General features: G+C 35.6%; 6 protein-coding genes and 2 pseudogenes across 7 annotated transcripts; 7 read left to right on the top strand and 1 right to left on the bottom strand.

Moving 5' to 3' along the window:
• Nucleotides 1-1,971: 1,971 nt before the first annotated feature.
• Nucleotides 1,972-14,396, top strand: LOC141333469 (scavenger receptor cysteine-rich type 1 protein M130). The gene is made up of 10 exons (XM_073838483.1): nt 1,972-2,058; nt 2,149-2,246; nt 9,471-9,811; nt 10,069-10,377; nt 11,356-11,658; nt 11,746-12,051; nt 12,195-12,343; nt 13,709-13,991; nt 14,129-14,217; nt 14,298-14,396. Exons 1-10 carry the CDS (start codon nt 1,972-1,974, stop codon nt 14,394-14,396), a joined length of 2,064 nt encoding a protein of 687 aa, XP_073694584.1.
• Nucleotides 14,397-15,879: 1,483 nt separating this feature from the next.
• LOC141333470 (scavenger receptor cysteine-rich domain-containing protein DMBT1-like) lies at nt 15,880-18,357 on the bottom strand (annotated as a pseudogene).
• Nucleotides 18,358-20,651: 2,294 nt separating this feature from the next.
• LOC141333473 (scavenger receptor cysteine-rich domain-containing protein DMBT1-like) lies at nt 20,652-40,241 on the top strand (annotated as a pseudogene).
• A 3,935-nt stretch (nt 40,242-44,176) lies between these two features.
• LOC141333474 (scavenger receptor cysteine-rich domain-containing group B protein-like) lies at nt 44,177-45,622 on the top strand. Its single transcript, XM_073838485.1, has 5 exons — nt 44,177-44,219; nt 44,365-44,670; nt 44,757-45,065; nt 45,170-45,525; nt 45,617-45,622. Exons 1-5 carry the CDS (start codon nt 44,177-44,179, stop codon nt 45,620-45,622), a joined length of 1,020 nt encoding a protein of 339 aa, XP_073694586.1.
• A 1,076-nt stretch (nt 45,623-46,698) lies between these two features.
• On the top strand, nt 46,699-54,657 carry LOC141333532 (mitogen-activated protein kinase 11-like). Its single transcript, XM_073838562.1, has 12 exons — nt 46,699-46,873; nt 50,612-50,741; nt 50,923-50,981; nt 51,181-51,292; nt 51,443-51,472; nt 51,639-51,686; nt 51,799-51,913; nt 52,029-52,100; nt 52,380-52,459; nt 52,572-52,650; nt 53,110-53,283; nt 53,510-54,657. Exons 1-12 carry the CDS (start codon nt 46,761-46,763, stop codon nt 53,581-53,583), a joined length of 1,086 nt encoding a protein of 361 aa, XP_073694663.1. The 5' UTR covers nt 46,699-46,760; the 3' UTR covers nt 53,584-54,657.
• Nucleotides 54,658-56,010: 1,353 nt separating this feature from the next.
• On the top strand, nt 56,011-61,069 carry LOC141333537 (mitogen-activated protein kinase 12-like). 2 transcript variants are annotated; one of them, XM_073838570.1, is made up of 12 exons: nt 56,011-56,226; nt 57,280-57,409; nt 57,587-57,645; nt 57,763-57,874; nt 57,977-58,006; nt 58,232-58,279; nt 58,365-58,479; nt 59,721-59,792; nt 60,062-60,141; nt 60,252-60,330; nt 60,402-60,575; nt 60,720-61,069. In XM_073838570.1, the coding sequence occupies exons 1-12, from the start codon at nt 56,108-56,110 to the stop codon at nt 60,794-60,796; spliced, it is 1,095 nt and encodes a 364-aa protein (XP_073694671.1). In that variant the 5' UTR covers nt 56,011-56,107; the 3' UTR covers nt 60,797-61,069. The 2 variants fall into 2 exon arrangements, with proteins under 2 accessions (XP_073694671.1, XP_073694672.1); XM_073838571.1 differs by lacking the exon at nt 57,977-58,006.
• Nucleotides 61,070-62,124: 1,055 nt separating this feature from the next.
• Nucleotides 62,125-63,671, top strand: LOC141333546 (dermatopontin-like). The gene is made up of 5 exons (XM_073838581.1): nt 62,125-62,235; nt 62,317-62,395; nt 62,674-62,862; nt 62,933-63,085; nt 63,502-63,671. The coding sequence occupies exons 1-5, from the start codon at nt 62,181-62,183 to the stop codon at nt 63,545-63,547; spliced, it is 522 nt and encodes a 173-aa protein (XP_073694682.1). The 5' UTR covers nt 62,125-62,180; the 3' UTR covers nt 63,548-63,671.
• Nucleotides 63,672-65,173: 1,502 nt separating this feature from the next.
• On the top strand, nt 65,174-66,545 carry LOC141333475 (dermatopontin-like). Its single transcript, XM_073838487.1, has 5 exons — nt 65,174-65,228; nt 65,310-65,388; nt 65,667-65,855; nt 65,926-66,078; nt 66,492-66,545. Exons 1-5 carry the CDS (start codon nt 65,174-65,176, stop codon nt 66,535-66,537), a joined length of 522 nt encoding a protein of 173 aa, XP_073694588.1. The 3' UTR covers nt 66,538-66,545.
• The last annotated feature ends 4,995 nt before the right edge of the window (nt 66,546-71,540 follow it).

Below are 71,540 nucleotides of genomic sequence, written 5' to 3' on the forward strand. Positions count from 1 at the left end.
TTTTGCCCTCCGGTGGTGATTTTTGTGAATTACACCGCCCCATAAAAAGTTTAATCAGCTTGAGCGGGTTTTGCCCTCCGGTGGTGATTTTTGTGAATTACACCGCCCCATAAAAAGTTTAATCAGCTTGAGCGGGTTTTGCCCTCCGGTGGTGATTTTTGTGAATTACATCGCCGTATATAAATTCACAAAAATCTAATCAGCTTGAACACGTTTTGCCCTCCGGTGGTGATTTTTGTGAATTACACCGCCACATAAAAAGTTTAATCAGCTTGAGCGGGTTTTGCCCTCCGGTGGTGATTTTTGTGAATTACACCGCCACATAAAAAGTTTAATCAGCTTGAGCGGGTTTTGCCCTCCGGTGGTGATTTTTGTGAATTACACCGCCGCATAAAAAGTTTAATCAGCTTGAACTGGTTTTGCCCTCCGGTGGTGATTTTTGTGAATTACATCGCCGTATATAAATTCACAAAAATCTAATCAGCTTGAACACGTTTTGCCCTCCGGTGGTGATTTTTGTGAATTACACCGCCACATAAAAAGTTTAATCAGCTTGAACTGGTTTTGCCCTCCGGTGGTGATTTTTGTGAATTACATTGCCGTATATAAATTCACAAAAATCTAATCAGCTTGAACACGTTTTGCCCTCCGGTGGTGATTTTTGTGAATTACATCGCCGTATATAAATTCACAAAAATCTAATCAGCTTGAACACGTTTTGCCCTCCGGTGGTGATTTTTGTGAATTACACCGCCACATAAAAAGTTTAATCAGCTTGAGCGGGTTTTGCCCTCCGGTGGTGATTTTTGTGAATTACACCACTGCATATAAAGTCTAATTAGCTTGAACGGGTTTTTGCCCTCTGGTGGTGATTTTTGTGAATTACACCACTGCATATAAAGTCTAATTAGCTTGAACGGGTTTTGCCCTCCGGTGGTGATTTTTGTGAATTACACCACTGCATATAAAGTCTAATTAGCTTGAACGGGTTTTGCCCTCTGGTGGTGATTTTTGTGAATTACACCACTGCATATAAAGTCTAATTAGCTTGAGCGGGTTTTGCCCTCCGGTGGTGATTTTTGTGAATTACACCGCCGCATAAAAAGATTAATCAGCTTGAGAGGGTTTTGCCCTCCGGTGGTGATTTTTGTGAATTTACATCGCCGTATATAAATTCACAAAAATCTAATCAGCTTGAACACATTTTGCCCTCCGGTGGTGATTTTTGTGAATTACACCACAGAATATTGAGTCTAATAAACTTAAAGGTGTTGTTTCCTCATGTGGTGATTTTTATGAATTACACTGCCACATATTGAGTCTAAAGAACCTAAATGGGTTGCCCCCTCCTGTGGTGATTTTGATGAATTACGCCGTGAAAGTTTTATGAGCTTAAACTATTTCCACCTTCCTGTGCAAATTTAGTCTAAACAGGTTTTGTGTTAAAGTTGATAGAAAAGCCTTGATGCTAGCCATCATTTAATTATCACTCATTTTTCAAATCAAGTATAATTTGTCAAGTGCATTTTTGATTACTGTAAGAGACTTTACTAACAGAAGTTCTTAATGCCACAGAACACATTTTCAGCTAATCAACAATGACCAACAGAGTGACATGTGACACTGATAAAATAAACTGGAAATACAAAACATTTACTCACATTTGGCGCTGAACAGGTGTTTAATTTTGTGCTCCGATCTGAGGACACAAACATCCACAACTAGCATTTCTTCATGTTTTCCACCAAGCACTTTAGACAGCAAGATCTGTAGTAATTAACCTGATTCTTGCATATATGTCTGTTTTAGACCAATCAAGCCCAGTGATGGTGGCAAAATATTATGCTCAAGATTTCTTGATTTATTTGGCATTTTCTTGTTATTTAGCACAAGATTTTATTTATTTTGTCTGTAAACATTCTTAAGGAAGATTGCTTCATTTTATCATTTGTTTCTTTGCAAATCTCAGTGATGCTTATGAAGTACTATTTTATCTTTGTAGTGCACGTGACTTATGGACCATTAGATCCAGTTCATCTGATTCATCCATCTCTGCCTGTGAGTATATATGTCAAATAACATGAATTAACTATTATAACACTTTGGGTTATACAGTATGTAGCAGTTAATTATGTCTTTACCTTACAGGATAAGGGATGTGTCTGGGCACCCAGTCAACAGAAGCAGAGATCTGAGACGTTTGGACAGACGGTCACTGTAATGCTGGACATCTGGCTCATGGACAGGTAATGATTATACTGTGTGTTGGCCAGTTAATGCATAGGTTACCATCATTTTCTCTTTGAAGGGCCTTCCTTTGAAAAGCAAATGATGGTAACCTAAATAGGTGGGGAAGGGACGGCAGATGAAAATTTTTATACAGCTAAATTTTTTTTTTTTTCAGTTTTTTTAAAGCATAACCGCTGCTGGTCATGGTGCCGGAAACTCCGGGGGGAGACCGTGTTGGTATCCCCCTCCTTTGGGCGCGCCTTCACACACACTCCACCATTCACCCGTAACGCAGAGATCTGGCTGGGATCGAACCAGCAGCCCCTGAACCTGTGAGGCAGCGCTCTTAACCTGTGAGCTACAGATCTCTTGTTGAAACAATTGAAGGAACTTATATTTGACTGTTTACCTGTGATTTCCTAATAAAGAATTTAAAGTAAGTTGTGTAAATGACTTCTCTGAGGTGGGATTTGAACCCATGTCTTGATGACAGGTTCGTCTTCAGAAACAAGTGCTTATCCACTAGCCCATCGTGGATTTCACGTTGTGGTTTGGCATTTGAGTGGCTTTATTTGATGAGATCAGTTTAAAGTAAGCAATAGTGGGGTTTGAACCCAGACTTTCATGTTTGCAATTGAAAGTCTTTAACCACTGAGTCACAGAGACTGTGAGGATGAGTTCTTTTTAGTTTTTAGGCGTATTTACATTTTAAGTTGATCTTAAGGGTTTAGACTGAGTAAAATGTTCAGTTGCTTCTATGGGGTTTGAGCACATGTCTCTGTCAGAGTTTCATGATTCAAAGTCATGTGTTCAGCCAATGCACCACTAGGCTTCAGCTGTGTTTTTCATGTTTTTAGGCGTAATGTTGTTGTATCACTTTTTTTTTTAAAATATAAACCTCAAGACTTTGTGTTTTTATATTTAAATAATAAATGAATAAGGTTGTCACCACCATGGTGCAAAATATACTTAAATACAGTCTTTGTTAATTACTGGCTACGCAACTAGCATGAATGTAATATTATTATCATTTATATTATTATCTAATTAAATAAAAATAGCAAATGATTGGTTATTGAAACATTTCTTTTTAATTAAAATGATATAATATGCAAACAAATTATTGCATCTCTTTGTAATGATTTTTGTGGATAACGCCAATCTGCACTGAGCCTTTGATAACTTGTATACACTATTCTTCTCCAAGAGGGTAAGAGCAGAAGAACATACCATAATGCATTACAATATAATCAACCAATCGCAATTATTCTCACAATCCGTCTTTTTCCCTTATTTCTGTTAAAACAGTTTTTCTTCTTTTTTTTCACTTCTTCAAAAAGAAAAAAAAAAACTACAAAGTGCTTCCTCCCTGTGGTGATTTTTGTGAATTTCACCGCTACAAATAGTCTAATAACGCACTGTACCACTGCAAGACGGTAAGAACACACTACGCATTTCAGTATGAACAATTCAAAGCTATTTACACTATGTTCTGTTTACATGCACTATTGTCAAAGCAATATTCACAAAACAAGTAATGATGTATTATTTAAGGATAAAATCAATTCTAATGAACTTCAACAGGGTGCTCCCTCCTGTGGTAAATTTTTGAATTACAGCGCTGCACCTTCTGTGGGGATTTTTGTGAATTACACTTTTCCTAGTAAAGTAAAATCAATTTAAATGGGTTGCGCCCTCCTGTGGGGATTTATGTGAATTACACTTTTGCAAATCAAGTAAAATCAATTTAAATGGGTTGCGCCCTCCTGTGGGGATTTATGTGAATTACACTTTTGCAAATCAAGTAAAATCAATTTAAATGGGTTGCCCCCTCCTGTGGGGATTTATGTGAATTACACTTTTGCAAATCAAGTAAAATCAATTTAAATGGGTTGCGCCCTCCTGTGGGGATTTTTGTGAATTACACTTTTGCAAATCAAGTAAAATCAATTTAAATGGGTTGCCCCCTCCTGTGGGGATTTATGTGAATTACACTTTTGCAAATCAAGTAAAATCAATTTAAATGGGTTGCGCCCTCCTGTGGGGATTTATGTGAATTACACTTTTGCAAATCAATTCAAATCAACTTAAATGGGTTGCGCCCTCCTGTGGGGATTTATTTATTACACTTTTGCAAATCAAGTAAAATCAATTTAAATGGGTTGCGCCCTCCTGTGGGGATTTATGTGAATTACACTTTTGCAAATCAATTCAAATCAACTTAAATGGGTTGCGCCCTCCTGTGCTGATTTTTGTGAATTACACCGTTGCAAATCGATTTAAAATTAAAGTACTTTATTGACATGCATCTTAACATACAATATTGTCAAAGCATTACACACACAATGGCAAGAAGGAATATACAATAAAACAATAACAAACAACAATTAAAAAATGTATTAAATTAGAGTGCTAAGTACAATAATAAAAATAAAATAAAAAATACATCAATTCTAATGAACGTAAATGGGTTGCACCCTCCTGTGGTGATTTTGTGAATTACAGCGCTGCAAATTAAACTTAACTTAAGTGTCGCCCCCCTGTGGAGAATTCAGGGCTTTAAGATAATTAAGAGAAAATAGGAAAAAGGGTCCTGGTGCCCCAGCGTCTTCATGAGGACTTCATGTCTTCATGTGGAAGATCCCGGGAATGAATCGGTATGACTAGTTTCATTGGATTTGCCCGGAAAAAAGTAGACAAATAATTATATCCATACTGACTCTGAGATTCAACTTCAGTCCATTAGGCCACGACTGCCCCATGTGTGTGGAAAAATCTGTACGGCTGCTACTCTGTAAAGAATAAGTAAGAATTAAAAAGATATTATTATGTGCATCAGCAAAATCGTCTAAAAAAAAAAAAAAAATTAATAAAAATATATCTGCAAATTGTAGACAATTTTTAAAGACAAGCGTGATTTAGTATTTCCAGATGCCCTCCTGGTGAATTGAGTGTATTACACTTATTCAACTTATGTCTAAAATTTGAGCAAAGGGAAATTACATTATACATTTAAAATCAATATCGCTGCGGTGCCTGGAGAGCAGTTTGGGGGTTCGATGCCTTGCTCAAGGGTCTCACCTCAGTCGTGGTATCGAAGGTGGAAGAGAGCGTTGGTCATTCACTCTCTCCACCTACAATCCCTGCCGGACCTGAGACTCGAACTCACAACCTTCAGATTACGAGTCAGACTCTCTATCCATTAGGCCACGACTGCCCCACGTGTGCACAAAAATTTGTACGGCTGCTACCTGGTAAACAAATAATTAAGAATTAAAAAGATATTATTCTGTGCATCAGCAAAACCGTATTGAAAAAAATATTGAAAATATATCTGCAAATTGAATAAAATGAAGATTTAGTATTGATTTATTATTTCCAGGCACCCTCCTGGTGAATTGTGTGTATTACACTGATGCAACTTGTTTGTCAATTAGACAACTCAGATCAGAGGAAACCCTTGTGGTAAATTATTTAACACTAATTAAAATTGATTACACCTGATTAAAAATGCTTACTTACAAAAACGCATCGCATATGAATCAGTATGAGTAGTTTCACTGGATTTGCCTGGAAAAAAAGGAGAAAAATAATTATATTTCTTTTAAAACAAACATTGATGCAGCGCAACTTAGGGTTTGGTGCCCTGCTGAAGGGTTTCACCTCAGTCGTGGTATCGAAGGTGGAAGAGAGCGCTGGTTATTCACTCCCCCACCTACAATCCCTGCCGGACATGAGACTCAAACTCGCAACCTTCAGATTACAAGTCAGACTCTCTATCCATTAGGCCACGATTTAAAATTATGTTGCTATCATGAGGTATTGACAACAACACAGCATGCTGTTTAAAACAAACTGTATCCCTTTGTGTGTGTGCTTTTTTACTAGGAACAGTTGTTTCATTACTGAATTTTAACAGCCCTTGCTGTCCACAGATTTTGATTGTGGGTTATTTCAACCTGATATTTCCATTAGATGCTTGGAAGATAATGTATGACAATGCAGAAGAGAAGACTGCTTACCACTCTCTTCTCATGTAATTCAGGAATTTTCACTCACTGACGTATTTTATTGGCTTAGACCTGAATGGTAATGATAACACTGTACTTGTATCTTCCTGGAAGCCTCCATGTTTGTGTGATGTCATACACCAAACAGCAAAGTCATATTACGAAATGTAGAAAGTTAAAACTCCAACATCAAGTGAAATTAAATTTTTTGTTAACCTTTTCAAACAGATGGAAATCATTTTTTTTATATTATGGCCCTTTTAAACGCACACTCATACAGACGTTCCGTATGGCACCATATGCAAACTTTTGTCAGCTGAATTTTAATGTTTATGAGGTCAGTTGTTACAAGCAGTCTCAGTCTTCTTCTGTTTGTGCTTTATGTACATTGTAAGAAAAGCAAAAAACCAAGACAAACGTATGTGTCAAGAAGCAATTTGCATTGGTTTGCCTTAAAACCTATAGTAGCCTACTGAGTCTGCTAAGGAAAAATAGCTAGATGTCAAGTAAAATGGCATTAAAGTAAGTTGTTGAAAGGTCATTTGAAACAGCACCGTTTGTTGTAAAGAAATGTTACACACACACACACACACACACACACACACATATACATATATATATATATATATATATATATATATATATATATACAGTTTGCTGAAGACAACCTGTCCAACAGCAAGGATTACTGTAACCATGTCCTGTGGTCTGATGAGACTATAAGATAAACTTGTTTGGTTCAGATGGTGTCCAGCATGTGTGACAATGCCCTGGTGAGGAGTACAAAGGAAATGGTGTCTTGCCTACAGTCAAGCATGGTTCAGCCATACTTGGCCACCCCATCACCTTCACCTTCAGCTTTCTCAGCAAGACAGTTGTCATCTTGGTGGCGTGTTTGGGATCGTTATCATGTTGGAAAACTGCCATTCGGCCTAGTTTCTGGAGGGAAGGCATCATGTTCTGCTTCAGAATATAAAGTACATAATGGAATCCATGTTTCCCTCAATGAACTGCAGCTCCTCAGTACCAGCAGCACTCATGCAGCCCCAGACCATGATGCTACCACCACCATGCTTGACTGTAGACAAGACACAATTTTCTTAGTACTCCTCACCAGGGCCTCGCCACACATGCTGGACACCATCTGAGCCAAACAAGTTTATCTTACAGTCTCATCAGACCACAGGACATGGTTCCAGTAGTTCATGCTCTTGGACAGGTTGTCTTCAGCAAACTGTTTGTGGCTTTCTTGCTAGCCAGCTTCAGAAGAGGCTTCCTTCTGGGACGATGCCTATGCAAACTGACTAAAATATATCAAAGAGTTATTTCTATAGTATTGTCCCTTGAGAAGATATACTAAAATTGTTGCTGAAATGTGAGGGGTGTACTCACTTTTGTGAGATACTGTACATATGAATCTTAAATATGAGAACTTACTTTGTTGGTAGTTGGTTCTGTATTTACAATATAGAGTTAAATGACAGATTAGCAGATACAATATTACCAAATAAAGACGTATTTTAAAACATTGCCAAAACATTTGTACATTCACATGAATGTTTCCATCTTCCAAACGTTTCTTTAAGATGCTTGTTTGCATTTTCTTTGAACACAAGGAGCAAGTTTGCAAAACATTCATTCCTCTTCTTAGCTTATTTGAATAGTTAAATCAAGATTTGATTGCCAAATGTGTCTGGCCTGCTCAAAAGACTTGTGGAAAAAAAATCATAAGAAGCAGTGATATAAAACAATGAATTTAGGACTTTTTAAAACCCCCTTTTTACTCATTTATATCACACTGTGCTTTAATTTGTTCTTGTTGATTGCTTCCAGCAATTTTCAGTATGTGTAATCATTACTTTTGCATTGACAAAAAAAGTGACTAATAACTCAAATTAACATTCTTGCCTCAGACCCAATCCATTGGGTTATTTTAAGGATCTTTCTTTCATTTACTGTATGTGAATAACAGCTGGGGTCATTCAGAGATGGGAGGGAGTGGGTTAATGATGTTTTCTTTTAACAAAGGTCTCTTACATCTCTATGAACAGATGGTAACTCATTCTTGAGGACTGCACAACGAAGAGCCGGTCACAGCCAAAGGTTTCAACACCTTATTACTTATTTCCTTTTCTGTCTGTCTTGATTATTCTCAGGTAATGACTGATTATGAATTTATTAACCTCTGTTTTGTGATACTTTTTGAATTTAAAAATAATCATGATTTTGAGTCTGTCTTTTTTTAGGATGAAAGGGCATATGTTATGAAAAATCATTCAAAATGATTATATATATATATAATTATAATATAATATATATTAATATATAATTAAATTAAATAAAATATGCATAGGTCCATAGCTGTATGTGCTTTTAAAAAATAATTTTAATTCATTTAGTTTTGATTTAACTATTGCCAGAAGAAAGTGGTCTTGTTTCAGTGGAGAGAAAATACAATATAACCAACATTTTTAACCAAAATAAAAATAACAATTATCAATGCATTATCTACAAGTAAGAATGATACAATTCTGCTGTTTTTTTGCGAGTATTTTGTTGAAGGTAAAACCATTTCTAAATCACAATTTAATTTATCATTGAGCATTAGTAGTTGCTGAATTATCTTGCTAAAGTTGTTTTTAGTTATTTTTCAGTTTTTCCTGCTTATTGATAACTTTGTCTTTTTTCAGTCATTATGCTGTACTTTTTGAGCTTCATTCTGCTTCTAGGTGAGAAACATATATATTTTATACTGTACAACCTATATATTATTTATCCCCCAATCCCACATTATATCAAATTCTTTTTAAAAAAAAATTTAAATACTATCCAATTTTCCAGCTCCACAAATCCCACTATTAAATAATTAACACAAATGGACCACAAAACCAGTCTTAAGTAGCACAGGTATATTTGTATATATTTTTCTTTCATGCCAAAAATCAGGATATTAAGTAAAGATCATGTTCCATAAAGATATTTTGTTAATTTCCTATTGAAAATATATATATAAAAACTTAATTTTTGATTAGTACTTTGCATTGCTAAGAACCTTATTTGGACAACTTTAAAGGTGATTTTCTTAATATTTAGAATTTTTTGCATCCTTAGATTCCTGATTTTCAAATTGTATCTCAGCCAAATATTGTCCTAGCCTAACAAACTCGTTTTGTGGTCCAGGGTCACAAATCGTGTATGTGATCCCCTCAAATGTTTGTTTCAAACAGACAGTGTAGAAAACGCAGCCGTCAGTAGAACCAGTGATGTTCCGGTGAGGTTGGCGGATGGTAGTAATGCTTGTTCTGGACGGGTTGAGATTTACAAGGACAGCGAGTGGGGCACCATTTGTGATGAAGGGCTGGATGATGTTGAAGGCAACTTGGTGTGCTACGAGGTAGGCTGTGGTCCTCTTATATCCATACAGCCTAGTGCATTCTTTGGGGAGGGTTCGGGAACGTTACTGACGGATGACCTGAACTGTTTCGGGAACGAGAGCTCGGTGCTCGACTGCATTTGGGGAAACCACACTGATGTGTGTGACCACACGAGAGATGTTGGAGTCTTCTGTGACTGTAGGTTACATTCATATTAGTATCAAAATCATACATCATTCTAACACTTTTAAAAATAAAGGTTCCAAAAGGGGGGCTTTGTAGCAGAATCTTTTAGTGAACAGTTTACGTGAAGAATATTTTAATACTCCACTATAAAGAACCTGTTTTGGAAAGGTTCATGTAACAATAGATTCTAATAAAGAACCTTTATTTTTAAGAGTGTAAAATAATGTTTATTTTTAAGCGTGAAAGAACTTATTGAACTTTTCATTTAGCCACCCTTAGGTTTCAAGGCGGCAGTGGCATGTGTTCAGGGAGAGTGGAGATTTTCAACAACAGACAGTGGGGAACGGTCTGCGACACTACCTGGGATCTCTTGGACTCAATAGTAGTGTGTAAAGAACGGGGTTGCGGAAAGCCATTAGCTGTATACTACAATGCTTATTTTGGGAAGGGAACAGGTCCAGTGTGGATGGATGGCATCGGTTGCACTGGTCGTGAGAGCGTGCTAAAAAACTGTGCGTTTAGTGGTTGGGGAGTGACCACTTGCACACATGTGGATGATGCTGGGGTCACCTGCTCAGGTGAGTATGATCAATAGGATCCGAAATAAAAGGTAAAAAAATAAAAGCAAAGTATGTTTACATAAACTAATTAGTCAATCCAAATGAATACAATCCATTTCGGATTCTGACTTTTCTGTTTATACTTCGTATAACCCAATGGTATCTTAATTTTTTGACTGCTTAGGTCTTTGAAGCTCACATATTTGTTTCTCCAAAAAACAATGCTACAGTCAGTAATTCTACAATTGAAATGTGATTTCTGTGTCGGAATGTCTGTTTTTGTTTTGGTCTGTGTGATTCCGCCCACTGCCAATTTAACCAAACGTATTTCGGCACCCTGGGTTGCCAGTTCAAGGAATACACAGTGTATTGCAACTACAGCAAATGAACAGGGTCAGAGATCACAGATTCTACCCAAACTAAAAAGCCTTGGCATCCATTGGATGGGCTCCATGACCAAAGGCATTTTAAAATATGATTAATCCACTCAAAAACTTATGAGTAAGGCTCGTTGCCTTGCATTGTCAACTGCACTGGTTTCTCCTGCATGATCTAATCTGGCAACCCGTTTGAGGTAGTTGCATTTAAGCATTTACGGTAATATTCAGCCTTTGTTTTTCATTTTTCAATCCAGTTGGAATATCGGATAGATTGAGGTGTTTACGTGAAGGTTTTTCAATCTAAACGATAGCTTATTCGGACTATCCCCCAGTTTCACAGACAAGGCTTAAGCCTAGTCCTAGACTATAATGTAAGTCTGAGCTGTTTCAACTAAAAGAAACTTGCACTAACTGATCTTAAAATGTATCAGTGTCTTTGTTCTGTCGTAAGATGCACACCAGTAATGTTTATTAAAAAAACTGCTTAAATGTTCTCATTGAACTATGGCGTAATCCTGGCTTAGTCTAAACCCTGTCTGTGAAACCGGGCCTATAAAATGAGCTTGATCCGAATATTTGGAATAGTTTTACAAACATCCCCCTTTCTCTTCTTTAGAGTTTATGCTTGCAGATGGACTAAACACTTGCTCTGGGAGGGTGGAGGTCCTCTTTGAACATTTTGGGTGGGGAACCATTTCGGACAATGGCTGGAATTTGTTGGGTGGAGATGTGATCTGCAAACAGATGGGTTGTGGAAGTGCACTGAGCGTCAATGGCGAATCTGCTTTTGGGAAGGGCTCGGGTACGGCATGGCTGTATAATACCGCATGCACTGGAACTGAAACCTCACTGAAAAAATGCCTTTCAGACTATGAGAAAAAGAGTTCGCACAGCAATGACGCAGGAGTGATCTGCAGAGGTAAGTGTGAGTGACAAACAGCAAACTTCGATAATTACCGTGGACGTCAAATGCAATGTGAATTCATCTGAATTTTCCTCCTTCCAGAGGTGAAACTGGTAAATGGACCAAGTGTTTGTGCAGGCACAGTGCAGGTTCGTTACACCGGAGAGTGGGGATCAATATGTCACAACAATTGGGATCCACTGGACGGTATTGTGTTGTGTCGAGAACTCGGCTGTGGTCCTTTTAGATCGGCATACACCTCAGCTTATTTTGGGATTGGTGCAGGGAGCATACTGATGGATGATCTTCTGTGTAGTGGGAGTGAGTCCTCACTAAAGGAGTGCAGTCACACTACATCTATAAGCAGCCTCTGTACACATTCACAGGATTCTGGAGTCTCCTGTGGAGGTAAATTTAAACAAAAAGAGGTTTGAAATGAACAAATGAAAACTTATTTATATATTGTACACAGTATATATATACTGTAAATTATATATACATTTATTCTTACATGCATGTCATCTGAGATATGTTGTCACTTTGTCTCTCAGATGTGAGATTGGTAGATGGAGACAGCATTTGTTCTGGAAGGGTGGAGATACTTAGAGACAACCAGTGGGGAACCATTTGTGGCGACAGCTGGGATATGACTGATGCTATAGTTGTCTGTAGAGAGCTGGGCTGTGGAAGTCCAGTAGAGGTAAACGCAGGTGTTTACGGAAGCGGTATTGGTCGAATATGGATGGATGATGTGAAATGTACAGGCACTGAGGGCACGCTGATAAACTGCAGATCAAACGGATGGGGAGTGCACAATTGTGATCACACAACTGATGCAGGAGTCGTCTGCCGAGGTGAACTTCCTGTCAGCATTTTCTTCATTTAATATATATATATATATATATATATATGTGTGTGTGTTTTCAAAATATATATACTCATGCATATGACTTTATCATTTTAATTAGAGCTGTTTTAATTTTTGCTCTGACAGATATTCAATATTCCAAACTGCAACTGGACTTTGTGCAATTCATAACATACTTCTATAGACCCCACAGACCCCAAATATTTTTCACAAATAAATAAAATTAAATAAATCAATAATACACACTAGGAATTAAGGTTGCATGGTTTGGGAGGGAAATGAAATAGTGACTTTACTAATTGTGATTATTTATTGATATTGATATGAATAAAAAATATTACTATTGCAAACAGGGTTATTATAGTAAAATGAAACTAAAATCTAAAAAAAAACCTAAACTGACACTAAATAACTAAAATGATGCTAAACTAAAATTAAAATATAATTAAAACAAAAACAAAAACAAACCAAAACATGACAAAAACACAAAACCACAAATATTCAAACTTAAACTAAAATATAAACAAAAACAAAAAAAGTTAAACAATATGCAACCCTGGACCATGTATAGTTTGTTTGGATAGGACCATATTTGGCCAAGATACAACTATTTGAAAATCCGAAATCTGAAAAAATCCTCAATTATTCAGAAAATCGCCTTTAAAATTGTCCATAAAATACCTGTGCTACTTAAGACTGGTTTTGTGGTCCAGGGTCACATATCTATAATAATATAGCTTTAGTGATACTCAAATAACACTCATTGTAATATTTCACTGTAAATAAAATAATATAAATCAATTTGAAAACACTGAATTATGTGTAAATGGCACATATTTTTCTATTCAAAACACAGCCTTTCTGATTTGATAATTGCAACAAGTCATAATGCAATTTTGATGAATAATAAAGCCCTTCTGAGTATTATTACAATTACACTTAAGCATGGGCACTGAACTAGAGTAGGACTTTGACTAGGGTATGTCATTTCCTATATTCTGATGGTGATTTATATGGATTCTGAATAAGCCGAAAGGGAATGGATTTGAGGAAGCAGCAGTGTGGAAGTCAAGACTATAGCTAAAACATTTAATGGAGTATAATTCATTAGGGCATTCCTTAGGTGGAATGGAATGCAATCAAGCTTTAAATGCTGAATTACTGAATTATCATTGTCTGTTGTTAATGTATGCATAGAGATGGATGAGGAACTCTTCTGACTTCTTTCTAGAGGTACGGTTGGTGAATACGAACAACCATTGTAAGGGCACAGTGCAGGTGTATCATGACGGCCGGTGGGGAACAGTGTGCCACAACAGCTGGGATATCGCAGATGGTATCGTGCTCTGTAGAGAGCTGGGCTGTGGTGGGAATGCACAGCCCTTATCAAATGCCTATTTTGGGGCTGGTGATGGGCCGATATGGATGGATTCTCTCAGATGCAGCGGTAGCGAGTCAAATCTGAAGAAATGCCAGTTTGGTGGGTGGGGAAACCATCAATGCATTCATGCATATGATGCGGGAATCGTCTGCAGAGGTACATCCGTCCATGAACTCAGTACATCAGATTTGATCACAATATCAAGGTTCACTATAAACAATATCTGTCTTTTACAGAGATTAGAAATGTGCTCAGGATTGAGGTGAGCACTGACTCTGGCGGAGACCCCAACGACCCTTCACACATGACAAAAATACTGGACAAAGTAACAAATATTTTTAATTCAATTGCATTTATGTTCATATGCATATTCTTGTCATTGAGTGTCTGTGGTCTCGTTCACAGATCAAGGATGAGCTAAAAGACACCGGAAATTTCTCTGTCAAGTGGAGAACTCAGTTGAACGGGCAAGTGTTTCAGGAAAAGAAAATGTTTGATCCTTGACAGGTTTGTAAACTATATCTGAAAGGGTGTTTTTTTAAAGATGCATCTTGAATATCAAATTTCAGATGTTCATTCCAATTGTTGCAGGTCTGTTATTTCAACAAGAGCCACAGAAGTAATGACCTTTCATGACAAATTCAACAGAACCAATGCTCTTGCAGAATCGTCCTGAAGAAATCATGATGAAGAAATTCTAGAAGTGTTTGCATACTAAAAAATGTTTAATATAGTTCACATATGAAATAATATATTTCACATATGAAATAAAGCTAAAGAACATTTGTTTAGGTTGCAACAGGTCAAAGTCAGTAAAGTCTGTCATAATTTTGAGTGCATTGATACTGGCAATTATTTTATTACTTTCATCGGTCGTGGTGAAAGGAAAATAAAAATGTAAAACTGTTTTCGGTAACACTTTAGAATAGGTAACACTTATTCACTATTAACTACAACTTATTAGCATGCATATTATTAGAATATTGGCCATTTATTAGTACCAATTAAGCATATATTAATGGCTTATTCTACATTACCTTTTTCTACATCCCTAATCCCACCCACTACCTAAACCTAACAACTTCCTTACTAACTATTAATAAGCAGCAATTTAGTAATTTATTGAGGGAAATGTCGTAGTTAATAGTGAATAAGTGTTACTTATTCTAAAGTATTACCCTGTTTTCTTTTACATGATAAATGCTTATTTGGTTTCTGATTTAATATGTGTCATATATTTATACACCAATTTGATACACCAATTCAAGATAATTTGCTTAACTGTGTATTCATTTATATGGTGTTACATTTCATTACATTAACAAATACAACCAGAGTAAAGCAGATTACTCTACTCTGTTTTTTTTGGAGAATTCTTGTAAATAAATAAATTAATAAATAAAAAATAAATGAATACATAAAAATATAAACAAATAAATAAAATCGTAAGTTTATGTACAATAGTACATTATATACATGTTTATTTTTCATATATACAATGTTTTGTGTTGTACAGCAACAGAAAGATCAGTATTACGTCATTAAGATCAGGATTAGAGTCAGTTTTCTACCATTCAAAAAAGACTTGTGAATTTTGTCAAAACAAGCTCAACTGCCACTCTACACAAGAAACGAAAAGCACAAGTCTCTGGTTCATTTTCAGTGACAGACACAATGAAAAAAGTGGCAAATCGGTGATAGTTCTAGCAGCAGCGAAATGATGAGGAAGATGTGCTTTTACACCTGAAACCCTGCCACCTGCATGTGTACAGCTCTTAGTAGCAGTTAAATTGTAAACATTAATATATTGCATGTAGGCCTTTACATTCTGCCCCTGCATTTACACACATACACACACACACTCAACAAGAGCCTACCTTTCAGAAGCGCCAATCAGGCTTTAAAACCTGTTGATATGAGTGCAGTAATAATTCCAAAATGAATGTCCAAAAAAAAAAAAAAATTAATTTCTCTACTTGTTGCTGCTTAGTTCATTTTCAGATTCCCTGTCTGTGAATGTAACAGATTGAAAATTTAAAAGAAAAAATGCATAAATATTTACATACATATTTTAAAAAGAGAGTGCAACACTTCTCAGTTCACAAACCTGTGGTTGTTTTCTGCAGCTGAAATACCTGCTCATCAGGTTGTGTTCTCCAGGTCACACTATATGTTCCTTTACTTTCCACCATAGTCCTTATCTGTGAAATTTAGTGAAATCATATTAAGAAAACACTCAAACCAGAGTGATTACACTTATTGAGCAAACTTTTTGTCACTCCACTTCATCAAAAGATTTAAACTTTATTATTTATTTTTTGCAAACATTGTTGGATAAAAGTTAACATAAGCCTTACCTTGTTCAGAAGGTCATTCTTGACAGCTGGGTCATTGACATCGACTCCAATCTTGGTCTTCACCATAATCCTCACCACAACTCGTTTCACAATATCTGTGAAATGAAATGTTGACAAGGAAAAATGACTTGTCATAATGGCATCTAGTCATGGCATTTGTCAGGAAAACTGTTATGTGAATGACATAATTCACAAGTTGATCTTACAGTGGCAAGAAACTCCAGCATGAAGCCCATTCAAACAACTGCTCACACCCCATCCGGTAAAAGGACAATCCCGTACTGTCAACTCATTTCCTGTACAGGCCAGTTGATCCATCCATATTTGCCCTGAAGTTCCCAAGTATGCAACTGGTATTCCATAGTCTCCACAGCCTAGCTCTTGACAGAACACTGAAGCATCTGCTACATCCCAACCAGTGTAACACACTGCGCCCCATTGCTCTTTATACCGAATCTGAACTCTGCCATCACACTCACTGGAACCACCGACCAGCTTCACTGCTGTTGAAAGAGTTTTAAGGAGTTCTATTTAGCATAAAGCTATTTTCTTTAATACTAAACACACACATTTAATAAATGCAATAATAATAATAATAAAAATTTGTATAAGGTATGTAGTTTTTTCTCTGTTACTCCAGCATCATCAATTTTGAATTTGCAAACATTCAAATTTGTTCTAGTTTTGGCTAAACAAAACATTATTGACTTCAAAGAATAGTTTAACAAAAATGTAAATTCTGCTAGTTGAGCTATGTCTCGAATGCGATGAAATTTACAGTAAGATTCTGCTGGTTAACATTATTTAATGCATTAACAAATATAAATTCAAATGACCAATAATTTTTTAAGACACTTTAAAGAGTTAATAAAAATAAATAAATAAATAAATAAAGGTTTCAAAGGGGAGTTTCATAATTTTTCTATGATTCCATAGAAAATGTTTTTATCGGTTTCCAAAAGAACCTTTCATTTTTCTCAGTATGAAGACTGTTTTAATAATCTAAAGAACGCTTTTCAGCTATGAAGAATCTTTTGTGGGATGAGAAGGTTGCATGGATGTTCAAATTTCTTCATGGAACTACCAATAGCAAATCAAAGCATCAAAGTTTCTAACAAATCTTTTTAGTCCTGCTGTTGGAAAATATTATTTTATGTTTTACATAAAAAACAACAGCATATGGTTTGTAATGGCATGAATAATAAGAATTGACAATTTTATAAGATTTTTAAACTTACTGTGACAGGTGACTCCAGCGTCTTGTAAATGTCCACAGCTCTGTATTCCCCATTTTGTAGATGTGCAGTTCACCAGTGAAACCTCACTCCCAGTACACTGTGCATTATCTATCCATATCGATCCTACTCCTGGTCCGAAATAAGCAGCAGTCTTTGGCTCAATCACACTGCCACAATCCAGTTCTTTACACGCGACTTCAGCGTCTGTTAGATCCCAGCCATTATCACACACTGTTCCCCACTGATTATTATAAAGAGCCTCCACTCTTCCAGAACAAGAGTTAATGCCATTCACCAACCTAATTAAGCCTAACATAAAAGAAAAACAGACAGAAAGAGATTAGAAAAGTTTGGTTCTATTCAGAATATGCAATATTCATGTAGCTTTCATCCACCTTCACAGATGACTCCAGCGTCTTCACCATGCACACAGTTATGTATTCCCCATCCAGACATCCCACAGTTCATCAGTGAAGACTCGGTGCCAGTGCAATTTACATCATCCATCCATATTTCTCCAGTTCCTTCTCCAAAATACGCAACACTCTTTGCCGCTGTGACATTCCCACAGCCAATCTCTCTACACACCACTGCAGCATCGGACAGATCCCAGTCATCATCACACACTGTTCCCCACTGACCGTTATAGAAAACCTCCACTCGTCCAGAACACAAGCCGAAACCATTTATCAACCTTAGAAAAGCTTCGACTGGAGGTCCATTTCCAAAATCTGTATGAATTATAAAACATGTCATGGATGAACATAATGTCTAAATTCAAGAGTATCTTTATTATATAGAAATATAGAGAGTAATATCTACATGCTTCTTCATACCCAGCATTAGAATGAGCCACAAATAATTAAACATTGTGTCCTGAAAGAAATACATAATTATTTGACCTTTACTTAGGTAAAAAAAAAACTTAAATGTAAGTTTTGACACTGTTTACACAGTATCTAATAAAACACATAATGATTTATTATTAGATTTCACTGACCTGTTAATATGCCAGTCCCTTCAGAAGTGTCTCCGTGATGGCGTGAGATCAATTTAAGGAGGTTTCCAGGTGATTTTATTTAGCTGTAGATTTGCCGTCTTGACTCCTCCCTTCAGATTTCCTTGAAAGACAAAGATCAACGTCAGAAATAAAACTCTTACTATCAAGCAGAATCTTTCAGAATGCAAAGCTATTAAATGCTCAGAAAGTGCTTGATTAAGTTGATAGACACAAAACCAGAAATTAATTTCTCATTTTCAGTACATTGCAAAAAATATTCGGAATATTAAAACAACATTCTATGTTTTCGCAAAACAAAAATCGAGTGCTGTGAATTATAAAATATGGGAATGCTCCCACAGACCATATGTGACCCTGGACCACAAAACCAGTCTTAGGTCGCTGGGGTATATTTGTAGCAATAGCCAAAAATACATGGTATGGGTCAAAATTATTGATTTTTTTTTTATGTCAAAAATCATTAGGAAATTAAGTAAAGATCATGTTACATTAAGATTTTTTGTAAAATTCCTACTGTAAACCTATCAAAATGTAATTTTTTATTAGTAATATGCATTGTTAAGAACTTAATTTGGACAACTTTAAAGGTGATTTTCTCAGTATTTTGATTTTTTTGCACCCTCAGATTCCAGATTTTCAAATAGATGTATCTCGGCCAAATATTGTCAAGTCAAGTCAAGTCACCTTTATTTATATAGCGCTTGTAACAATACAGATTGTTACAAGCGCTATTGTCCTATCCTAACAAACCATACATCAATAGAAAGCTTATTTATTGAGCTTTCATATGATGTATATATCTCAGTTTTGTCAAATTTAACCTTATGACTGGTTTTGTGGTCCAGGGTCACATATACTCATATAGCTGTGTAGAGGAGATGTTTCAGTATTCAATTATTAATATATATTGATGAAATCACTTTGAGTTGGCCAGTTTCATAAAACTCCCTTTACGAATTTGCAAAGACATGCAAAGTACATGGAAACAATACATCCACATACACAAACGCATAAAACTCTAGATTTGTTTATGTTTACATGGACACACTGGTCAACCCATCATACTAGTGAGGTCCTTATGCACAAGACAGTATTGAATTGAAATTTTCCATAGCTTTAGCTCATACATATTATTCATATTTGGGGTGTGGAAAATTTCAGTTTAACACTTTGTTATCCAAATATGTATATCTGGCGAACAACACAATCATACAACAAGTCATCAAGCTCAGATATTATGATCAAACAGTGATAAAGTGGAGACAAGCTTGTTGTCAGGAACCTCCAGCAAGGTTATATTTCATCCTTGTAAACAAATGACATTCTGCAGAATTTCCCTTAAGAGGATTAGAAGGGGAAGTTTGCATATTGTTCAGGTTGAAATAGTAATTTGATTACGTGCAGCACTGTAGAATCCAGCACAACATGTTTGAATTCTTACATCTGTTTTGTTTATCAAATGTTGGTGTCAGTGTCATTTACATGTCAGATAAATGCACATCTATATATATATTCACATGTCTATGAATCAGTTTGGATAGTGTTTTGGTTGTATAGTAGTCACGGATGAACAAAAGGAAAACAGTCTGAATAACTGTCACTTGTCCACTGTTTAAATAGACTACCTTAACCATATAAGAAGAAATCAAAGAGGAGCATCTAGCCAGGTATTACCCTAAAAACATTAGCATATACAAATAATGAGAGTATTTTCTAAAGTATTTTTGCTCAATTGAGATTAGGGTTGTTTCAAATATGATTTATTTACTATTTCACACTTGCATTTTAAACTACACGAGTGAATATATACATTTTGTCTTGACAAACTTTTTAATTTACTTTTAATAATATTGTTTGTCTCTACATTAACATTCGATACTTGTTTTTTTTTTTTCATTTTAAATGCTTACTGCCAAGACACTGCATTGCATGATACAGTAGTTGTATTATTAAAGTATTCCTTCTTTTATTCATGATTGCTAATAATAAAACCACATTGATTTGCTTTAAAATATACTTCGTAAATAAGATGCTATTTGATGCTGTTTGAAAATTCGAAACCAAGGAGTTTTTCATATCTAATATCATATGAAATATATTTGCAGCCAACATGTTGTGGTCCATGCAACTCTTTCTGCTTCTGGGTAAGGAGACAGATGTACTGACACAAAACTTTTTTGTATATCTGTACCAATTATTATTATTGTACCAATAATATCTTCTGAATTAATGGCTCATATAAACACTGATGTGCATCTGTGATACTCTAACATGCACAGGCTCCATAACTGTCACTAGTGGAATCAGATTAGTAAATGGAGACTCTTGTTCTGGACGAGTAGAGGTTCTTTATAACGGAACATGGGGAACGGTGTGTGATGATGGCTGGGATCTAACAGATGCTGCAGTTGTGTGTAGAGAGATTGGCTGTGGCAATGCGATCGAGGCAAAGAGTGCTGCTTATTTTGGACAAGGATCAGGAAGGATATGGATGGATGACGTACGATGTACTGGGAATGAATTTTCACTGAAAAACTGTTCTTCAAATGGATGGGGAATACAAGACTGTAACCATCAAGAAGATGCTGGAGTCATTTGCCAGTGTGAGTGAAAATATTTAAAGAACTTAAATACTGTATTAATATATAAATGAAATAGATTTTACATTTTGTGTGTATAATAGCTGTCAGGTTGGTGAATGGCGCCAACTCTTGTTCTGGAAGAGTGGAGGTTCTTCATAATGAAACATGGGGAACAGTGTGTGATGATGGCTGGGATCTAACAGATGCGGCAGTGGTTTGTAGAGAACTGGGATGTGGGAATGTGATTGAAGCAAAGAGTGAAGCTTTTTTTGGACAAGGATCAGGACCAGTATGGATGGCTGATGTAAACTGTGCTGGCACAGAGTCCTCTTTGAAGAACTGTAGGACAAGTGGAATAAATGACTGTAGACATTTTGAAGATGCTGGAGTCATTTGCAGCTGTGAGTCAACAATTCTTTGTCTTTTTCTTTTCAGAAGAAATCGTGAATATTAAGAAAACAACTTGTGTCTTTCTATTATTTGTGTGACAACAGCTGTCAGGTTGGTGAATGGCAATGATACATGTTCTGGACGAGTGGAGGTTCTTTATAATGGAAAATGGGGAACAGTGTGTGATGATGGCTGGGATCTATCAGATGCTGCAGTGGTGTGTAGAGAGTCGGGTTGTGGAGATGCTATAGAGGCAAAAAGTGGTGCTTATTTCGGCCAGGGATCAGGACCGATATGGGTGGATGATATACAATGTGCTGGGATTGAATCTACACTGAATAGCTGCTCATCAAATGGATGGGGAACGCACAACTGTAGCCATCAGCAAGATGCTGGAGTCATCTGTAAACGTGAGTCAAATGATTTGCTTTCCTTGAGCAACTACCAAATTTGAACTGTCAGCACATTTACACAGTTAAGGAGTGGCAACAGATCAGCATAGTTTCAGTTGGAACCACACACAAATGCAACAACTATTCTATAAAATCTAATAATTCTAATAAAATTCTTAATTTGGCAAATCAAAATGTATAAGAAAACACTGTGCATGAAATGAATTCAAAAATGAATAGAAACATAATTACTGCTGCTGCATCTATAATGTAATGTGCAAAAATATATTAGGAAAACTCCCTATTATACTGTTGAACAAGTCCTTTAAAAATCTTTCTTTCTTTCTTTCTTTTTTTTCAGAAATCAGGAAAAAAACAGTTGTGAGGCTTGAATTTAAAGTTGATCCAAAAACTGACTTAAATAATGAAAGCAAACAAATGGAGATTTTGGAAAATGTGAGCGAATAATAACGCTATAATAAAGACGAACAACTTATCTCACACTGTAGTTGTGACACAACTCTTATTATTTTTACAGATAAGGGAGAAATTGAACGATTCGGGAACTTTTACCCTGCGATGGAGGACACAATCTAACGGAGAAGTGTTTCAGTTAGCAAAAGTTAGCAAAAAGAATAAAAATCCTCCAGTTTGCAAGAAATGTGTATAAACCCTTTGTTTACTGCTATGGATTAATATGTGACAGTATACACATTGATGCATAAATTATAGCTTGTGAAATATATTTCATATATATTTCTACCATTAATTGTAGCAAGTGACTAATTTCAATACACAATAATGTATATACATTATCATTAAAATATGATTATAAGTATTTATAGAAGTGACAACTGCATTTTTCAACCTAATTTACCTGAAAAAATTCAGAACATCTACCACTTCCAGCCCTTAAAAACCTGATGTGACATGACATGTTTGACAATGACTTTTCTAAGCTACACCTACAAAGGACCTCATTTTAATGATACTGGTGCCACCTACTGGACAGGTAGCAGGTACAGCAAGTACTAATAACATGGAAAATATTTAATTGGTGTTAATTAAATGCAATTACTTGTTTTTCATTTAATGATGAATTTCACTCTTCACAGTGCACTGTAAAATATATTTGCTTACAAATAACTAAATATAATTTAAAAAAAACACTCAATTATACAATTGTCTGCAGTATTTAGTGGATTTTTTTTAACGAACAACTGTTCTTTATTTATCTATTATTCAGTTTTGAATTTGCATACATCTAATTTTGGACAAAACTTTATTGACTAGTAGAAGAATAGTTCACCAAGTGCAGTGGTAACATTTTACAGTAATCTCAGTAGTTAATGCATTGATAAATATAAATTAAAATGAGAAATACTTTTCTTTTTTTTTTCTTTTTTCTTTTTTACAGATTTATTAATCTTTAGTATAAAAACAAATACAACACGCAACTGTTACATCCCAGCACACGTCACACGTTATTATGCTTGAGAAATATTGAATTGGAATTTTCCATCGCTTTAACTTATACCTATGAAATACAATAAAAAAAAGTTCCTTCACATTTTGTGTATAAAAGTTTGGTTAACAACACATTCATACAGCAAGTCAAAAAGCTCAGATATTTATGATCAAAAACAGTTTGTTGTCAGTAACTTCCGATAAGCTCACTTTATGTCCCTGTAAACAAATTACATTCTGCAGAATTTCCCTTAAGAGGATTAGAACGAGAAGTTTGCTTATTGTTCAGGTTGAAATAGTAATTTGATTACGTTCAGCACAAAATAATCCAGCAAAACTTTGTTGAATTCCAACATGTTTTGTTGATCAAATGTGGATTTTAGTGTTATTTACTTGGCAGATATAAATGCAAACCTGTGTGTAAAATCACATTTATATGAATCAGTTTGGATGGTGTTCAGGCTGGATATCGGCTGTGTTCAGGGATGAGCAAGAAGAAAGCAGTCTGTATAACTGTCACACGTCCACTGTTTAAATAGACTACCTTAATCCTATAAGAAGACGTCAAAGACAATCATCTAGCCAGGTACACTCTACAAAACTTGCTTTAAGGTTCTTTAAAAGGTTCTTCACAGCAATGCCATTGAAGAACCATTTTTGGTTCCACAACGAACTTTTTCAAGAACCATCTCTAACCCTTTTAGAATCTGAAGACTCTTTTTTCACCACAAAGAACCTTTTGTGGAACAGAAAGGCTCTTCAGATGTTAAAGGTTCTTTATGGAACCATTTAAACAAAAAATGTTCTTCCATGGCATCGTGAAGCACCTTTATTTTTAAGAGTGTATTACCCTAAAAACATTAGCATATACATGTAATGAATGTTTTCTTGTATTTTTGTTCCATTGAGATTATGGGGGTAACTAAAAACTTGTTGATCTGTTACTGTACCAATAATATATTTTAAATATAAAAATTGTGCATCTGTGATGCTTTAACATGTATAGGCTCCATAACTGTCACTAGCGGAAGTGAAAGCATAGACTCTTGTTTCAAACGAGTGGAGGTTCTTTATAATAGCATATGGGAAACAGTGTGTGATTATGACTGGGATCTATCAGATGCTGAAGTGGTGTGCTTTGGAGGTTGTGGATATGCTATAGAAGCAAAAGTGCTTCTTATTTTTGTCACACTGCAAAAAAATGCTTTTCTAGCTTAGTTTTTTTGTCTTGTTTCCAGCCCAAATATCTAAAAATTCTTAAATCAAGAAGGATTTTTTAGACAAGTAAAAATTATTGTCTTGTTTTCAGAAAAAAAAGGTCAAAATTAAGTAATTTAATTTTACTTAATAACAAAAGTAAATAATCTGCCAATGGGGTAAGAAAATAATCTCGTTTTCTGTTTGATTTTTTTGCTTACCCCATTGGCAGATTATTTTGCTTGTTCTAAGCAAAAACTCACTTAATTTTGACTTGTTTTTTCTGAAAACAAGAAAATAATTTTTACTTGTCTAGAAAATCCTTCTTGATTTAAATTTTTTTTTAGATATTTTGGCTGGAAACAAGATAAAAAATCTAAGATAGAAAAGCATTTTTTGCAGTGCAGGGATCAGGACTGATATGGATGGATGATGTACAATGTGCTGGAAATGAATGTGCAATGAATAACTGTTCATCAAATGGATGGGACATACAAGACTGTAACCAACAACAAGGTGCTGGAGTCATCTGTAAACATAAGTTTAAGATTTGTCTTCCTGAGCAACTACCAAATATTAACTTTCAGCACATTTACACAATAGACCGTAATTTTAGCTGGAATGCATTACATGCTTAAGTTTAATGCTGATCCTAAAATTGACTTAAATAATGAAATAAAAAGACAAAAAGGTCACAAAGGAACAACTGATCAAATGATCAGTCTCACATCCTGTTATATTACAATTGCTATTTAATATTTCATTTATTTTTGCTTATTATTCTCACAGATAAGGGTGAAATTGAAAGATCTTTTACCCTGCTATGGAGAACACAATCTAATAGAGAAATGTTTTAGAATGTTATTATAACTTTAGAAAGTTATATTTTATCTTCTGGATCGTGAAAAATACGTAAAGCCTTTGTTTACTGCTATATATATCATAGCTTTTACAAGTAAATCTGAACCTGCCATTAAATTTATAAAGTGACTGATTTCAGTACACATCATTTAAAGATGATTATATTTATTTTATAGGAGTGACAGCTGCATTTTACAACCAAATAAACCTGAAAGACTTCGATGGTGACAACATTTACATTTATAGTGGTACGCATTTACAAAATTATTTACAAAAAATGATTTTAAATATGAATGTGCAACATGAACCTGTTTGTCCTGTTTGCAAACAGGCGTTTACATATAGTCTGATATACAACTGACATTTCAAAGTTTTAGTTAAAGTTAAAATATTTCCTGAATAAATAATCAAAAAAAATGAAGGTTTGTAATCATTTTGAGTACACTGATCATCTGTGAAATAAAAATAAAAATGTAAAACTGTGGTTTTCTTTACATGTTAAATGTTTATTCGATTTCTGATATCTATACACCAACCTCCTAAAATAAGTGAGATAATTTGTCTATGTATTAATTTATATGCTGTTACATTTATTTTATATATATATATATTAGCTTATTCTGATAATAAATAGGATTAGAGTCTGTATTCTGCCTTTTCTGTCGTTCAAAGAAAACTTGTAAATATAACAGGTTTATAATTAAAATCAATAATACATAAATATTTACACATACAGTATTTTAAAAAAGATACTCCGTTGATGCCGCTCTAAGTTAGGGGCAGCACTATTATAAATAAAAATTCATTTATATTTAGAATAACTAATGAGATGATAACTTGTTGATATGAATGCAATAATAATTTCAATGAATGCCCAAAAGAAAAAGAAAAAACTAAAAAAAAAGCTCTCTCCTTCTTGCCGCCCTGCTGCCTACTTCCCCTTTTGGCATGTCTCAGTCCTGGCTGTGAATATAACAGGTTAAAAATTAAAATAAAAAATGCATAAATATTTACATATATATTTAAAAAAAAGAGTCCAATCTCAGTTTACAAACCTGTGGTTATTCTCTCCTGGTGAAATATTTGCTTATCAGGCTGTATTCTCCAGTTCACTTTACGTCCAAACACGTTCTTTATCTTTGAAATTCAGTGAAATTTTAGTGAGAAAACACCCAAGCCAGTTGATTACATTTACTGAGCACACTTTTTGACATTTGACTTTATCAAAAGTTTTAAATAATCTATTTTCATTGCAAAGACTGTTTTATAAAAGTTAACATGAGCCTTACCTTGTCCAGAAGGTTATTCTTGATATCAGGGTCATTGACATTGACTCCAATCTTGGTCTTCAACATAATCCTCACTACAACTTTTCTCACATGTTCTGTTAAGTAAAACATTGACAAGCAAGAATGATTTGTCATAATGGCATCCTGGCATTGCATTTGTCAGGAAAACTGGGATGTGAATGACACAATTCTTAGCCCTCCTCTTGAGTTTAAAAATCGGTGTTAGGGGTTTCCATGCAATCTGGCAAAAATACACTACGAAAATACTAATACACATCTATTTTGAACTAAGACTAAAAATATAATATATAAATATAATTATATATTTGTAGCAATAGCCAAAAATACATTGTATGGGTCAAAATTATTGATTTTTCTGTTATGCCCAAAATCATTAGGATATTAAGTAAAGATCATGTTCAGTGAAGATATGTTGTAAATTTCCTATTGTAAATATATTGATTATAGTTTGATTAGTAATATGCATTGCTAAGAACTTCATTTGGACAACTTTAAAGGCAATTTTCTCAATATTTAGATTTTTTTGCATCCTCAGATTCTAATCCTAACAAACCATACATCAATGGAAAGTTAATTTGTTCAGCTTTCAGGTGATGTATAAATCTCAATTTTGAAAAATTGACCCTTATGACTTTTTATGGTTTTGTGGTCCAGGGTCATATTGTGTTCCCCCTCAGTCGAGTCACCAATCAGCGTCAGGGGTTTGGTGTTGTGGACTTTCGCTCCGCCTCCCTCACATCCCAGCACCAGTAGGAAAGTCCACAACACCAAACCCCTGACGCTGATTGGTTGGACCACTGTTTGTTTATGTGTGGAAAGGTTGGTAGTGCCGATTGTTTTTTTGGCATATCTCGGACCCTAGGCTGACCAGAGAGACGCGTTTTTTTCACAGACAATTTATGGGGCAGGCAGCGAGCGGATCGTGAAGAAAGGTCAGCTGAAATTGACACTTTATGTTTTAGGCTAGAAATCGCTGATACAACCTTTAAGGTGCAAATAACTACAAACATAAAAAGCATGTAACATTTTTTTTCACTTGTGTACTTCGTGTCAAGAGTTTTTATTGCTGTTTGTACTTATTCTTCCTTTCTGTTATGGTTTTCTCTCATAATGTTTCTCACACTTCTGGAAAAGTCTAGTAATTAAGAACCTAAAAAAACAACCAAAATCAAATTTGGATAGTTTTTCTGTGAAACTCTAATAGGCTGTAAAACTTAAATAAAACACAAATTTCTCATGCATTTCATATTTTAGTGTCTGACGAGTTAAAAAAAAAAGATTTATGTTTTATTACCTGTTCAGTGATTTTCAGTGTTGATTTTTGACAAATTGCATGAAAACCAATAAGAGTCAGTGGGTGAGTCTATATGACCCCAACACAAAAGTTTCCAAAATACATTTATGTGTCAAAACTTTGCATGCACATTCATGACCCTAAATGAAAAATATTAACCAATTTTCAAGAAAGAAATAATTTAACCAGTATTTCAAACAGCAAAATCAAGTGTGGGTCAAACTGACCCCAACACAAAAAGAGGGTAAAGCTATAGATCATTTGAGAAGCTCACATATAATTTAATCTTACTTTGGCAAAAAGCTCCTGCATGAAGCCCATTCAAACAACTGCTCACTCCCCATCCGGTAAAAGGACAGTCCCGTACTGTCAACTCATTTCCCGTACAGGCCAGTTGATCCATCCATATTTGCCCTGAAGGTCCCAAGTATGACTTTGGCTCTTTAATTTCTCCACAATCCAGCTCTTGACACAGCACTGTAGCATCTGCTTGATCCCAACCAGTGTAACACACTGCACCCCATCGATCTTTATACTGAATCTGAACTCTGCCATCACACTCACTGGAACCACCAACCAGCTTCAAAGCTGTTGAAAGAGTTTATCATCAAAACATTTGCACTCTTCAAGACCCACCTGTGCCCATCTGGTGTTTAAAAGTGAGACCAGACAAAACCTCTATTTTCTAAGAATGAGAGTTTCAAAGGCTCTATATAAAACCATCAATGCCAATAAAAAAACTTTCTTTTTAAGGAGGGAACTGCTCACTGTTACTTCATGTTAACTGAGGATCAATAAATAATATTAACAGACACAAATTTTAACTGTAATAATGTAGTAAAAGCCAGAATGAAGATATTTTTCATTGTTAGTTACTAATGCACTTTCTGTCATTTTGTGTTATCAATAATCGCTTTGGATGAAATCACCTGCACCATTTTTGGTCTTCTGATCTTGAACTGTGGTTGGAAAAGTTTCATTTAAATTTTACATAAAAAGAAACACATATGATTTGGAGTGATATAAGTAAATTAGCAATAACAGCATTTACATTTCTTTTAAAACTCTTTCAATACAACATGCAAAATGCTTCCAAGACTTTTTTAACTCACTGTGACAGGTGACTCCAGCGTCTTTTAAATGGTCACAACTCTGTATTCCCCATTTTGTAGATGTGCAGTTTACCAGTGAAACCTCACTCCCAGTACACTGTGCATCAACTATCCATACTGGTCCTACTCCTGGTCCAAAATAAGCAGCACTCTTCACCTCAATCACTTTCCCACAATTCAGTTCTTTACACACGACTGCAGCATCTGTTAGATCCCAGCCATTATCACACACTGTTCCCCACTGACCATCATGACGAACCTCCACTCGTCCAGAACAAGAGTTCGGGCCATCCACCAACCTAACATAGGCTAAAATAAAAAAACAACAGAGAGTAATAGATTAGAAAAGTTTGGTTCTATTCCAGGGGCGGGGTGGGGCACTAAAATCCACCGGGAAAATTCTGACCGCACCGGCCCGCCACCCCCTCCCCCCTTTTAATATAATACTAAATCTTTTTTTTTTTTTTTTTTAATCTGGATGAAAAAAAAAAACACAAAACAATTTAGCGCTTCGGAATTTTTACCGATATAGCTGATGGAAATGTCTTATCGATAAAATTTCTCATGTGTCGACATAATCTTTTTCCGTTTAACTTTAGCGCATAAATTCTAAATCCATATTTCAAATGTTGCAAAAATCTGTTTGGAAACACTTTTTTGTAGAGAAAAGGGGCTTTGCTATGTTGGCAAGTTAAAATTTATTAATTTTGTTCTGAAGATCTTGTTTTACGTGGATATTGGAATGATAAGTACAACATTTTAAATTAACTTGTTGGCTTGTTAGCTTTTTATATTTTTGTTCTTCTTGTGTTATGAGTATTGTTCCATTAAATGTAAAGGGTTTGTTCTGAAATAAAAGGGGGAAAATAGCATTTATTTATTTTATTTATTTATTTACTATTTATATAAATAGTTTTTCAATATGTTTGGCTGACTGTATTTTATTATGACAATGAAGCTTCATTGTCGAGTTAGTAATGCTTAACTGCGCGCAGGAGGCACCTACACGATCATTTGTTTCTATTTTCCCCCTTGTAAAAGTGGAAACAACTTACAATAGCCTACTCCTTCGTTTGTGGTCATATAAGAGTAAGACATTGTTCCAAACTATTCTAAATATTTATTTTATTAATGCACATTCACAATAAAAAAAACAGTGTGCTTTTGTAAAAAGGAAACACACAGGATGCCTCAAGAGCGCATCAGAAAAATGAAACTAAATTCTGCATAGGTTGATATAGGCTGCTAATTTTTTTCACATTTTTTTCTTTTGTTTTGTTAATTCATAATTTATTTGGAAATTATTTTATTTTATTTATTTTATATATAGCTGTATAATGTTTTCCTCCGTGCATGACCATGTGAATCCTCACACTCGTTGTTTATGCTGCTTTTTGCGTGTATAAAATTAATCCATGGAAAACAAATGTAGGTATTTTTAATGGGTCACAGCTGCGTATTAATTAAAATTTCCTTTAATTGTAATTTAACAATCTTGTAAGTTAACGGTTAAAAATGTCTTAACGACCGTCGGTTGTCAGGAGAAATAAAATAACCGAAATGAACATTCCCATTTCTAAATAAAAGTTCATTAGAAAAATGATAATAATACAACTGCTCCTGTTTATGATTATTGTTGATGATCAAGTAAATAGTCTATAACAAAGTACAAAAAAAAAAAAAAACTCATGACACTTGTTAATAAAAATTTAATATTAGGTTTTGTTTCAAACGGATAAAGAACAGTCTACTAGCCTATATAATTTACGCAATATAGGTGAAATTATGTATGGAAACAGCTCAAGGGCAGTTTTTTTTTGCGATACACCAAAACTTATGCGACAGTTCGTTTTTTTAGGGATGAGGTCATTACGCACACCATTTTATCGGTAAAAGGCCGGTTGATCGCCTATAGGGAGGGCCGGCACTGATAGAGAGTGAGCCACTGATATAAATATTGGTTGGACGTTTAGGGGGGAGTATGTGGGAGTATTTGGCCGCTATTCGCGGCAAATTTACTAACGTCAATGATTCTAATAAGCTCAGGCTGGTCGCGTTCGCCTCGGCGCCCGCTCAATTTGTGATCCGCTGTGTAAATCCTTCGGCCGGCTGACCGGGAAAAGTCCCGGTCTTCCCGATTGCCACTCCGCCCCTGTTCTATTCAGTATATGGAATATTTAGCTTTCATCCACCTTCACAGATGACTCCAGCGTCTTCACCATGCACACAGTTATGTATTCCCCATCCAGACATCCTACAGTCCATCAGTGAAGACTCAGTGCCAGTGCAAATTACATCGTCCATCCATATTTTTCCTGTTCCTTGTCCAAAATAAGCAACGCTCTTTGCCTCAATCACATTCCCACATCCAATCTCTCTACACACCACTGCAGCATCGGACAGATCCCAGCCATCATCACACACTGTTCCCCATGTTTCATTATAAAAAACCTCCACTCGTCCAGAACAAGAGTTGGGACCATTGATCAGCCTCAGAATAGCTTCGACTGGAGGTCCATTTCCGAAATCTGTATCAATTATAAAACATGTTATGGGTACATACTTCAATAACATACTTCATTCTTTAAAAATAAAAAATGATTTGTGATATAGAAATATAGAGATGCTTTTCCATACCCAATATGAGAATGAGCCACAAGACATTTAACATTGTGCTCTGAAAGAAACACAGAATTATTAATTTGACTGTTTGAAAAAAAAAAAAAACTTCAAAAAAACGATCTAAAAGCATTTTCTGTGGGACAAAATGTCTGCATGTTTATTTTTTCAGCCTTATTTTACTGTGTTTGGATACTACTGAAGTGCATGTTACTTTGGAGGAGTTACATTTTAAGTCATTTTCATTATTCAGTAACTAGACATGTTGAAAAAGGAAAGTGCAAAGAGTTAATAAGCACTAAATCAACTACACCAGAAATAATTACAGATATTGTTAGTATTGATAAAATACATTTGCAATTTAACAAAAATGATTATTAGATTTCTATTGACCTGTTAATATGGCAGTCCTTTCAGAAGCGTCTTTGTCTCTGTGACGGCTTGAGATCAAGTTAAGGAGGTTTCAGGGGATTTTATTTAGATATAGGATCAGCTGACGTCTTGGCTCCTCCCTTCAGATTTCCATAAAAGACAATGATCAACATAAGAAATAAAGCTCTTACTATCAAACAGTCCATATTTCAGAATGCAAACCAATTAAATGCTCAGAAAGTGCTTGATTAAGTTGACAGCCATGAAACCAGGAATGCATTTCTCATCTGCAGTGCATTGCTGGATGCACCACTGGATATGCATTCATGACGTGATTCGATTTCAATGCAAATCCATTCAAATGTTAATTGGGAATGCTCTAATAGACAATATACTCATATAGCTTAGTTAAGTAGAGATCTGTCAGTATTCAAATATCAAAATATATTGATGGCATCCCTTTGAGTGGACCGGTTTTATGAAACTCCCTAGACAAATTTGCAAAGACATGTAAAATACATGGAAAAAAGCTAAACATTCACAAATGCAAGAGCTCTAGATTTGTTTGTATTTACATGGACACAGTGGTCAACCCACCATACCAGTGAGGTTCTTATGCACGAGAGTATTGAATTGGAATTTTCCATAGCTGTAACAAATACCTATGAAATGCAATAAAAACAGTTCCTTCACATTTCGAGTATCAAAAAAATTTCTATATAAATTTGTTTAACAACGCATTCACACAGCAAGTCAAAAAGCTCACATATTTCTGATCAAACTGTGATAAAGTATAGCTCATAAGCCAATAAGCTCATATTTTACCCCTGTAAACAAATTACATTCTCCAGAATTTCCCTTAGAATGGGATGTTTTGCATATTTTTCAGGTTGAAATAGTAATTTGATTATGTGCAGCACAGTTGAATTCAGCAATTTGAATTTCAACAAATTTTGTTTATCAAATGTGGATTTCAGTGCCTTTTACTTGGTAGATAAAAATGCACACCTCTGTGTGAATTCACATTTATATGTATCAGTTTGGATGGTGTTCAGGCTGAATAGTGGATGAGCAAGAGGACAGCTGTCTGAATAACTGTCACACAACTACCTTAGTCCTATAAGAAGTTGTCGTCAAAGACAAACATCTAGCCAGGTATTCTGTTTTCCTATGGACTTTTGCATGATGTGTATTTGTTCACTTGAGATTACAGGGGTTATGCTACAAATGTTATTTATTTCAAATTTAAACTACTCAAAACTTTCTGGCTAGACATTTTCAAGTCAAGTCATAAGTCTTGACAAACTTTTAAAGATAGTTTTAATAATAACGCTTGTTTCTATACACTGAGAGTCCATACTTGTAATGTTTTTGTGTCATAATAAATGCTTACTTAGCATATGAAATTCAACAATAGATTTAACTAAACATTGCAATTTGTGAAACATTATTATCCAATTGTTCAACACATTGTCACACCCCTGGACAATTTAGTTGGTTTCAGCCATCATCTCCCCCCACTGCTGTGTGTATTTTGGTTCATCCCTCATTGTCTGCACCTGTGTTTGTAATCAGTCTGTGTATTTAAGGTGTGTGTTTCTCCTCAATCCTTGTTGGTCTTTAACGTTACCACTCTGTGTACCTGTGACTGCCTGTTGCCTGTTGGATTTATTAAATACTGTTCATTTTACTACGTCGTTGTTTGTGTGTTCCTGTCTGAATCGTGACACACAGGCTGGGGAGCTACACACATAAAGAGCAGTGGGCTGGGCAAAACCAATATCTTTGCAAGATTTTTAAATCTTTGGTTTGAGCCAGTTTTGTTAAATTGCCGGGTGTTATGCTTGAACTTCGGGCAGATAGTCCGAATCTTATAATCTTTCTTCTGGACAGGAGAAAGAACACTTCCCCAACACTTACTCCTGGTCTGCACAGTTGTAGGTTTATCCTCATTAAAAAAAAAAAAAAAAGGTCAAGAAGTGGCTGAAACAACCATTGTCATATTTTAGTATCCTTCTCTTTTTTCCGAATCAAGGAAAAAAAGTGGTAAGGCCTGGGTTTAATGTTGACTCAAACCTAAATAATGAACGAAAAACGGTGAATATATGTTGCAAATGTTGCAAAAGTGGAGCGCATGATAAAAGGTCAAAGAGGAACAACTGATCTCACATTGTACTGTAACTGACACTGTTATTTAGAACAATATAATATTTAGAATATTATTTTTTGCTTATTATTTTTACAGATAAGGGAGAAATTGAGAGAGCTTTTACCCCTAGGATGGAGGACACAATCTATTGGAGAAGTGTTTTAGAAAGTAAAGAAAAATAATAAATATCTTCCAGTTAAGATATTTAGAATATTTATTTAATTTAGTGCTCACTCTATAATGCATCTGCATAAATTAATGTTTATAAATGAAAAATTCAGGTGGTGACCACATTTACATTTATTCTGTATAATGGTGTTCATTCAAATAAAAATAAACAAATAATTCAAAGATGAATATGTAACATGAACTTGTTTGTCCTGTTTGCTGTTTATATATAGTCTGATATAAATCTAAGATTTCAAAGCTTTAGGGAAAACATTTTTTGCATAAATGCACAAGCACAGGGAAGTCATATAACAATCCCGGCTTTCTTCACTTCATTGTGAGACAAAATAACACTATGACTATTGAAAGATAAAAAATGCAGTTAACGTGCAATGAAAGATTTTACAAAAACAACAAAAGATTTACATAGAGGATTTAATTTCTGCATACTGCCTACTGAAATTACTTTTCAACAAAACCTTTTTTTGTTTCTTCTCTTCTTATTGCGGTCTCTAATGAAAAAAAAAAGTTTTGTTTAATTCACCTACAGCTAGTATGAAAATGACTTTGGGCCAGTCGTGGTCTAATGGTTAGAGAGTTGGACTCGAGAGTCACAGGTTTGAGTCCCAGTACTGAATGACCAGTGCTCTCCTCCACCTTCAATGCCACAACTGAGGTGAGACACTTAAGCAAGGCACCGAACCCCCAACAAGCTTCCACAAAATGATGTTTCACTAACAAAGTTCGGGAGGAGCGCGTCAGATACTTAGCGTAAACATCACAAGAGGAACCCACTCAAGCCAATCACTGCCATAAGTACAAATACAGCCGACCCACCTCTATTCACCCGACGGTTCATCAGTATCCCTCCACCACCCCGACTCCGCACTCCGAGTTCTCGCTACTCCCATGGGGGGTTCTCTGGGCTCGGGACGCTCCCGAGCTCGGAGCCTTTTCTCCGGACAGCACGCCAATCACGCAATACCATACTCCGGCTCAGTGATTCTCAACTCCAGTCCTCGGGGGCCCACTGCTCTGCACATTTTGTATGTTTCTGAATCTGACACACTCAGTTAAGTTCATGGATCTTTCTCCTAACGAGCTGATTATCTGAATCAGGTGTGTTAAATGAAGGAGACATACAAAATGTGCAGAGCAGTGGGCCTCGAGGACTGGAGTTGAGAATCACTGCTCCGGCTAATTATATGTAAGCATGAACTCGTGAACAGAGGCTCATTGTTCAATCTCATGGTTTCCTGGTAAACAAATGAGGGACACATCCAGCCTTTGTATGCAGCCAAGCACATGCAAAATCCAAAGTAAAATTTTGTTTCCAAATATAGTATCTATTTAAAATAATGTGATGCGCATGACATAAATGGGAATTTGTCATGTGCACAGCACTTTTCTACAGACAGATGAAGAAGAGAACCATTTAGCAGGTATTAGCATTAAAATTATATTAATATTATTATAATATCATAATGTATATTTGATTACAACATGACTAAATACAGATTTAGATTTGTCTTACAGTAGATGTGTAGAATTTTTACAGTTACTTCAGTTAGTCTATACTGTAAAAAATGCTTTGAAAACTTAAGGCTAAATACACTTTGATATTAATATTTATTGAGAAAGCAGTGTAGAAAATAAGACAAAGCAATGAACATTTTGTGTGAGGATTCAACATGAATGACATTGTCATATTCAATATATTTTAGCGCTATGCTGTGGTTCATGCAACTCCTTCTGCTTCTGGGTAAGACCGTTATGCTATACACTGAAACAAATGGTCACAAATTGGTATATTTTCAGCACGATAAAAGCAATAAATGTCTCAGAACTATTAATAAAATTAAATAATAATCAGCATATTTTACTCTATTGCATGTATAGGTTTTACAAATGCCACTAGTACAGTTAAAATCAGACTGGTGAATGGTGTCAACTCTTGTTCTGGACGAGTAGAGGTTCTTTATAATGAAATATGGGGAACGGTGTGTGATGATGGCTGGGATCTGTCAGATGCTGCAGTTGTGTGTAGAGAGATGGGATGTGGGAATGTGATCGCAGCAAAGAGTGCTGCTTATTTTGGGCAAGGATCAGGAGGACTAATATGGAGAGTAAATTGTGATGGCACTGAGTCCACACTGAAAAACTGTTGGACATCTGGATTGGGAAATCATTATTGTGGACATCATGAGGATGCTGGAGTCATCTGCAACTGTAAGTGTTTTAATATTGCCTTTTTAAAGAATGTACCAAGAGATCAAAATACAATTTACTATTTCTGTTTTTATATTATTTTTGTTTGTAATAGCTGTCAAGTTGGTGAATGGCATCAACTCTTGTTCTGGACGAGTTGAGGTACTTTACAATGGAACATGGGGAACAGTGTGTGATGATAACTGGGATCTAAAAGATGCGGCAGTAGTTTGTAGAGAAATAGGTTGCGGGAATGTGACTGAGGTGAAGAGTGCTGCTTATGTTGGGAAAGGGTCAGGACAGATATGGATGGATGATGTACAATGTGTTGGAAATGAATCTACATTGAATATCTGTTTATCAAATGGATGGGGAATCAACAACTGTAGCCATCAACAAGATGTTGGAGTCATCTGCCAATGTGAGTGAAATTTTTCAAATACATTTTATGTTGTTTTAAAACAAATGACATTAAACTGAAATTTTGTTGTCATATTGTGTGGATAATAGCTGTCAGGTTGGTTAATGGAGACAACAAGTGTTCTGGACGAGTGGAGGTTATTTATGGTGGTCAGTGGGGAACGGTGTGTGATGATGGCTGGGATCTATCAGATGCTGCAGTGGTGTGTAGAGAGATGGGATGTGGGAATGTGATTGAGGCAAAGAGTGCTGCTTATTTTGGACGAGGATCAGGACCGATATGGATAGATAATGTAGAATGTATTGGCACTGAGTCCTCACTGAAGAACTGTAGGCGTGGATGGGGAATACATGACTGTGGACATCATGAAGACGCTGGAGTCATCTGTAACAGTGAGTCATCTGTAAAGGTGGATGGCCATGTAAATATTGACTATACTGAACAGAACAAATCTTTTCTAATCCTTTACTCTTTTTTTATGTTAGGCTTTATTAGGTTGGTAAATGGCCCTAACTCTTGTTCTGGAAGAGTAGAGGTTCTTCATAATGGAATATGGGGAACAGTGTGTGATAATGGTTGGGATCTATCAGATGCTGCTGTGGTGTGTAGAGAGATAGGTTGTGGGGATGTAATAGAGGCAAAGAGTGCCGCTTATTTTGGCCAAGGATCAGGACCAGCATGGATGGACAATGTACAATGTGCTGGGAATGAATCTGCGCTGAGTAACTGTTTAAGAGGGCAGGAAACACACATCACTAACCATCAACAGGATGCTGGAGTCATCTGCCAATGTAAGTCAAAATATTAAAATATAATAATATTTTATGTTGTTTTAAAACAAATGACATAGAACTGAAATTCTGTTGTCATATTTTGTGGATAATAGCTGTCAGGTTGGTTAATGGAGGCAACAAGTGTTCTGGACGAGTGGAGGTTATTTATGGTGGTCAGTGGGGAACAGTGTGTGATGATGGCTGGGATCTATCAGATGCTGCAGTGGTGTGTAGAGAGATGGGATGTGGGAATGTGATTGAGGCAAAGAGTGCTGCTTATTTTGGACAAGGATCAGGACCGATATGGATAGATAATGTAAAATGTATTGGCACTGAGTCCTCACTGAAGAACTGTAGGCGTGGATGGGGAATACATGACTGTGGACATCATGAAGACGCTGGAGTCATCTGTAACAGTGAGTCATCTGTAAAGGTGGATGGCCATGTAAATATTGACTATACTGAACAGAACAAATCTTTTCTAATCCTTTACTCTTTTTTTATGTTAGGCTTTATTAGGTTGGTAAATGGCCCTGACTCTTGTTCTGGAAGAGTAGAGGTTCTTCATAATGGAATATGGGGAACAGTGTGTGATAATGGTTGGGATCTATCAGATGCTGCTGTGGTGTGTAGAGAGATAGGTTGTGGGGATGTAATAGAGGCAAAGAGTGCCGCTTATTTTGGCCAAGGATCAGGACCAGCATGGATGGACAATGTACAATGTGCTGGGAATGAATCTGCGCTGAGTAACTGTTTAAGAGAACAGGAAACACACATCACTAACCATCAACAGGATGCTGGAGTCATCTGCCAATGTAAGTCAAAATATTAAAATATAATAATATTTTATGTTGTTTTAAAACAAATGACATAGAACTGAAATTCTGTTGTCATATTTTGTGAATTATAGCTGTCAGGTTGGTTAATGGAGGCAACAAGTGTTCTGGACGAGTGGAGGTTATTTATGGTGGTCAGTGGGGAACAGTGTGTGATGATGGCTGGGATCTATCAGATGCTGCAGTGGTGTGTAGAGAGATGGGATGTGGCAATGTGACAAAGAGGTTTGCTTATTTTGGACAAGGATCAGGACCAATATGGATGGATGACATAAACTGCAATGGCACAGAGTCCTCACTGATGAACTGTAGGACACGTGGATGGGGAATACATGACTGTAGACATTATGAGGATGCTGGAGTCATCTGCACCTGTGAGTCAAAAACATCCATAGAACTAGAAGTATATTTAATATTGTGCGCTTTCTTTTCAAAGCAATGACAGATATAAATAAGAAAGCATGAATCAAAGAGATTTTTATTCTTTCATGATATATGTTATCATTTCTTTTTGTAATAAAATATATATTACGTTATATAAATATATTGGAGATTAAAATGTGTGGTGGAAAAGGAGTGCTTTTTTGGAAATGCTCAGGACCAATATGGATGAATAATGTAAATTGTTATGGGAATGAGCAAACTCTAAAGAGATGTAGATCACCAGGATGGGACGTACAGAACTGTAGTCATTATAAAGATGCTAAAATCATCTGCCAGTGTGAGTCAAATACATAAATAAAAATGAAACCACTTACACTGCCATCCAGAATATTATTAGTCCTTGTTTATACATTTGACTAAAGTGATTTTCATAATTTTTGCTTTTGTATTGTCTACAGCTGCAGCTGCTGCTGCTGCCCAGACCAGTTCTCAAAGAAACAGCCATTGTACGTCAAAATTTACAATGTGCAAACCTTATTCATTCAATATCTTTACCAAACCTGAGAAGTGTGTATTAAACTAAGCAGTATAGAAACAAATATTTTCATAACTGTAATTAGCAAAGAATAGAACATTCATATATCCTTATCAAACTTGTTATAATCATAGTAAAATAACAGAAATTTTGCTAAATGTCTATTTCAGACAACTATACCTATATCAAAGATTCAAAAAGCTGGATTGATGCACTAGGATATTGCCAAACGCACCACCGGACACTGGCGCACATTTTAAATGCCACGGCACACAAGTACATAACAGAAATGCTGCAGGATGAAGAAATCACTGATGGAGTATGGATCGGGCTTGAACGGAGTATGCTCTTTGCTTGTTCGCCCTGGCTGTGGACCGGTGGGCCGTATGTGGAGTATGCGTCGTGGCATCAAAAGTTCCCAAAGGACAGAGGGAGCATGTTTTGTGGAAAACTTCTTAAGGAAGAAAAGGACATGTTCAGATGGATGGATGCTTGCTGCTATGAGCACCTGCCTTTCATCTGTCAGGTCAGTTTCTGGTCCTACATGAAATTGGCTTTTTGACTGTAGACACTCTCATGGTTTTTTAATGTTCAGTGTCAAGTCTGCAAATGCCTGCATGGAGTCTAAAATTGTTATCTTTTATCATGTCTTATCAGGGATGAAACACTAGATGGAGCTGTGTCCTAGTTTGGAATCGGTTTCTGATGATCACAGAAGTCAAGATGCCATGATAAAAATGTTTTGCTTTGTTTCTAAAACAAGTTACAGGAATAAGCAGTCCTGTTTGGTTGTTTATTCTTGTGACAGATACTGTTATTTGCATTACAAAATAATTTCTCTTTTTTATATCAGCTCATAAATCATCTTTCTTCTTTGGAGTGTACAGCTGAAAGTTGCCTATATATGAAAAATATCTTTATAATACAATAATTACATATATAATAATGTCTTTTTCCACTCTTAAAAATAAAGGTTCTTTATTGGCATCGATGGTTCCATGAAGATCCTTGAACATCCATGGAAAACTTTTAAATGCAGAAAAGGTTCTTTAGATTTTTTAAATGTTCTTTAAAAAATTCTTTTAAGAACTGTTTACTGAAAGCCTCTTTAGGGAACCAAAAATGGTTCTTCTACGGCATCACTGCAAAAACATCCTTTTGGAACCTTTATTTTTAAAAGTGTATTTTACAGTTTCTATTAAGATGTTCAATATGGCTAATGATAAATAAATGCTATTTCTGTGTGTCTATAAATGGTTTGAAGTTTATTTTTAACGACTAATGTTCTTGTTCTGTTTTTTAAATTCACTTTTCTATTATATCCAACTTTAAAAAATATATATTTTAGTATCATGCATAATTTATAACTAGTAATTACTCAAATAATATTCATGAAATGTGTCTTGATAAATTAGTGTAATTTGCTGCATTTGCTGTTTTAATACATTTTGCATTATATTAATTTTCATAATTAATATTGTTTAATATTTTCATAAAATTTTCATTCAATGTTTTTCAGCCTGTTTATATTGAGATGACTAATAAACAATGCTAGTAAACATTGGGTAGTTTGCTTTTTGTATCGTTTTCTTCGTTAGGATTCATCTTTAAAATTAAAGTGCTTTTTTTGCTGTTGTTGTTGGGCGTAGCCAGAACAAAGGGGCGTTTTCAACCATGTTACCTGATTGGTTCACATCACAGTGTGGTTATGTTTAAGGGTAGGGTCTGGTAAGAGGCGCTATTTTCATTGCATGATTTAGAAACCCACACCAGTTTGAAAACAGCCACAAAATTAGAAACACCAAATAGAGGCAGAGTAAAGCCAGCTGCCTTCAAACATAAGCATATCTCTCTGGCGGATGTATTAATGTTTTACTTACAATTTAGTAATAAAGAGCATCTTTATTGCACCCACAAGTCAGTTCTGTATGTCCAGGACTTCCTAACTGATCCAGCATACAATCTGAGGCTTCTAGCTGCTCCAAAGGAAGCAGTACTGCATCAATTGTGACTGACTGAAAATCAGCTGTTACAGATCCCAAAGTGTACAAGAGACGAGCAAGTTGCTAGAGGCAGGCCATGTAAAGAAAATACTTTACATACATGATCCACCACAATGGAAGGAACATTACTGTATTCAGTTTCTCTTTCAAATATCAAGGGCTGGGCCTGAATGAATACCTTCTTCCAGGACCGACTCCTGGAAAAAATCTTAAAACCACAGACATCAGACAAAAAAAAGTTTCCAGCCCTTAAAAACTTAATGTGACATAATGTCTACGCCAATGACTTTTCCAAGCAACAAGCTTCCATAGAAAATATTTCAATGCTGAATTTCCTGTTTTCCTGGTAAACAAATTAGGCATGCATATCAGAAACTTCTATTGTAAGATGTAAATTAATTCTGAGGTACAAGTTTGTTTAACAAAAATAATACAATATCCATTTACATACAAAAAATATTTGACAAAAAGGAAAGCATATCCACATCACTTCTTAAACAGAAAGACTTAATCTGAGATGAAGAGGAGAACCCTTTAGCAGGTATTAATAAGATATAAAACATATTTAATCAGCATTTAAAAATGTAATCACTTGTTTTTATAATAATATACTTTATAGCTAGATATGCTCATATAAGAGTGGATATCTGTAACCTTTATTTAATTGCTTTGCTTTGTTATACAAGTTTTGTATGAGAATTCTAAATGAATTAAAGATCATATCTGATTTTTTTTGTCAGCCACTATGCTGTGGTTTATGCAACTCTTTCTGCTTCTAGGTAAGTGCATTAGGCTTTACACTAAAATGAATCTTGGTCACTGATGCATTTTAAGCACTGTGCAATCTTACTTAAATGTCTCAGAACTAGCTCTGATTAAATTATTTAATAGTTTATTGAAAAAAATCTGCATTTGAACTCTGTAGCATCTACAGGTTTTAAAACTGCCGCTAGTACAGATGAACTCAGACTAGTGAATGGTGACAATGCTTGTTCTGGAAGAGTGGAGGTTCTTCATAATGGAACATGGGGAACAGTGTGTGATGATGACTGGGATCTATCAGATGCTGCAGTGGTGTGTAGAGAGACTGGCTGTGGGAATGTAATCGTGGCAAAGAGTGGTGCTTATTTCGGCCAGGGATCAGGACAGATATGGATGGATGATGTACAATGTTCTGGGAATGAATCTACACTGAATAACTGTTCATCAAATGGATGGGGAACACACAACTGTAGCCATCAACAAGATGCTGGAGTCATCTGCCAATGTGAGTTAAAAAATATTCTTACAATTTAAGCATTTAATAATAATACTTTGGGGGGAAAAAACTAACTTTTTTGTCTTATTTGCACTTGTGCGGATAATAGCTGTCCGGTTAATGATGGGTGACAACTCTTGTTCTGGAAGAGTGGAGGTTCTTCATAATAGAACATGGGGAACAGTGTGCCATGATGGCTGGGATCTTAGAGATGAGGCAGTGGTTTGTAGAGAGGTGGGCTGTGGGAGTGTAATTGTGGCAAAGAGTGGTGCTTATTTTGGTCAGGGATCAGGACAGATATGGATGGATGATGTACAATGTTCTGGGAATGAATCTACTCTGAATAACTGTTCATCAAATGGATGGGGAACACACAACTGTAGCCATCAACAAGATGCTGGAGTCATCTGCCAATGTGAGTTAAAAATATTCTTACAATTTAAGCATTTAATAATAATACTTTTGGGGGGAAAAAAATAACTTTTTTATCCTGGGACCTCTAGTTGACCCTAACCCTTTTTAAGGAATGACCCACCTAGTGAAAAATAAATATATGAAAATATATTTAAAATAAATGTATTTCATGCTAAGTATACTACAACTACATTTACATATTATGCACTCAATAAATAATACCATGCAATTGTTCTTTTAGTATACTAAACTACTATACTTAAAGTCTGCTACACTGGAACAAGTAATTTTGTACTTAGCACTTTAATTGTGCGGAAGTAGTGCTAAAGACTGTATATTTGATTGTGCTAAAGTGCTTAAGTTAAAGCAAGTATACTTTAGATACACTTTAAACATATTGCCTTTTAAAGACCAATATTGTTTACAGTTCACACAATCCTCATCAACAGTGACATTAAAACATACTTTAGGCTTAATATTAAGAAATGTGCATTGTGCACAAGTAGTACTCCAAATAAAGTTTTATTACAGTATTTATATTGCTTAATAGATTTAAAATATACTTAGTATGAAATAAATATACTTTAAATATATATGTTTTTTACTAGGGCCAAGAGAGGTAAAAATTCTTGTTCTGTCAAACACAGTGTGCCATTGTTCTTTTTCAAATAAAGGTATATAGAAGAAAAAATAAACTTTTTATTTTCTGTGTGAGCAGTAACTGTCAGGTTGGTAAATGGTGACAACTCTTGTTCTGGACGTGTGGAGTTTCTTCATGATGGTCAGTGGAAAACCGTGTGTGACGATGACTGGGATAAAAAAGATGCCACAGTGGTGTGTAGAGAACTGGGATGTGGGAGTGTCATAGATGCAAGTCACGCTTATTTTGGCCAGAATTCAATACCAATGTGGATGAATGTACAATGTACTGGGATAGAATCTACTTTGAAGAGCTGCAGATCATATGTAATTAACTCCTGTAGTGGTAATAAAGGTGCTGGAGTCATCTGTCAACGTGAGTCATAAAACTTTAAACAATGATTTTAATATGTCCATTCACGCCATCTCTATACACATAAAACAATTTTGTTTCTTTTGCCATGTGCTTCAGCTACTGTCACAGTCAATAGCAGTCGTTCATGTTCTGGAAGAGTAGAGGTTCGCCACAATGGACAGTGGGGAACAGTGTGTGATGATGGCTGGGATCTATCAGATGCTGAAGTGGTGTGTAGAGAGATGGGATGTGGCAATGTGACAGAGGTAAAGAGTGCTGCTTTTTTTGGACAAGGATCAGGACCAGTATGGATGAATAATGTGAGCTGTAATGGAACAGAGTCTACACTGAAGAACTGCATATACAGTGGAAGAGTTCGACAAAACTGTAGCCATGAAAAAGATGCTGGCGTTATCTGTGGACGTAAGTGAATAATGCTTCATCATAAAGGTTGTCTGCCTGACATGGTGCCATCAACCTTTCTGACCTGTTCATTTATTGTTTGTTAGCCAAACTTCGACTCCAGAATGGCTCCAGCTCTTGCTCTGGAAGAGTGGAGGTTCTCCATAATGGAATATGGGGAACAGTGTGTGATGATGGCTGGGATATAAAAGATGCTGCAGTGGTGTGTAGAGAGATTGGCTGTGGGGAAGCTATAGAGGCAAAAAGAGGTGCTTTTTTTGGGAAGGGCTCAGGACCAATATGGATGAATAATGTAAATTGTTATGGGAATGAGCAAACTCTAAAGAGATGTAGATCACCGGGATGGGACGTACAGAACACTAGTCATTGTAAAGTTGCTGGAGTCATCTGCCAATGTGAGTCAATTACATAAATAAAAAATAAGGGCTATTACACTGGCATCTAGAATATTACTAGTCCTTGTTTGTACACTGACTGTCTATAAAAATGTCTATTTCAGATGACTATACCTATATCAACGATTCAAAAAGCTGGATCGATGCACTAGGATATTGCCAAACTCACCACCGGACACTGGCACACATTTTAAATGATGGGGCACACAATTACATTACAGAAATGCTGCAGGATAAAGAAATCACTGATGGAGTATGGATCGGGCTTGAACGGAGTATGCTCTTCGCTTGTTCACCCTGGCTGTGGACCGGTGGGCCGTATGTGGAGTATGCGTCATGGCACCAAAAGTTTCCAAAGGACCCAGGGAGCAAGTTTTGTGGAAAACTTCTTAAGGAAGAACCGAACAGGTTTGGTTGGATGGACGCTTGCTGCTTTGAGCGCCTGCCTTTCATCTGTCAGGTCAGTTTCTCTTCCTAGTTTAAAGAAATTAACTTTTTGATTGCATGCACTCTTGTGTTTTTTTGAAAGTTTCTCTTTTTTCACATTTTAGGGATGAAACACTAGATGGAGCTGTTTCCTAGTTTGGAGTCGGTTGCTGACAATCACAGACATTGCATTTTGTTGCTTTGTTTTTAAACAAGTTGTGTGAACTTTTATCAGATACTATTAATTGCGTTACAAAATAATTTCTCTTTTTCACATCAGCTCTTAAACCAAATAAAAAAAAATCTTTGGATTGTACAGCTGATTGAAAATCTTAACACTGAGATGTTATATATAGCTCATGAAACTTTAAAATAATGTTAGTTCTGTGCATCTATGAATGGTCTGAGGAATTTTTCTTTAATAAATGATTAAGGTTCTTGCACATAATTATTTTTTATACGTTTTTTGCTAATTTATTTCAGAATGCATTTAACTGCAGTTAGACTTTAGTATCATGCATAATTAATGACTAGCAATTTATATTAAAAAATCTGTTAATGAAATGTTTCTCAAAGAATTTTGATTGGTAGCCTCTTTTTAATAAATACATTAATTGCATTACAAAGTGTAATTTGCTGCATTTGCTGTTTTAATAAATCTGCATAGTATTTATGTTTCATATTTAATATTGTTTAATATTTTCATACAGTTTTCAATGTTCTTCAGCATTCAGTTATGGGTTCATATTGAAATAACTAATAAATAAAGCTAGTAAACGTTTATCAGTTTGCTTTTTGTATTGCTTTCTAGGTTAAGATTTAATTTTTGAAATTAAAGTGAGTTATTTTGTAAAAGTAAAATAGTTTATTTTAGAATTGTCATGATAATAGGCATATACAGTTATTATTGGTATAGATTATTGGTACTTTACTGATAATAGTGATATTTATGTATATTATTATTGTTGTTGTTTTATTTTAATAACATGAATTATTTGCCTGTCCCATCCCCCATCTCTCTCTCTCTCTCTCTCTCTCTCTCTCTCTCACACACACACACAGGCACACACACACACACACACACACACACACACACACACACACACACACACACACACACACACGCATCACAGGCGGTTCCTCCCATTTCTGGCAAATAGAGAGACTAAAGCCGGCTGCCTCCACACATAAGCATATCTCTCTGGCGGATGCGTTAATGTTTTACTGACAGTTTAGTAATAAAGAGCGTCTTTTTAAACGGAAGAGGAGATGTCGACAAGACCGGGATTCTACCGGCAAGAACTAAACAAGACTGTCTGGGAGGTGCCAGAACGATACCAGAATCTCACACCGGTTGGATCGGGCGCATATGGCTCAGTATGGTGAGTCCAGCAAGCGAGATTTCGAATACTACTATGCGGAAGGGTTGGTTTATGAATATTAACGAGATAACCGTTGATTGGCTGAAGCGCCGACGTTCGCCTCTAGACCTCTATCGAATCCCTAACTGAAGGCGTGGCTTATTAATATTACAGTAGGGCGCACCAGGAAGGTTACTAAGCAACGTCAGCATGAACAAATTAATATTCATAAGCGGAGCCTTCGTCGTAGTAAGATTCGTAATTTAGCGTACAAGAGGAGGAGAGGGTGAGGCAGGAATAAAGCCTGACAAAACAACATCCGGAAAAACATTAGCCTGACTTTTTCCACAATGATAACCAATCACTAGGAGGAAAACATTTAACAAAATATTTTATACTGAAATTACATTTGTTGGCATTGATGTTTAAATTTGTTTATATTGTGATAAATGCTGCTGCTGCTTTTGTTTACTGACATCTGTCAATCATTCCTTCTGCAACAATTTCTGTATGACCTCATGTGGCATCTCCAGAGATATTTATAGTATTAGAAAAATTAAATTGCCCTCATCTGAACTGAAAGCTGGTTTATGCATATGGCATTCAAGAACACAAAGACAGAATTTAAAAGAAAAAAAAACAAGGCATTTCCTGTATATCACAGGTAGTTTTGTCATTTGTGTTTTTATACAGAATGACCACGTACTAAGGCTTAAAAAGCTGTAAATATGTTTTGTTCGGTTGTATAAACCACCTTCCAACATGCCCATCTGTCACCACAATATTGCTCTAGGAGACAACATGCTAGGCCGATTCAGTTCTGGTCTTAAAGTGAGGCCGTTTTCCAGTTTAACTCGTGCCACACCCCCATCAGCATCTGACGTCCATCTGCATGGGAAAACATCCAGATATTTTGTCCTGCCATAATGCACTCGTTCTGAGAGATTTACATTGCGCTGCACACGGCAGCATCTCAGCTACAACATTAGAACCCTCTAGCCTCCCTCGTGCTGTGACTGACTGGAACGGTTGCCATGGCGACACAGCTTCTGGCTTCAGCATCTCCCCATTTCTACCATGCTAATTTGCAAATACTTTAAACATGTCAATCAATTTATATGTAAGTGCATCACATCATTTTTGATGCACCAGCAGTTGCACACTCATATAGATGATATGCTAAACTAGGTTTGCAAGTATACATGTTTCTCTTCCTCTTCCCAACTTTTTTTTACCATGTTTCACAATTGTTGTGTAATCAGGCCTTGCTGTTTCCACTCTGCAAGCTACTGCTCTAACAGCTTTGTGTAAGAGAGACAGGTCAAAATCTGTCTGACTCATGATGGTATAAATATTTCTTCATTAGTTATTAACTGAAAGGAAACCCACAATGGCTTACAAGAATAGTTCGCCCAAGAATGAAAATTGGATCGAAATGTATTTTACCTCAGGCAGTCTAAGATGGAAATTACTTTGGATTTTCATCAATACAGATTTGGATAAATTAGCATTACATCACTTGCTCACCAATGGATACTTTGCAGTGAATGGGTGCCGTCAGAATGAGAGTCCAAACAGATGATAAAAACATCACAATGATCCACAAGTAACCCACACTACTCCAGTCCATCAAGTAACATCTTGTGAAGTGAAAAACTGTGTTTGTAAGAAAAAATAAGTCATTTTAGCTTTAAATTGTCAAGTCCATAATGCATAATAATGTTTTCTCCAGTGCAAAATCCATTGTGTGTTGTCTTCTCACATCAAAACCCACCGACATAGTTGTTCAGAAGCAATATTATGAATTATGGACACTCAAAAACATCTTAATGATGGATTTATTTCTTATTAACATGTAGCTTATCACTTCACAAAACATTTGTTCATGGTCTGGAGTGCTCCAATTCACTCCAGAGGATCCTTTGGTGAGCAAGTGATGTAATGCTAATTCATCCAAATCTGTTCCAATGAAGAAACTAACTCATCTACATCTTGGATAGCTTGAGGGTGAGTACATTTTCAGTAAATTAGAATTTTTGGGTGAACTTTATATTTTACATATTAATAATAATCTATAAAACTAAAATTCTCATTTTCATTTATTGCAATGAATATAAATCATGTAAACAGTGGCTCCAGTTATTCAGGAACTGAACACTGCAAAATCCTACTCTATTTTTTTTAAAGCAAACTTCACAGGTCTTGTTCACCTCAGGCAGATGCTGAAATTAGTGTAGATGGGGTTGACAATGTTAAATAAAATCTATAACTAGCAAATATGCCCAATCCCAAGGCATCTGAAAAGAAAAGCACCAGCAGAGAGCACTGCTTGAGGCCATCACATGGGTGTCTTGTTTTGGAAGCTATTACCAGTGTTTCTTGTCGTTTGTTTGGGAAATTTGCCAGCTCTGAAAAATGATGCGATGCAGCACATTGTCAGTGACACAGATGCCCCACAACATCTCGAGACCACCTGAGACCTAATTATTTCATTATCTACATTAAAAGATGCACAACACTAACAATGGATTTACACAGGAGATTTAATCGCTGCTGATTGGATCCCATGTCTAGTTGAATAGGTTCAGCTATTTCTAACAGCCTGGGGATGTGATTATAGAGACATTGCAGTTGACATGAGAGGCCTGATTAAGTTATTGTTGTGTTTTGTTTTAATAATTGGCCTGATCCCATAGCGCTGTAATAAAGCATGCAAAACCAACAATGCGATAGTCATTTAGTCACAATATCCCAGTTCAAAATAAGCCTCATATGTGATCTTAATTTGAATTTAAATATTCAGATATTCACGTTCATTCAGAATTAAAAGAACCATTCTTATTCAGACCCTGTTAATGTCTGTCATTTTATTCCCCAGGAATCTCTCTCTCTCACACACACACACACACACACACACACTCCCACAAACACTTTCTTACTCAAATGAGCTGTGAATTTGCATTGTTCACATTAAGCCCTTTCCTATAGTGTGATTATTTGACTTCTTCACAGCAGAGCTGATTCATTTTAAAGGAAGGGGGCAGGGCAGACCTGGGGTGTGGAGGGTTGAAACAAGGAATGGGAGTATCCCAAATGGGGGTTGGGTGCTCTTGTCTTTAACAGAGACTTTAGTGTGGAAATAAAATACATTTTTATAAATAAAAATATTTTTATAAATAAAATGACATTGCATGATTCAGTTGCAGAAAACCCCAGGACAGCATCTTGCATCTTGATGAATGTATTTCTAAGAATACCTTCATTAATCAAGTTCTAAAGACTTGCCAGAGGGTTTGATTTATTTAATTCAATAGACTAAAGTACATTCAAAAACCTGAGTCACTGCAGGAATTATGACTCAATTTCTTTAGCTTTCCCACATAATTTCTCAGATGCCCTTCTGAAACTTTAAAATAATTAGACTTTCTGATATGACTCTAGAGCCTCTGAAAAGTGAGCCAAGTGTCTCTTTTTCTATGTATTTATTCATTACTTCTGAGTCTGGCACTCATGTTAGACATGATTCTCCAGAGCATTTGGTGCAATAAAGAACATAAAAGTGCATGTGACTGCTTTCATTCAGAACGAACGTGTTTAATATAGTCCACTGCTATGAGGAAGTGATACCATTGAAAAAAAGGTCAAATTTAACTGGAACATACCAGTCTTGTTATCATGACAAATGATTTCAGTCTCAGAAAGAATCTTTAGTTTTGATTTAAACCGAATAATTCCAAACGTTTCTGTTTCCCTCTCTAGCTCAGCATATGATGTGCGCCTTCGTCAGAAAGTGGCTGTCAAGAAGCTCTCCAGGCCTTTCCAGTCACTCATCCACAGCAGAAGAACGTACAGAGAACTGAGACTCCTCAAACACATGAAACATGAGAATGTAAGTCCCCCGCAAACACAATGACACAAGGGAACACACAAACACCAAATGTCCAGTCCTGGACCAACATAACTCATAAAACTGCTAGACATTAATCAAACAAATAATCTGATTCGAGGTCTGTTCAAACAACAAATCTAGAGCCACTTAAGTCACTCGTGTTATTTTTTCTGTAATCCAGGTTATCGGACTGCTGGATGTTTTCACCCCGGCAGCATCTCTTGAAGAATTCAATGAGGTGTGAGTGTCTGCCCGGTGACTATATTTTCATTTGAGAGTGCATTAACAGCTTTTTAGATGTCTGTGAAACTAAAATGATAAAAACCTTTCAAACTTGCAGTCAACCAATTATCAGTCAATAGTTGTTTTTATTTCCAAGTGCATGATGATTTAAAAGCCCTTGTTTGGATATAAGCTAAGATGGTGTGTGTCTTTCTAGCTACCTTGTGACCAACCTGATGGGAGCGGATCTTAACAACATTGTCAAATTTCAGAGACTTTCAGATGAACACATACAATTCCTCATTTATCAGCTTCTCCGGGGCCTTAAGGTACATTTTCAGTTCTGTTTTTAACAAACACACATACAAAAGGACACAAACAGATGTTAGAATCAGTTCTGAATTGCAGACGCAAGCAGTTTTTTATGTCTCTGTCCTACTGTTTTTTCATGGCTTGATTTTTTTCTTATTTACAAACAGTACATCCATTCAGCTGGCCTCATTCACAGAGTGAGTGCTTTTCCTCCTTCTCAGTTTTTGTTAAGTGTCCACTTTACAGGGCACTGAAGACTTGTTGCTTTTAAACTGTTTTTGGAACAAAGTTGATTTTACATAGTTTTAACAATATGTTACATCATATAATGTTAAAAATTATAATTTGCATGCATGTTTTCAGGATTTAAAGCCGAGCAATGTAGCAGTGAATGAAGATTGTGAACTCAGGGTGAGAAAAACTTCCCTTTTGGTGCCTTTCCAAACAACAACTAATTCCTGCATCACCAGTGCATTTCCCTGGTTAATTATTATTATTATTATTTTTAAATCGAAACTGTCAGATCCTGGATTTTGGATTAGCCAGGCAGACAGATGATGAGATGACGGGTTACGTAGCAACTCGCTGGTACCGAGCACCTGAGATCATGCTCAACTGGATGCATTACAACCAGACAGGTAAAAGCTCTTCAATCTTAACATGCACCTTAAACTCTTTTCTTTTTAAAAAGATACATGATAGAGTTCTTATATTCTGTGCAATTGATTAAATACAATTAAATGTGTTTTACAGTGGATATCTGGTCAGTTGGATGCATCATGGGTGAACTTCTGAAGGGGAAGGTTTTGTTTCCTGGCAACGACTGTATCCTTCCTTCACGAAAGCCACTTAAACCTCCCCTTAGTGTGTTTATGTGCGGTTTTTGAGTGAGTCTTGCTTCCTGTAAGGCAGGTGAGGAAAGCACAGCCTAAGTGGTTCAAATTAAATTACAGTAGCTGAACCAGAACCAGAAAACAGTTTCTGAAGATGGAGGCATCAGATGGGTATCTCTCTATGCCAAGCTTTCTTATAGCCAGACTTTACTTTTAGCTGAAAACTCTAAACAGTATCTGTACTGTACCATCTTTAACATAATTACTTCAGATATAGATCAGCTCAAGAGAATCATGGAGGTTGTAGGCACTCCAACGCCTGACGTTTTGAAGAAGATATCTTCCGAACATGTGAGAAGAGACCAACTGTTTAGTTTTTGGTTTCATTTTTAAACACTAATAGTGTCTAATGTTCTTGATGGATGATAAATTGACTCGAAATTGTTTGGTATTATGCATCCAGGCTCAAAAGTACATCCAGTCTCTTCCACACATGCCTCAGCAGGACCTGGCGAAGATATTTAGAGGAGCAAATCCACTGGGTAAGACTAAAGGCCTGCTCGCATTAACAATGATAACTATATTAGTGCCCACATGCCATATTAGCTGTGCTTATGCCATCTGCCACTTTTAATGATCAAGCTCTTTGACGTTTTCTGCATTGTGATTGGCTATCAATGTTATGTCAGGTGGGAAAAAAAAAGTTCTGAAAGTTCCAATGATATTGTGATGGATTCTGATTGGCTGTTAAAGTTTTTATCAATCATCAGCTGGAACAAACGTTCTAAAAGTTCCAGTTACATTGTTCTTTTGTATCATTATTGTTACAGTCGTGATTTAATTTAGAATGATTTTTAAAACTTAAAAAAGTTATCATGAATGTTAGCATCCTTGATGTACAATCAATTCTGCAAAAAGTTGTTTTATAATTTTAAACAGTACTTTAAAAAATCTCATTATTCCACTGCTTTTCAACTCTTTTCCATCCTTTTTGATTTCAGCGGTTGATCTGTTAAAAAAAATGCTGGTGTTAGACTGTGACGGGAGGATTTCAGCCAGTGAAGCTCTGTGCCATTCATACTTTTCCCAATACCACGATCCTGACGATGAACCAGAAGCGCCTCCGTATGATCAAACCCCTGAGAGCAAGGATCGCACACTAGAGGAATGGAAAGGTGAGAGCGAAATCTTAAAGTAAATGTTGTAAACTTTTACTAAAACACCACCATGCTGAAGCTATTGTGAACATAATCTATCAAAATTGATACCTTCTAATATAAAATCATCACTGTTTCATATTTGCTTGTCTTTATCAGCTTGTATTTAACTTTATTAACTAATATTTTGGTATGGAAAGGAAGTTAAGCTAAGGAAATTCACTGTCTCTCTCTCCTTCAACAGAGCTTGTGTTTGAGGAAGTAAGCAATTTTAAAGATCCCCCCAACAAACCTGAAAGTCTTCAGGTTGAACAATAAAACTGAGCGTAACTACAATCCAGGAAGATGCCGCCCCTCACCACTGTCTGTCTTTCAAACATACGACCTGCAGGACTGGTGGACATACTTTATGAACATCTGACAGTCCAACCAGAGACAATGACTGTGTATTTCCACAGCATGATGCCCTTCCTGTATATGGGTGTGTGTTCACACATACTTAATTAAGAGCAAAACATGAGCGGTATTGTTTGAACATAGACACAATGTATTAATATTACAAGGTGCATGTTGTGTGTGTATGATGTGTGCAGAGTTGTGTGTTTTGAGTGTTTTTTATATTTGATGTGAGACACATGTCTATAGGTGAAGCAGGGTATGGTGTCTTTCATATGAGACCAAAACAAACTTAAGCCGGAGGAAGAGGAGAAAATATGTTTACAATGTTGGACAGAGTGGGATGTGTGTCTTAAAAAGTTCATATATGCATCAATGTACAAACGTCTCTGTATAAAACTGAATCAGTTACATAATCTGTCTTTACTCGTTTTGCATCCGCAAGGCTATCTGAATATAATAACATACCTCAAATGCATCATATGTGTTCGCATGGAATCACTCCTCAGGTGAAATTTAGGTGATTAATAGTTGTTTAGTTGTAGAAAACACAAATACTGTCTTTTCTTAACAAAAGGTTAAATAAAACTGTTAGTTTACGCCACACTACAACAGTGCGGGTTAATTCAACATATGCTGGACAAACAGTTGTTCTTTTCTCAGGTTATTTAAAGAACAAGCAAGTTGAATGAGGTCATTAATTGTAATACCCAAGTTCCACATCCATTTCTATAGTACAAATCAGTTGTAAATATCTATATCAATATCTATCACAAACTATGTCTGGGTCATAATTTACTCACAAAACAAAACAAACAAAACAATGATAAAATAAATTGTATCTTGCATATATAATACAAAACTTTTAAGACCATTATGATTGTTTGTATCGTCACATTATTTTCATTACAATTCAGCAAAGTTATATCAATGTCCATTATGAAAAAATGCAAGCAAACAAATAAATAAGTGAGCGAGTAAGTTGGTATTTATATTTTGCCACACTGCCTTTAATTAATACAAATGTAAAATATACAGTCAAACTAAAATTTATTCAGACACCTTCTCACATTATCACAGTTTATTCGCTACAGTTTAGAAAATGGTAATGTAATATGACAGGAACTGTGTCAGAGCAAACTCATCTTGATAAAGTCAGATAATTTTGACAGAAAGGTATGGATTACAATCAACCAAAAAATCAGACAGCTGAATACTGTTGACCAATTACCAAGCAATGTTTAATTTTGTTCAGTCTCTGGTGTAAAAAGTTTGCATTAGCAATTAAAAAGCAAACATGGTCAGGTCAAAGTGTCTGAATAATTTTGGTCCCAAATTTTTTGTATTTTTTACTGGTAGTCCATGGTATAAAGAATTTTTGGGTATATGTCACAGTATATTTTACTTTCCTCACTTACATAAATGAACTATAGTGTCTTGCCCCCAATATATGGTGTCTGAATATTTTTTTTTTCAGAATAGTTTTTGACTGTATACAGTTTTAGGAATATGAGAAAACAAGAACTTATGTAAATAATAATGTCCATGTCCAAGAACAAAATCTTGAAATGACCCGGTCAATTTTATTTTTTTGAGTAAGCAATTTCAACTTAGTCTTCTGAATGTTTCTTATGTCTAGTGAAATGAATTACACAATATTTAAAATGTATTAGGGGAACAGCAGCAGATGTTTACAAAATTAACAGCTTTTTTTTCTTTTCAAAATAGGAAGTTGCATTTCCGGAAGTGTAACCAAAGTTAGTGTCACAATCATTTCTCAATATCTGTTTTGGGAGATCCTGAATGACTAATTTGATGTCATGAAACTAATTAGCACCCCCATACACTGAATGGGGAAAATAGGTGTGGTTTCTCACATTTACAATTTATGTAAATAATCATTATCAACAGCTGCCCTGCTTTCAGTACAGTACAGAGTTTAAAAAAATATATACTAACCACAAACCAAGTGTCACTTCTCTGATGTTGTTTAAAGTGCCTTAAGTATCTTCTCTCTTGCATGCCTTTTCACAAAGAAAAAAACTACCTTCAGCTGTTTCAGAGACTGGATGGGTCTCTCCCTTTGTGAGTCAGCCAGTCCCCTTAAGTATGTACGACCCCCTCACCATCTCTTTTAATAAAATCAACTCCTTTCCTGAAACCCATCAACTGTTAAGTATTTTAAAACTAGAAGGAGTCATTTAAACCTAATTTACAGTTCTAATATCATTCCGAAAAGGCTGCTTTGCGATGTTCAAATGTTTATTCCAGCGCGTATCCAGTGCGTAATTGTGGAAACTTTGAACCGCCCCCAAATCTACCGGTGCTCTCCAAGTTGCGCTCCGTTTGCGCTCGTTCTCTGAGAGTTTCTCAAAATACCCGATAAACGATGAGAACGTAAAAGGATAGTTTCATATTTCAAATATACTTTCTACATTCTCTGAGGATGTCACTCCGAACCAGGACAGGATTTTATCGCCAGGAGATAAACCGAACTGTTTGGGACGTGCCGGAGAGATACAGAGATCTCATTCAGATAGGAACCGGGGCGTATGGAACTGTCTGGTAAGTATATTATTATTATTTAAAAGCTCATAATTCTTTAGCGTGTCCGATTTCTTCAGTTACTTTCAGGGAATCGACTTTCAAATTTTCAGTTCCGTAGTTTTTGGAATTCGGCACAATGATCCGTCTTGCGCAATAAACCTTTCTTAATAACGATTTCTGTTACTGTTATATAAAAATGTATTACACAATTTTTAAGAAATACAAGTACTTTCGTTCGAGCTGCATACTGTTGCTATGGTTACCGCTGACGAACGCAAGTTCTGTTCGCAAGTGTCTTCAACTATCTTGCAAAGTTAACATTTGTGGCTGCTGAAACTAAAAAATATTATAAAATGCTGTTTAACTGTACTGTAGATGCACCTAAACGTATATACGAATATAAGCCCCTCACGCTTTTGTTTAGGGCTCCAAACCCCCGTAAATCGCTTTTTGTTTAACTTTAGGCTATTAAAATGTTACATTTACTTTTAATGCTGAAACAAAGCAGTAGTCTACTAGGCTTGTAATTTACATAGAAAGGAGGATGTTTCTCACGGAAGCTGTGCAATGCACAATGAACTCAGATTAGCCATATTTTTTTAATGGCATCATACACTTCCAGCAGTTTTTTTTTTTAAACCATTTTCCTTCAACTGAAGGCCTCATGTTTTATCCGGGTGAAAACCTCTGTAAACTTTTCTCCCTTTGCAAGAGAAGAGGTCACATAACAAAGCCTCCCTGCTGATGCCATTGTCTGCGTTTAACAAGCAGAAGTTGGCGAATTAAAGACATTGTGTTGGTCTTCAGCAAGCTTTTTCCGCTTTAATAAATTCTTCACTTGTCCAAGTTGCTCAAGTTTGGAATTGAGTAATGAACCTGTTGCACATTACGCTACGTACACAACCTCCTTCCTGACCACATTTTCATGTCCAGACATAGAGGAAGAAAGATGCAATCAACATGACCATGCAATGTCCACGGATGGTGGACTTCACACCTTGCAATGGTCTTGTAGTTTATTATAAAGACAATTGCCAAGCATTGATTTTACTCTTCTCACTATGTCCAAAGTTCATCCATTGACCGTAAGACAGGAGTGCGTGTGGCCATCAAGAAGCTGCACCGGCCGTTCCAGTCCAGACTGTTCGCCAAGCGTGCATACAGAGAGCTACGACTCCTCAAGCACATGAAACATGAGAATGTATGTTGCCAACATCTACTTTTACCGTTTACATTATTAAAGAACTGTGTGTCATTAATTAATAACCCCACAGTTGCCATTTTCCATTGTTTCGCCTATCTATATAAAGTTTGGCAAATGTTTACTAAGTTAATGATGTGGATGCACTGTAATATCTAATTCTAACCAATTGTTCAGGTTATTGGACTGCTGGATGTCTTTACCTCGGAAATCTTGTTGGACAGATTTCAGGATTTGTAAGTCAATTCTTTCCATTCTAATGCACTATTTTAGGAGATTTCAACCTAAAAAAATAGATTTTGTTGTCAACACAGAGCAACAATGAAACAGCAGCTCATGTCTTTTTCTCTCAGTTACTTGGTGATGCCGTTTATGGGTACTGATTTGGGGAAGCTGATGAAGATGGAGAGACTATCGGAGGACAGGGTGCAGTTTCTGGTCTATCAGATACTGAGGGGTCTGAAGGTTAGGCACAGATACAAACACAATCACATTTGTGAAACACTACACCCTTCTTAATGGCTTTGTGGTATCTATAAATCTCTTGTTCTTGCTCTTTTTCCACAGTACATTCATTCAGCCGGGATCATTCACAGGGTAAGTGACCTTTGAGAGTTTAAATAGATGCATAGAGGGGGTTGGGTGACCACTTCATTCAACCCTGACTTTCATTCATCCTCTGTCCATCTCTTCTCTTTTATTATGTCTGAGAAAGTTTATGGAGGCATGCATTTGTGTTTGGAGCATTTTACCGCTTAATTAGATGTGTATGTCTTAGTCATGTGTTTATTATAAATGTCTACTTTGATTGTTGTTTTTCAGGATCTCAAACCAGGAAATTTAGCAGTGAACCAGGACTGTGAGTTGAAGGTATTAATCCAACTACACAACTTTCCTAAAAAGCTTGAATTTCAAAAATCTTCACAAATTTAAAAACTGTAACCTTTCTGTGCAGATCCTGGACTTTGGACTTGCACGTCAGGCAGATTCAGAGATGACGGGTTATGTTGTGACCCGCTGGTACAGAGCACCAGAGGTTATCCTCAACTGGATGCACTACACACAGACAGGTGAGATACAGAACTACCAATAAAAAAAAGGTACAACTAAATGCAGCAATTACATCGTTTACCCACTAGATGTCAGTGTAGGGCATTGAGATCTCAATGAGCAGAGCTCAGTATCAGTCTATGGTTGGTTGCACCAGTTGTGCTTAAGCTACAACTATTAAGGAGGCACTAAGTTACAACTTATGCACTACTAAATATTTTTGCTTTTCACCATGAAATCTATATATGAACTAAATATTTACAGAAGACTTTGGACCAGAAATTAGGTTTTAATAAAGTAGCAGATGGATGGAATTTAATCAATAAGCTCTTGTTTTACCTGTCAGACTTAAAATGTTTAAATATATATGACATATTCATTTGTTTACATTACATTTTAAAAGGAGAAAACATTATGTTTATAAATTACTTTGTTAGTGGCTCAACACCAGCCCAACCTAAACAGCGCACTTCTGTGTGCATTGGTTGGTGATTTGCATGTTAAATAAAATTAACCATAATAAATAAATTTGGTTACACTTTACACACATTATGAATTATTAATTATGCATTTGCCTCAATAAACTCCTAATTTGATGTTTATTAATTGTTAATAAGTTAGATATGGGGAAGGATTAAGGGACCTAAAATAAGGCATTAATATGTGCTTTGCTAATAAACAGCCAATATGCTAGTAATATGCATGATAATAAGCAACTAGTTAATTGTGATAACTGGTCCTTAAAATTAAGCGTTACCTGCACTCTTAAAAAATAAATGTTCTTCATGAGCATCGATGGTTCCATGAAGAACCTTGAACATCCATGGAACCTTTCAAATGCAGAAAAGGTTCTTTATAATCAAAAAATTCTTTCGATTTTTTAAATGTTCTTCAAAATGGTTCTTTTAAGAACTGTTCACTGAAAGGTTTTTTGGGAAACCAAAAATGGTTCTTCTATGGCATCGCTGCAAAAACACATTTTTGGAACCTTTATTTTTATTTCAATATTAATGTATTTTTACCATTGGTTGAGAGGCACAAGACGTCTGAAACAAGGAAAAACTGAAATGCACAACATTTCAACAACTCACGCATACTAATTTAAAGGTTGCTATTAGATAGCTGAGGGTAAATGTTATATTATGCCAATATACTTCATACATGTTGCCTTAAGAACATATGGTGCAACCAAATTTTAATTACAAACTAGCTAGTAGTTACTAATCATCTAGTGTTCTAATAAACTCTGTTTCTGTTTTAGTTGATATCTGGTCAGTGGGCTGCATAATGGCGGAGATGTTGCTCGGAAGGCCACTTTTCAAAGGAAATGACCGTATCTTTTTCACAATTCTGCTTTCACATCTTCTTGTGACTTTAATGATTATCTGAATGATTTAACATAATGGAAAACAATATGTTGCTCTTTGCTTATGTATTTACATGTAGCATATTTCTCTATATACAAATAGTGAATTGACCTTACTGTTAGCAAAAATGCTTTTCCACAATCCACATTAGAGATTAAACAGATTCTGTGTCAACTACAAACAAGGACTTGTATTGCCTCTATTATCTCACTGAATCCTTGACATAGACTTTTAGATCTGGACCAGCTGAGAGAGATCATGAAAATCACAGGAACGCCAACACCGGATTTCATTGTGAAGCTACAGAGCCAAGATGTGAGTGTATTACAGATAAAAAGAAACACTAGAAGAGGAATGGACTGCACACACAATTCACAATTCACATACATAATTGATGCATGTGTTTTCTTCATTTACCCAAACAGGCCAAAAACTACATCAAAGGTCTACCTAAAGTGCCAAAGAAAGACTTAAATACTATTTTCGTTAAAGCCAGCTCAGAAGGTAAGTCATTTTTTTTTCTTTTGCTACACTGAAAGACTCAATTGTAAGTGTCTAATGAGCATCTTTTTCAGCTGTGTGTGCTCTTGAGCGGATGCTGGTTTTGGATCCAGAGAAACGTGTGAGCGCTGCAGAGGCGCTTGAGCTCCCGCTGTTCACAGAGTTCAGAGAACCTGAGGAGGAAACGGAGGCCCTGCCTTATGATCACTCCATGGACAACACAGAACTGCCTCTGGACCAATGGAAACGTATGAGATAACATCTTAAATCTAAAATAAGAGAACTGCTAGATTCTATTTTTTTTAAATAATAGAGAAACACATGAAGAGCGGTCACAATGTACAACTCGATACTTTTCTGATTGATTGTCATCTCTGTCTCTCACTTTTCAGGTCACACTTTTACAGAGATCCTATCATTCCAGCCTCCCATCACAGAGATCAGAGACTCAAAAGAAACATCCCTCTGAATAATATGCATAAATGTATGACGAGAGAAAATGGAATACTTGTAAACTATGTGACTTTGTAATTAAATGTAAGAGTTTGTCACAATGTTGCTCAGTGATGAGGATCCACAGTATTATACGGTTACGTGAATTCTCTTTCTTACATGACTTGAATAGGCAAAATCCGTGTTTTACCTGCAACCAAAGGCCATTGCATTTGAAAGCTAGTCTTTACTAATCAGGTCTTAACTTATTGCCACAATAGTTTGCACAGCATATGCCATGGTTAGCACACTGAACACCTCACCTGTTTTTTATTATTAATAAATAAATCCATCTTAATATGTGTCATGATTTATTAGACTGAAAAACAGTTGTGAAACAAATTTCAAGAATTGCTTGTAAATTAACAAGTAACAGCAAGTACATTAAATGTGCAATTTTCAAGCAAAATACTGTAAAACATATTAATCTTTATGCATTTACTCTGAAAATGTAATATATTTATCTTCTCTCAGTGCAACGACCTTGGCCTTTCTTAAGTTGCACAACTTCTTTTTACATAAGTTTTCAAAAATCAAGCATCCAACACGAAAAATAATGCTTATCTATGTTACTGCTGAAAGTGCACTACTTTGTACTACTTTCCCACAGATTACACAGATCAAACATTTCCTAATGAAATGCAAAAAACAACAATCATAGAACAAATAGCACATTTTGCAGTATAAATCTGTATTTTACAAACAAAAAATATGAATGCAAACCAGTAAATTCAACAACAATTTGTTTTCTACTATTAACAAAATTTTCCACAAAGTTTATACACAGAAGGTGCACAAAGTCATTCGCAAACACAAAACACCATCATGCTAACACACAACACTTAAATAACGTAATAAGCATTCATTAAACAGAAAAGGTAACATAAACTATTAAGAAACATGATGGTTTAAAAAAAATTTTGTAGTTTAAAAAAATATACATTTAACAGCAATTTACTGTTAAATAACTGTTATTTTACAGTTAAAATTATACTCCTTTTTTATTGTGCAGGATCTTTTTCAAAGTGTTGACATCTTTGACAGCCAGTATAGAAGTGCAGAAAGTAAGATTATGTTTTAAAAATAAGGATTAACGATATTTTTTAGCACAGATGGCAGGCAGTATCTTTAATGAAATGATGCCAACTAAAAGCTAAATTTAAACAGTTTAACCTTCTGTTAAAATTTAAGGTTAACTATTTTATCACAGCAGTTCTATTTCTAAGAAATCACCTTCAACTGTAAAATTCAATGCCACCTGTTCAAACATGAACAGATGCCACTTGTTAAGCAACAGTCTAGTTAAGTCATTATAAAAGCTATCAAGTTGTCCTGGTGTTGTAGTTTCAGTCTACAACACCATGAAGACACCTGCTTTATTACTACTGCTGACTGGTCTCTTGGCCAATGGACAAGGTGAGAAGCTTTACAAAAAACTCTTTTTGTGTACTGATGGAAATGCTTGTCAAGTTGTTAAGTCTGAATTAAATCCCACAGAGTCACGCTGGGAAAACGCCTATGACCAGCCTCTGGATTTCAACTGCCCTGCAGGACAGACGATATCATCCATAAAGAGGTGAACAAATAGCTGATTGTACTTCTGTAAAGGTGTAGGTCCTGTTAAAATATTACTAAAGTAAAAGTCAAAATATCGTGGGTCAATGAATGCAGTTTACACTAAAATGGAAGTTATTGGCCATGAAACATGCATGGCAATATTCCATTTCAAAGGAAAACTTAAGTATGCCTTCTTAAAGATAAGAATATAGTAATGAAATAGAACACATGATCAGAATATGAAGTTGATAACTTAATTGCCTCTTACTATTTCCTTGCCTAATGAATGAAACCAAGCCAACATGACAACAGTAAAGAGGACCGGATTTGGGAGTTCACCTGTACAGACACGTTTGATCCTAGTGCAGAATGTTCCATGTCACCTTACGCCAATGACTTTGACCAAACATTCACCTATGAGTGTCCACCGAATCACATCATGGCAGGAATGAGCAGCTATCATGACAGCGGCAAAGAGGACAGACGGTGAGCTCTGATTTTGATGTTTTGTGTGAGTTCACCTGAGCTGATGTCACTTACACTATTTTTTACACAGCTGGCAGTTTTACTGCTGTAGAAGTAACGGCTACTGTACTGCTAACTGTGAGTGGACGACTTATGTGAACTATTTTGATGAGCCCTTCCACTGGGTCGTACCAAACCCAAACTACCTGGTGGGTGCTGAAAGCTACCATGACAATGGTAAAGAGTAAGTACAGCTCCCCAAAATATTCAGCAGGAATACTGTCTAAAGCTATTTAAAAAGAAGGAAAACAGTGATTATTCGGTAAACAAAACCTTGCAAGCTTTATACAACCCTCAAGGGGTTTATTTTGAGATAATAATTGGCTGCTTACAAAATAACTAAATGGTTATGGTCAATTCTACAGTAATATTTGACTGCATTTGAATGCTACGAATGACCAATTAGAATTAAGCATTAGACAGAGCTGCATAAAAAAAGATAATAGCTTCTAACCACAAGCAGCAAATTTTTTTTATTTTCAGATTTTTTGCTTTGTTTCTCTCTCCATAATTACTGATAATGGTTTTCAGTAAACACTGAATGCAAATGTGAAACTGCATGTTTCAGAACTAATATGATGTCTGTTTTAATGTTTTTAGAGACCGGCGCTGGATGTACAAGTATTGCAGCAAAGTACAATGCTGAGACTCCCTCTAATGCAAGTTATCTCAGATCTAATGTGACATGATTTGTCATGAAATACTTGAGCCATTAGTGGAATTTGTTTTTTCACTTTTGCAATCACCAATAAAACCAAAGCAACTATGAACCATAGCGATGTACTTTTTCTAAAACAGACTGTGGGTTCCAAAACTTTAGACTTTTACTATATTATTTATTATAAAGTATATTTCGGCATGATAATCATAGTGAAAAGTTCAATAGAAAAATGTAGATGAATTTCCAAATGTCTTGAGCATGATGATGCTTCAATGGAAGTAAGAACATCTGATGTCTGCACTAAGAGGAGTTCACATGTTTAACGTCACAATTAACCGCTGCTTATTTGATTAGCAACCTAGAAATGTGGCAGAATCACACTTACTCAACAGCTACACTGAAAATACCTATAACAACATATAAAAAAGGAGAAACCCAGGCCTTCGAGATCTGACAAAACAAAAATGTCATGAAACAGTGAATAAACTATACTAAAACATGGATGTTAAATTAAATTTTGGGAGAGTATACTACCATAACACCATCTCAAAATTAAGGAAGATGGGTTATACAGTATTTATATAAGCAAGAGGAAATTAAATAATTGTAAACTATATGACTTTGGAATTAAATGTAAGAGTTTGTCATAATGTTGCTTAGATTGAATGCTAGTCTTGATGATTTCAGCGTGCCAGTAAGCTTATGTTTTATTTACTTTACTGATCAGTTCTAATTTAATTTATTAATGCAATAGTTTACACCAAATATGTCATGATTAGCACATCTTAATAAGTGTCTCATGATTTTTTAGACTGAAAAACATTTGGTAGTGAACCAATTTTCACTCAGAAGTTATTTTCCGAAGAGTGCACAACTCATCTTGCATTAGTTTAGCTTTACAAATCAAGCACCCAACACAAAAACAAAACAGTAACATGCTGAACTATGTTTACTGATAAAGGTGCATACAATATGCACCATTTTCCCACTGATAATCCAGATCGAAAATTTCCTAATAAAAGCTGAAAAAAAGGTCACATGTCTGACATCCTTATACTCTTAAAAATAAAGGTTCTTTATTGGCATCAATGGTTCTATGAAGAACCTTATATACCTATGAAACCTTTCAAATGCATAAAAGGTTCTCAAAAAGAGTTGTTTAGATTTTTTAAATACTCTTTAAAATGGTTCTTTCAGGAACTGTTCACTGAAAGGTTCTTTGGGGAACCAAAATGGTTCTGCTATGGCATCACTGCAAAAACACCCTTTATTTTTAAGAGTGTAGTAAGTGCAGAAAGTAAGAGTGTGCTTATAAAAAGAGCATCAAAGATATTTTGAGAATAATTACCTGGGAAGTTTTTTTTTTTAAAATGTAAAACGACACTGCTGGCAACTAAACAAAAATTTTAAACCGCTAAAACGTCTGCTAAAAAGTTTTAAGCTTCCAGAAAAATAACCTTGAAGGTAAAAATGAGTTCCACCTGTTCAAACATGTTTAGATCCCACTTATTAAGCAACAGCTTGACCTTATGTTATGTATGTGACCATAAGGGCTGAGGTCTTTATAAAAGCTGCACATTTCTGTCAAGCTGTCATTTTTCTCACAACACCATGAGGAGAGCTGCTTTATTACTACTGCTGACGGGTCTCTTGGCCAATGGACAAGGTGAGAAGCTTTACAAAAAACTCTTTTTGTGTACTGATGGAAATGCTTGTCAAGTTGTTAAGTCTGAATTAAATCCCACAGAGTCACGCTGGGAAAACGCCTATGACCAGCCTCTGGATTTTAACTGCCCTGCAGGACAGACGATATCATCCATAAAGAGGTGAACAAATAGCTGATTGTACTTCTGTAAAGGTGTAGGTCCTGTTAAAATATTACTAAAGTAAAAGTCAAAATATCGTGGGTCAATGAATGCAGTTTACACTAAAATGGAAGTTATTGGCCATGAAACATGCATGGCAATATTCCATTTCAGAGGAAAACTTAAGTATGCCTTCTTAAAGATAAGAATATAGTAATGAAATAGAACACATGATCAGAATATGAAGTTGATAACTTAATTGCCTCTTACTATTTCCTTGCCTAATGAATGAAACCAAGCCAACATGACAACAGTAAAGAGGACCGGATTTGGGAGTTCACCTGTACAGACACGTTTGATCCTAGTGCAGAATGTTCCATGTCACCTTACGCCAATGACTTTGACCAAACATTCACCTATGAGTGTCCACCGAATCACATCATGGCAGGAATGAGCAGCTATCATGACAGCGGCAAAGAGGACAGACGGTGAGCTCTGATTTTGATGTTTTGTGTGAGTTCACCTGAGCTGATGTCACTTACACTATTTTTTACACAGCTGGCAGTTTTACTGCTGTAGAAGTAACGGCTACTGTACTGCTAACTGTGAGTGGACGACTTATGTGAACTATTTTGATGAGCCCTTCCACTGGGTCGTACCAAACCCAAACTACCTGGTGGGTGCTGAAAGCTACCATGACAATGGTAAAGAGTAAGTACAGCTCCCCAAAATATTCAGCAGGAATACTGTCTAAAGCTATTTAAAAAGAAGGAAAACAGTGATTATTCGGTAAACAAAACCTTGCAAGCTTTATACAACCCTCAAGGGGTTTATTTTGAGATAATAATTGGCTGCTTACAAAATAACTAAATGGTTATGGTCAATTCTACAGTAATATTTGACTGCATTTGAATGCAACAAATGACCAATTAGAATTAAGCAATAGACAGAGCTGCAAAATAAAGATGAATAGTTTCCGACTACCAGCAAATTTGTATTATTTTCAGATTTTTCACTTTTTTTCTCTCTCCAAAATTACTGATAATAGTTTTCAGTAAACAATGAACACAAGAAACTGCATCTTTCTTTCAGAACTAATATGATGTCTGTTTTAATGTTTTCAGAGACCGGCGCTGGATGTACAAGTATTGCAGCAAAGTACAATGCTGAGACTCACAAAATCCCTCTAATACAAGTAATCTCAGATCTGAAATAAGCACAAGAGGGAAATTTGTCATCATTATTGATCTCAGAATTTTGAATAATCAAAAAAAAAAAAAATCGGTAGATCTGAGACTGTAAATGTATATGTGGGTGTCATGTAGTACTTAAGCCATTAGTGGAAAAAAAAACTGTACTTTTGCAATTATCAATAAAACCTTAGCAACTATGAACCATAGCAATGTATATAGCATTACTTTTTCGGCATAATAACCATAGTGGAAAGTTCAATAAAAAAGTCTACATGAATTTCCAAATGTCTTGAGCATGATTTGAGATGCTTCAATGGAAGTAAGAACATCTGACATCTACACTAAGAGGACTTCAGAAGATCAACTCACAATTAATGGCTGCTTATTTGTTTAGCAACCTAGAAATGTGGCAGAATCACTTACTCAACAGCTACACTGAAAATAACCATAACAAAATATAAAAAAGAGGAGATATCTTGTCCTCTGTTAACTTGTACAGAACATCTTCGGACTTCAGTGATAGTTCTCACTCATTTGTGCGAATTTTATGGTCATTGCGTTCGAGACTGGATGCGTAGTGTACAGTACAGTACAAAACATAAACACATTAACTCAACTCACCGTGTTTGGAGGCAGCATTCCTCAAACTTAGCTCACATGGAACAGCTTCACTGATAGCTGCTTAATTAACCTTTCTAAAATCCTAAATGTACTGAAATTTGACAATATACTATTATTTAAATCCTTTCCACAATTTCTAGCAAAATGGGGGTGAAAAAATGTGCACAAATTCCATGTGGGTCTAGCTATAACTTTGTTTGTTTTATTTAAAGTTTGACATGACAGGATATTGCAGCACAAAACCCTGAAATGTGTCAAACATACACATACTCCAAAGACAGTCATTACTTAGTAAAGATAAATAATAAAAAATAGCTAAAATACAAGCAAATAAAATGGCATATACATATATATAAATAACACAGGATCACAGAAAAGGTAACCTAATCAAAGACCTGTAAGTTATCTATACACTAATTTTAAAGCACGGGGAATAAAAGAAAGTTCATGACGTTTAGTGTTACTCCTAGGTACAACATATGTCTTGTGCCGCCGAAGGGAATAAGTATGTGTTGGAGCCATAGGTAGGAAGCAATGCAGTGGTGATGAACTGTCCTTGAGTATTTTAGTAAAAGTGCGTATGGTGGCTTCCTCACGCCTCTCACTTAGTGCTGGAAGAGTTGAAGTAGGGAGGCCTATTATCCGACAGCATCGCTTTTGGATCCTCTCTAACTCCTCAGAGAGACCTTTAGGTAGACCACCCCATACTGGGCTAGCATACTCAAGAATTGGCCGTATAAAAGTCAAGTATACTTGCAATAAGACATCACAAGGGAGACCCGCTCTTTTTGCAGCGCAAAGGTAATATATTCTGGGACGCACCTTCGAAATCATGTACTTAACGTGGGCATCCCATGACAAGTCGGAGGATATTTGGACTCCAAGCAATTTAAAGGTGGAAACTCTACTAATTGCATGTCCTGAGATAATAGGAGAGGGAGGGGATGGAATGTTGTCCTCTCTCCTGGCACTAATTACCATGTCCACAGTCTTAGCTCCATTCACTGCTAATGTAAATTCTTGTCCCCATTCCACTACAGAATCTAAGGCCTGCTGAGTGAGTCCAGGTAAAGATCCCATTAGAAGCTCTGTGATTGTTAGATCATCCGCGTATTTCACAGGTATTACCGAACGTGGCAAATACGAATCCAGGCTGTTTATACATACAACAAATAGCAGAGGGGATAAAGGTCCCCCTTGGGGAACACCAGCTGGAACCGGAAAGGAGCTAGACACACAGGAGCCCCACTTCACCCTCTGCTCTCGATTACTCAGATAGCTCTTTACAATGAGCCAAAGGGGTCGTCTAACATGCAAATCAGCTAAGGATAGTAGCAGTTGACAATGTTTTATTGTGTCAAAAGCTCGAGTAAAGTCAATAAAAACAGCATGTAAACTCATACAACAACCCTGTTATAATTTGGAAATTTGTAACAATTTGCCAAATTATGCTTACTTTAGTCTAAAAATTGTAATAACTCTAGAATTAACTCAATATAATACACAACCATAGTTAAACACAGATTTGCCACAGTAAAGAATACAAATCTGTTGTTGAATCTCATGTATCCTTCTTTGACTCACCTACATCTCATGTAGCAAGTTATGCAGTCAGAACTTACCTGATGAAATGGTTTCTCCCGTGGGTCCAGAGAACTCAGCAGTGATGGGAAACTGGCAGGAGAATGCATTAAGTGCTTTGTGTTCTGAAAAAGTTTCAATAAGACATATATTAACACAAGAAAAAATTACTCAAGCATTTTTACAATACACCGAATTAAAGGTTTATTGATATTGGGTTCAGCTTTATGTAAACATGCAGTGTTTTAATAAAGCTATTACATGTAAAAATGTAGTGCAGGTTTTTCCTTTTAATGCACATCAGTGTATAGCCCTATTACAGTATATTGAAAAACATAAGCACTAGATTCCCATATGGAAATGCATTATTGGTTCATACGGGTATACACTAAGTTAGTATTTGTTTTTTCACTTGACGCTAAACTTGTCGTTGTCGCTTGAAAAAGTAACCATATCTCATATTTATTAACCATTTAACAAAAAAAGTTGGGAGTGCAGAACGCGAGTGTTTACATTTCCTCGCGTTATTATGACTGACATCCTTAGATTGACATTCAGGACCCCATTCAGTTTCTGCAGTTCAAATAATCCGTTGACATCACAAATATTTGTTTTGTAAATCCTTACCCAGCTTTGGAAAGGTTCCGCTTTTTTAGAGTAACGCTAGTAACGCCTGTCAAAGATGCATAGGTGAGCGCGAATTATGATAACAAACGCGTCCACCGCACCACGTGATGCGTTTACATCTTAGGAGACGCAGCAGGTAGACGCATCACGTGATGCAGCCTGTGCAGTAAAAGGCAAAATGTATAACAACATTATTGATGGTATTGTTATATTATTAACAACATTGTTAATAATATTTTCAAATAATATTATTGTTGTTGATGTTGTTTTTTGTGCTTTAAAAGTGCGAAACATGAATTACGAATGTATAACATTTATTATTTTATTTTTTAACAAAATGACCAACAAAACAATTGTTGCAAAAGTTAAATGTTTTACACAATCCTGTACAAATAAGTAGGACATGTCTTTACATCTGCTCACATATTTAAATAAAAAAAGCTAAATTTCGTTCATAAGATCATGCATATATATATATATATATATATATATATATTTATATATATAAAATTAGTTCCACAACTAGCTCATATTTTGTGAACAGGAGCATCAGCTTTTATTGCATTATTATCATCCTATATTACAAATGTCTCCCAAATGAGGCATTTTTTTACAAAATGACCAACAAAATAATTGTTGCAAAAAAATAAATGTTTTACACAGTTCTGTACAAATTAGTAGGATATGACTTTACATCTGCATGTATATTTAAACAAAAAAGCTACATTTCGTTCATAAGATCATGCACATAATTTTTATTAAATTGGTTCCACAACTAGCTCATATTTTGTGAACAGGAGCATCAGCTTTTATTGCATTATTATCATCCTATATTACAAATGTCTCCCAAATGAGGCATTTTTTTTACAAAATGACCAACAAAATAATTGTTGCAAAAGTTAAATGTTTCACACAATCCTGTACAAATAAGTAGGACATGTCTTTACATCTGCTCGCATATTTAAAAAAAAAAAGCTAAATTTCCTTCATAAGATCATGCACATATTTTTTTATAAAATTAGTTCCACAACTAGCTCATATTTTGTGAACTGGAGAATCAGCTTTTATTGCATTATTATCATCCTATATTACAAATGTCTCCCAAATGAGGCATTTTTTTACAAAATGACCAACAAAATAATTGTTGCAAAAAAATAAATGTTTTACACAGTTCTGTACAAATTAGTAGGATATGACTTTACATCTGCATGTATATTTAAATAAAAAAGCTACATTTCGTTCATAAGATCATGCACATAATTTTTATTAAATTGGTTCCACAACTAGCTCATATTTTGTGAACAGGAGCATCAGCTTTTATTGCATTATTATCATCCTATATTACAAATGTCTCCCAAATGAGGCATTTTTTTTACAAAATGACCAACAAAATAATTGTTGCAAAAGTTAAATGTTTCACACAATCCTGTACAAATAAGTAGGACATGTCTTTACATCTGCTCGCATATTTAAATAAAAAAGCTAAATTTCCTTCATAAGATCATGCACATATTTTTTTATAAAATTAGTTCCACAACTAGCTCATATTTTGTGAACTGGAGAATCAGCTTTTATTACATTATCATCATCCTATATTACAAATGTCTCCCAAATTAGGCATTTTTTTTTTTTTACAAAATAACCAACAAAATAATTTTTGCAAAAGTTAAATGTTTCACACAATCCTGTACAAATTAGTAGGATATGACTTTTACTGCTCGTATATTTAAATAAAAAAGCTACATTTCATTCATAAGATCATGCACATATTTTTTAAAAAATTAGTTCCACAACTAGCTCATATTTTGTGAACAGGAGCATCAGCTTTTATTGCATTATTATCATCCTATAGCATTTTTTTTTTTTTTTTTTTACAAAATGACTAACAAAATAATTGTTGCAAAAGTTAAATGTTTTACACAATCCTGTACAAATTACTAGGACATGACTTTACATCTGTATTTATATTTAAATTAAAAAAGCTACATTTCGTTCATAAGATCATGCACATATTTTTATAAAGTTAGTTCCACAACTACTTCATATTTTCGATTTGACATATAAACCATGACAAAATGTAAAATGGTATACGTTTTAACTGTGAATTTTATATAAACTATTTAATCATTTGCAAAGTCACCAAAAAAAACA

The sequence above is a fragment of the Garra rufa genome, chromosome 4 (genome assembly GCF_049309525.1).
Source record: "Garra rufa chromosome 4, GarRuf1.0, whole genome shotgun sequence".
In the NCBI taxonomy this organism is placed as follows: Eukaryota; Metazoa; Chordata; class Actinopteri; order Cypriniformes; family Cyprinidae; genus Garra; species Garra rufa.

Bases quoted from the DNA above. Each gene is read 5' to 3' on its own strand.
- LOC141333469 (XM_073838483.1), top strand. From the start codon at position 1,972: ATGCTTATGAAGTACTATTTTATCTTTGTAGTGCACGTGACTTATGGA. The intron at 12,344-13,708 runs GTAAACGCAGGT...ATGTATGCATAG, and splicing joins GCTGTGGAAGTCCAGTAGAG to AGATGGATGAGGAACTCTTC. The intron at 13,992-14,128 runs GTGGGTGGGGAA...TGTCTTTTACAG, and splicing joins TCTGAAGAAATGCCAGTTTG to AGATTAGAAATGTGCTCAGG.
- LOC141333474 (XM_073838485.1), top strand. From the start codon at position 44,177: ATGTACTGGGATAGAATCTACTTTGAAGAGCTGCAGATCATAT. The intron at 44,671-44,756 runs GTAAGTGAATAA...ATTGTTTGTTAG, and splicing joins TGCTGGCGTTATCTGTGGAC to CCAAACTTCGACTCCAGAAT. The intron at 45,066-45,169 runs GTGAGTCAATTA...TGTCTATTTCAG, and splicing joins TGCTGGAGTCATCTGCCAAT to ATGACTATACCTATATCAAC.
- LOC141333532 (XM_073838562.1), top strand. From the start codon at position 46,761: ATGTCGACAAGACCGGGATTCTACCGGCAAGAACTAAACAAGACTGTC. The intron at 51,293-51,442 runs GTACATTTTCAG...ATTTACAAACAG, and splicing joins AGCTTCTCCGGGGCCTTAAG to TACATCCATTCAGCTGGCCT. The intron at 52,651-53,109 runs GTAAGACTAAAG...TTTTGATTTCAG, and splicing joins TAGAGGAGCAAATCCACTGG to CGGTTGATCTGTTAAAAAAA.
- LOC141333537 (XM_073838570.1), top strand. From the start codon at position 56,108: ATGTCACTCCGAACCAGGACAGGATTTTATCGCCAGGAGATAAACCGA. The intron at 57,646-57,762 runs GTAAGTCAATTC...TTTTTCTCTCAG, and splicing joins TTGGACAGATTTCAGGATTT to TTACTTGGTGATGCCGTTTA. The intron at 60,576-60,719 runs GTATGAGATAAC...CTCACTTTTCAG, and splicing joins GCCTCTGGACCAATGGAAAC to GTCACACTTTTACAGAGATC.
- LOC141333546 (XM_073838581.1), top strand. From the start codon at position 62,181: ATGAAGACACCTGCTTTATTACTACTGCTGACTGGTCTCTTGGCCAAT. The intron at 62,396-62,673 runs GTGAACAAATAG...AATGAAACCAAG, and splicing joins ACGATATCATCCATAAAGAG to CCAACATGACAACAGTAAAG. The intron at 62,863-62,932 runs GTGAGCTCTGAT...TTTTTTACACAG, and splicing joins AGCGGCAAAGAGGACAGACG to CTGGCAGTTTTACTGCTGTA.
- LOC141333475 (XM_073838487.1), top strand. From the start codon at position 65,174: ATGAGGAGAGCTGCTTTATTACTACTGCTGACGGGTCTCTTGGCCAAT. The intron at 65,856-65,925 runs GTGAGCTCTGAT...TTTTTTACACAG, and splicing joins AGCGGCAAAGAGGACAGACG to CTGGCAGTTTTACTGCTGTA. The intron at 66,079-66,491 runs GTAAGTACAGCT...TAATGTTTTCAG, and splicing joins TACCATGACAATGGTAAAGA to AGACCGGCGCTGGATGTACA.